The sequence below is a fragment of the Protomyctophum bolini genome (genome assembly GCF_963924005.1).
Source record: "Protomyctophum bolini genome assembly, chromosome: 8".
NCBI lineage: Eukaryota > Metazoa > Chordata > Actinopteri > Myctophiformes > Myctophidae > Protomyctophum > Protomyctophum bolini.
Window position 1 is genome coordinate 9,092,087 of NC_137869.1, and position 72,089 is coordinate 9,164,175.

A 72,089-nucleotide genomic window follows, 5' to 3' on the forward strand; every position below is an offset into this window, starting at 1 on the left:
AGACACACACACACACACACACACACACAGTATACGCTAGCACTCTCTTTCTCTCTCTCTCTCTCACACACACACACTCACGCTTTTGCACAGTATAGCATATGCATGCCTTCTTACACACATTCAGAAAGCTTGCAAATTCCATTACACTGAAGAACTCCAAAAAAGATTTGGGTTAATTTAGTAAACACAGGGTCAGGGTTTGCCACAACAGCAAGAGCTGTTGGAATGACTGTGTGTGTGTGTGTGTGTGTGTGTGTGTGTGACTGTGTGTGTGCATATATTTGTGTGTGGACAAGACTGGTGTGTGTGGCTCCCAGACTTGTGTGTGTGTGTGTGTGTGTGTGTGTGTGAGAGAGAAACGCTGACTGCGTGAAGCAGGGAGTCCTGGCAGTAGCAGTCTAAACCCAGCCGCGGTCCCTCCAGAGATAGCGCTTCTTTCTCATTTGCTCTGGCCCTATTTTAATAATAGCTGTGCATAAGTAATTTCTGAAAGGCCAGGCAAGCACATGGGCACACGGGTGGGGGAAATTAAACTCATTTTATCTGTGAGCAGGTGGATTCCTATTTATCATTAACATGCATAGAATTTGCACAATGTTATTTCTTGCTGCTGCTACTGATGGCACGTCATCCAAATAATGTAGGAGGAGGGTCTGCCTCTTTTTTTTTTTTTTTTTTTGCTTATGCCAGAGTGAAATTCATAGATAAAAGTACTAGGGTTTTTTTTTTTGCAATTTTCTGCAAACGGAAACTAATTCAGGGAAGCTTCTTATTACCGTGCAGGCTCATTTGGATTGCATTAACCCATTTGGACCTGAGCTCGGTTCTACCCATGTTTTTGTATTCTGCAGTGTTTCTACATGTATATGTCAGTGGTTCTCAAACTATTTCATGTCACGGACCCCCAAAAACTATATGTAATTGGCTGCCGAGCCCCATCTGAAAATATATGTATAGTTCCAGGAGACCTCCCAAGAAGCAAAGATTTGAGTTAAAAAAACGTTCGCTCTGAAAGAATATAAAATATATTCAAAGATTTGCGCCACATTTTCACGATTTCGTGGCGGCTCTCGGTGCCGCGCTATGAGCTTGTAGATCTGCTATTTTTCAATAGCTATACAGTACTGCATAACACAATGCTTATAAAACACCAAAAGGGGTTCCCGTCCAGGTTGCGTTAAAAGGAGGGACAGGAGCGACATTAGGATTTCTGCCAGATTTCCAGGAGATGCTCCCACATTCTCTCTTATATCATTAGTAACGCCCCTCCCCCCCTACTTACAGCACCCCCCCCCCCCCCCTTTCCTCTTCTATAACTGGCATTAAACAATCTCTGCTCATTATATGGGGCGCAATAATACAAAACTGGAATATATATTTCACTATACTTTCACTGATTTAGATTATATAAAAAATATCGGAATATTAATGTGAACACATTTTAAGCCGTGATATTGAGATTAATAATTGCTAGTTCTATATATTATATTATTCATATTTTATGTCAATGGCGGGATTATTTGTCATACATTTTAATTAGGATTGTGCGTTTTAAATTCCTCTTTTTTTCCACCCCACTTTGTTGTTACTCGATTCATGGGCTGTTTTATGCATATAAGTTATTATAACGCAGTCTCATTCTCAGGCCTCAAAATTCAACCGCCACTAATATCAAAATCCAACATGCATGCTGTTGAGTTGAATGTGTGTTGTACTGTGCTGTCTGTCTGTCTGTCTGTCTGTCTGTCTGTCTGTCTGTCTGTCTGTCTGTCTGTCTGTAGTGTGTACATCCCAGGGCCATGTTGTTGTTATGTTGTGAAACAGCATCACACGCCATGCTTTCAGAGGGGATCACAGGCGATATGGTTGTGGAGGATTAGCCCATTTAGACCTGAATTTTTTTTAAAGTCTGACGGTTTTCTGAAATACCTCATCTTTCTGTATCAGTGGTGCTCAATATTTCATATCAAGGACCCCAAAAATGATATGTAATTGGCCTCCGACCCCCCCCCCCCATCTGAAAATATGTTGTTCCAGGGACCCCCCCAGAAGCAAAGATTTTAGTTCAAAACATCCGTTCTGAAAAATATATATATCCCAAATTTGCGACACATTTTCACGACTTTTCCAAAAAATAGCAGATCTACAAGCTCATAGCGCGTCACCGAGTGGCGCGCTACGAGCTTGTAGATCTGCTATTTTTCCAATAGCTATAAATGATAACAATGTTTATAAAACAGCGAAACGGGGTTCCCCCGTCCAGAATGGCTTAGACTCCCTGTGACCAGCCATTCACACCAGTGTTTACTGCCGATGAAGGCAGAGATGATGATGTGTGTGTCTCTCTCTGTCTCTCCCCTTTCTCTCCTCTGACAAATAACAGCATCACAGTCAGTGGCAGAAACCCACGGCTCTGTCAGGCAGCCAAGCAGGCAGGCAGTCAGCCATTGTTTTGTAATGTGTTTCAGTCCACCAGTGCTGATCCTTGCTAAGGTACTTACCATGCCATTGTTGTCTAACCCATTCTGGACGGGATGAACCCCTTTTGGTGTCGTGTTATACTTCAGCTATTGAAAAATAGCAGATCTACAAGCTCATAGCTTGTGGCGCGCCGAGTGGCGCGCTACGAGCGTGTAGGTCTGCTATTTTTTTTGGAACATCGTGAAAATGCCGGCACAAATCATTGAATATATATTTCAGAGCAAACTAAAATATTTGCTTCTGGGGGGGGGGGTCCCTGGAAATACATATTTTCAGATGGGGGTCCGTGTGGCCCAATAGAGATACTTCTGGGGGTCCTTGACATGAAAAAGGTTGAGCACCACCGACATAGAAACATAGGTTTTTCAGATTTTTTTTACGATTTAGAAGCCTTTTTTTCCTCTTTTTTACGTCAGGCCTAAATGAGCTAAGTACGCTATTTTCTGGCTGGGCACCTCCACTATAGAATGGGGAGGACTTTTTTCATTTTTTTTTTTCTTTTTATACGCAAGGTTTGTTACAGTCAATGTCATGCTAATCCTAGTGTGTGATACGTATATGTGTCAACATAGTGAGAGAGGGAGAGTCTTGAGAGGGGCTAACCTGACACAGAATGCTGTGAATGATAGACAGACAGGTCCTATTCACCCCCCTACTGTCCTCCATGACACCAAATTATGGTTTATCGAAATAAGACGGGCAATATAATACGACTACTTTAGAAATATATCGTCTAATACCCCACGGATTTGTCAATGCATGTGTGTAGAGAGGCCTTGTGGCATTTCCATACAGTCCATATAGCTGATCCAAGTGGGAGAGCTTTTACTGGTGTCATCTTTATTATACTTTATTGATATGCAGTCAAAGGTGCTATATAGACAATACGTTAACATAAAGGTCACATGATAATATTAGCGTATAGTGAGTGACAGAGCTTGTTTGTAAGTGTTTGATTATCGGTGTTTACTGTCTTCCATAAAATAACATAAAGAATACAAACCAATGACAACAGCAAAGGAGGTCAGGTCATATTGGGTCCTACTCCTGACAGTGCTTATATTAAAGGACAACTTTAGTTTTTTTCAACCAAGGTTCATGTTTTAGGTTATTAGAGAAAGTAAATTCATCATTTGCTGCTTTCTTTCGTTTCAGGGATTTTAGCTGTTTTTGACGGGGGCATTCGAGCATGGGGCTAAATATGTTTTTTTTTTTTTTTTACTATAGTCCTACTAGACCGCAATAAATTACTGCACAAAAGATCACAGGATCTACTGAATGTGAAGGAGGCCTACTGGGGGGAAACCACGCTGTGTGTCATAGGCTCAAAATGTCAGTTTGACACATTCAGGAGATCCTGTGATCTTTTGTGGCCAGATGTAATTTCTTGGGGTCTAGTAGGACTATAGTAAATAATAAATAAAAACATTTTGTAAAGAAATACATATTTAGCCCTATGCTCGAATGCCCCCGCACCCCTGTCAAAAACTGCTAAAATCCCTAAAACTAAAGAAAGAAATTACACCCACCTTTTACTTTCTCTAATAAACAACAACCTAAAACATGAACCTTGGTTGAAAAAAACGAAAGTTGTCCTTTAAATACTAAATTCTGTATTTTCACTTTCACAGTAAACTGACTGTGTCTCTGTACGTAGCAGTGGCACTCTTTTAAGTAAATTCTTATTTTAAATGATTATCCAGATAACTTGTTTTACATTAGTTTATTATTTTCAATATTTCTGACCCAAGTGTATACATATTCCACATGCCTCAGTTGGACTGCGGGCCAGTTTCTCATACATCTGTGTGGTAGGTATAGCATTAATAGGCCTAATATAGAAACATATTCTGAACCCTGGTCCTCCGGTAAGTAGATTATAAACATTTATTATGGCGTGTTATCATAATATCCTGTGCAGCATAGCTGCTGCAAAACTTCTGTTGGCCGGTTCTCCCGCTGCAGAGGAAGATCATAGTTAACCCATTTGGGCCTGACGTCGACATTTAAAAATATGTCTTCTAAATCCTGAAAGTCTTCTGAAAAAGCTATGTTTCTATGTCAGTCGTTCTTCGATTTTTCAAAAATAGCAGACCTACAAGCTCATAGCGCGCCGCTCGGTGGCGCGCTATGAGCTTGTAGATCTGCTATTTTTCAATAGCTAAAGCATAACGTAATGCTAACACCAAAAGGGGTTCCTGCCCTAAATCAGTTTTCTGAAATACCTATGTTTCTATTGTGCTCAATATTTCATGTCAAGTACCCCACAATGATGACCTACAAGCTCATAGCGCGGCACCGAGTGCCGCGCTATGAGCTTGTAGATCTGGTATTTTTCAATAGCTAAAGTATAACATAATCCTTGAAACACCAAAATGGCGTTCCCGCCCAAAGTGTGTTAATTCTGCGGCGTTATGGTAATGCAGAGGGTCCCATATCACTCCCAGCATCACACATACTAACAAGCTTAGGATAAGCCCCGCCTGGGATGGTTATAAGGTTTGAATTTCTGGAACCGGTGCTGCCGTCTCTGCAGCCAAATCTCCCTTCAGCAGAAACCGGTGGGGTGATTCCTCTGCTTAAAAATTAGTGCTAGTGCATTTTTTATTTTTTTGCAAGGATAGGAGGTTTGGCACCTTGCGAGTAAAAAAAATTGCACTGTGTGTAAAAAAAATATATATATATATATATATTATATTTTGTCAAGGCAAGAAATGGTCTTGAGAGTGGCTAATCAGCTGGGGACTCTGAAAAGTAATGTTGCATTAAGAGATTTACAGGCATAGGCATTTATGTGATCATTGTTGACTCATTTAAAGATGCCGGCATCCTCAACTTTGTGCACTGTTAACAAATGCACACGTTAAGTTGGTGTAACTCTGCACTTCTCCCGTGGCTGTAAACCTCGGTGTCTCGGCCATAAGCATGTCATGTCCCAGAGCTCATCAGTCCCATGTGATCCCAGAGCAGTGCAGCGCAGCCCTGCCACTATATGACAACATGCTAAATCCTGTTTGTGTGTCTCGGCATGCTCTCAGCCCTGAGACTAATCTATAACCAGCACTCAACCCTGTCTGTCTGCACACAGAAAGAGGTGCATCTGACGATTTGTGAGGACAGGAGGGAGCCGAGAATGTGAATCCAGTCCACTCCACAGTTCTCTGACTGTCAGCAGAGATCAAATGAGGACTGAGGTGACCATGTGTTCATCATTGTGTATCCTCTGCATATTTAAGTAATAACTTTGATTCTTGAGTGTGTTTAATTTAATTAGTTTTCTGCGTGCCAGCATGAAGTTATAACTATACAGGAGTTCTCCAACACTGAAACAAAACATAGGGCAGCTTAATGTAAATATAGTAACACCTTCATCTACAGTGAAAAGCGTCCATTCTGATGGTGATCGTCAGGTTATACCAATCTTTGAACTCGGCTCTAAAATAGGAGTATGAATTGGCCCTTAGCCATCCCTGGCCAAGAGGGAACGACAGTTGCCTAGCTGGGAGCTCTGAAAGCAAGAGGAAGAGTTTACAGCTAAAAGGACTGTGATTCCAAATAATTTGTTTACCAGTAAAGGTCTAATTATAGGTCCTACTTATTTTTTTTCCCTCTACTAAATCTCTTTGCTGAAAATAGCTGATCTGCAAGCTCACAGTGGATTAAGTTGCTGTCCGCTGTGAGTGTGCAGATCTGCAGTTTTTGCAGAATGCTTGCCAATGTTCACCAAATGTTTGCCTATTATTATGACAAGGGTTCATGTAGTTGACATGTGTACAGTTAAACTGTACTGTACTGTACTGTACTGTACTGTACAGTTAAACTGTACACTGGCCTGCTTGGGGACTCACGTCCCTCAAGTCGGGAGAGATGTAAATCGGAAACGATACAAGTTGGGAATGTATGCCACCCAGTTATTATACGAAACCCATTGTACCTGTTTTTTGAGTATTTGTTTGACGTTAGTTTTGAACAGGCACCGGCCGGCCTACCCGCCGGGAATGATGCAAGTTTATGCGATATCCGGACCATATTGTACCTGTTGTCAGAGTACCCATTGTACCTGTTCTGTTCTCAGAGTACCCATTGTACCTGTTCTGCCACTTATACAGGAATGGTCGCAGTGGCACAAACGTGACCGATCTGAAGGTTGGGTTAGCTGGTTGGTGCCTACGCCCAAACACATAGAGGTTCTGTGTCCAGACAGACAGACAGACAGACAGACAGACAGAGGGGCAGAGGCAGCGGTGGCCGAACGGTTTGCGGAGCGGTCTTGATATCGGAAGGTCGCTAGTTCGTATCCCTGGACCGGCACGTTAAAATTACCACCGCTGAAGTGCCCTTGGACAAGGCATTGAACCCCTACCATGAAATGTTCTATGAGCAGGGCCTGGCTGTAAACAAGTTCTTGAGCTTAGTCCAGTTAACCTGGGTAAACATAGTACCTTTCCTTTCAGACAGACAGACAGACAGACAGAGACATTTGTGGTTTTTCGGTTCTTGTATGTAAACTGTTACCACTCGGCACTGCACACTTATCTGGATAGATACAACATCAGTCATACACGCCACTTCTGTGATTGCAAGAGGTGTGTATCTGAGCAGGTGCTACCAATGCATAATGGCTCTGCGAGCCGCACACCGGCTCCCTGTATAAACGCACATCTGTATAAATCTACATCTGTCTGTCAGTCTGTGCGTGTGTACGGCTGTAATGCACGTAACTCCAGAACCAAATGGTGGGGCGAAAAATCGTAAAAATGCGGCAACAATCTTTCAGAGCGAACGTTTTTTTTAATTTCGACGTCAGGCCTAAATGGCTTAAATCACACAATCTACCGAACAAATATCCATCTCTGTCAAGTGGAAGGTAAAGTTTGTCCAGCCTGGCTGCTCCTCATACACTCACCACATGCCTTCCTCATCACGCACAACACTCACACGCTCAAACATTTGAAATACCCATTGAATATCAGCGTATTAAAAAAAGAATACAAATTAAGTATTCAAATGTGTAAATACTCCAGTAACACCTCAAAACTATCCCATAAAAGGCTCATACTTTATCTCTAGAATGTAACTGTTAATTGAATTAACACTGAGGAATCTACAAGGTGCCATGTTTCCAGATTAACCTGTAGCTCATAAGTCATACAAACAGTGAAGGTAGTCACTGGCCTGAGGATTATTTAACAACCATCCATATCTTTTATGTACCGTTTTAATCAAAGTGCCCTAAACTGCAATGCGTCACTCACAACTCGGTGAACTCACCAGTGAAGTGAAATGTTCTAATTCTGTAGAATTATGACATCATTTTGGAATTATAAAAAGGCACTTTGGGTTTTATAGACACATTGTTACATCCTTGGAACTGTATGAGGTCCAGTGTGTTATTGACAAGGTGTTGGTGAATTATAAATAATAGAACAATAGTATTTCTCCTGTGATAGAATATAATAGATGGAAGTATAGTAGTATAGTATAGTCTGTCTGTCTGTCTGTCTGTCTGTCTGTCTGTCTGTCTGTCTGTCTGTCTGTCTGTCTGTCTGTCTGTCTGTCTGTCTGTCTGTCTGTCTGTCTGTCTGTCTGTCTGTCTCCATGTCTGTCTGTCTCCATGTCTGTCTGTCTGTCTGTCTTTTCTTTCTCTAAATGGTAATTTCAGAACCTCACAGATTTGGCATTTGTAGCAGGTCCATCAGAAAAATTAATTAATGCAAACTCCAAGCGCTATCAAAATTATACATTTGGAGAACACAGATAGAGAGAGAGGGAGAGATGAGGACGTTCTGGTCTCATTAAGAGAGCAGGCAGAGTGGAATTAGTCTGAATATAATGACAGACCACCACTATCTCATGTAAAAACAGCCCTGTTTTTCCCCTCGTATTCATTGGCACTGGTAATTAGTTTTGGCCCTAGAACTGCCACCCTTTACTCTAGAAAAGGCAGATGTGATTTGAGGTGCAATTTAATCTTGCTTTAACCCATTTAGGCCTGACGTCGAAATTTTAAAAATGTAAATCGTGACAGTGTTCTGAAAAACCTGTGTTTCTATGTCAGTGGTGCTAAACCTTTTTCATGTATTTGGCCGCAGACCCCTATCTGAAAATATGTTGTTCCAGGGACTCCCCCGCAGAAGCGAAGATTTGAGTTAAAAAGCTCTGAAAGAATACTATATATTCAAAGATTTGTTCCACATTTTCAAGATTTTTCAAAAATAGCAGACCTACAAGCTCGTAGCGCGCCACCGAGAGCGTGTAGATCTGCTATTTTTCAATAGCTAAATTATAACATAATGCTTAGTTAAAACACCAAAAAGGGGTTCCCGTACAGAATGGATTAATGAAGAACTAATGGACGCATTGCAAATTACTTTTCTCCAAAAAAACCCCTCTCTGATTGAACAGGCACTGTGGAGAGAAAAAATAAAAAGAGGAGGGGGGGGGGGGGGGGAAATCAATTTCCTGCTTTTGAAAAGATCAAGAGTATCTTTGATAATGGTGAGAGCGTCGCCGGCTGTTTCACCGCAGCGAGCCAACAAGCTCTTTTTACCCCGACGGAGAGGAAGGACGCCACAATTAGTGACAAAGCACACAGGCTGGGCGCTGTGCTGCGGGGCCCGCCGGGCAGACAGAAAGCCTCTGGGTGCTGCACAGCCCTCCTCGTTAGCCCATTTAGGCCTGACGTGAAGGAAAGGTACTATGTTTACCCAGGGTAACTGGACTAAGCTCAAGAACTTGTTTACAGCCAGGCCCTTGCTCATAGAACATTTCATGGTAGGGGTTCAATGCCTTGTCCATTAAGGGCACTTCAGCGGTGGTAATTTTAACATGCCGGTCCGGGGATACGAACTATAGCGACCTTCCGATATCAAGACCGCTCCGCAAACCGTTCGGCCACCGCTGTCTTCAAAATCCTGAAAGTTTTCTGAAAAACCTTATGTTTTCTGTATCAGTGAGTGGTGCTCAATATTTCATGTCAAGGACCCCGGAAATTATTATGTAATATGCCTCCCCAACTCCCATCTTGTTCCAGGGACCTCCCCAGAAGCAAAGATTTCAGTTAAAAATGTTCTCTCTGAAAGAATATATAGATTCAAAGATTTCACGATTTTTCAAAAATAGCAGACCTATAAAAGTTACTAGCGCTGCACTCGGTACCGTGCCGCGCTATGAGCTTGTATAGATCTGCTATTTTTCAATAGCTATAAAGTATAAAATAATGCTTTAATTATTGAATAAAACACCAAAAGGGGTTCCCGCCAGAACTGGGTTAGACATGCAGTGGCCCTGGAGGTGTCACGTAGCAACAATGAGGCCTGATAAATTACCCCTGGAGAGAAAAAAGATGTACTGCTAATTTTCAATTACACTTATAATGCATGCCCCGATTGGAGGGAGAAATTGGACATCTGTGGAGGAGAACAAACAGTCATCGGACCTCTCTCTCTCTCTCTCACCCTCTCTCTCTCTCTCTCTCTCACTGTACATGTTTGTGATACAGGACTATAGGGAGCTTGCATAGAGAGCCTATAACAATAACATCCAGAGACTATATTTTGGCGTTTTAAACTGTTATACTTTAAGCTATTGAAGAATAGCAGATCTACAAGCTCGTAGCGCGCCACCGAGTGGCGCGCTACGAGCTTGTAGGTCTGCTATTTTTTGAAAAATCGAAGAACGACTGACATAGATCGAAACATAGCTTTTTCAGAAAACTGTCGGGATGTAGAAGACATCTTTAGAATCTGATCTCAGGTCAAAATGGGTTATTACTTATCAATATGGGGTGTAGGCTCTAGCAGGACATAAGGAAATCAAGATTGGTGCTGAGGAATATCTAACTGTTATATTGGATTTATACATTAATTTCTTTCTTTCTTTCTTTCTTCACCTTATATTACACTGTCATTTGAAATATCTCTCTGCATGTTTGTGTTTGGAAAAGATAACGTTGTGTACTTATTTTTAGGGGAAGAAAGTGAGGAAGAAAAAGAGGGCTTTTCCCCCTGGCTTTGGGTCGTGTGTGTGTGTGTGTGTGTGTGTGTGTGTGTGTGTGTGTGTGTGTGTGTGTGTGTGTGTGTGTGTGTGTGTGTGTGTGTGTGTGTGTGTGTGTGTGTGTGTGTGTGTGTGTGTGTGTGTGTGTGTGTGTGTGTGTGTGTGTGTGTGTGTGTGTGTGTGTGTCTGCGTGCGTGCGTGCGTGCGTGAGAACTAGCTTGTATGCATGCAGCCTTATATAAACCACTTAGGTGACACTGTGTTTCAAACCGGCATCGCTAACGGATGATGTTTTATAGAATATATCAAAGCCAAATAATAGTCCTTGAAAATGGCTGAAAGGGATGCGAGAACTGAGGAGGGTCAGACCATGTGGAACATGCATGTATCTGTCTCTCTCTCTCTCTCTCTCGCTGTGTGTGTGTGTGTGTGTGTGTGTGTGTGTGTGTGTGTGTGTGCACGTGTGCGTGCGTGTATTTGACTAAACTGGGAGCAAGGCTGAAAGCCTAATGGGAGTGGGCTTAACTCTTGCACACAGCCTCGCTACATATCTGATTACTGGCCCCAGTAATTTTCTTTTCCTTAAATAAGGAAGAAATTGGATAGGATGAATGAAATTTGGCTGTCATATTGCAGCGATGGCGCGGCGGAGAGATTATGTTTTTCACATAATCGTTCATCATTTTCCCAACCAGTGTTCAGGCTTAGCATAATGGAATTGGTAAACTGGTTTAAATCAGAACATGTAGACAGACTAGACTATATCAGGCAGACTGTGAGGGTCTGTGGTTTAAACGTCTCCAGACTCAGGGAAATGTTTTCCTCAAGAACTAGGCCTTACATGCAATGCATGCACTGACTGCGTACACACACAGACACACGCATGCACGCACACACACAGACACACACACGCACACACACAGACAAACGCACACAGGCAGGCACACAGACACACACACACAGACACGCACACAGACAGGCAGGCACGCACACGGACACGCACACACAGACACACACAGACACACACACACACACACACACACACACACACACACACATACGTCTCTCTTCACGTCAAACACAATGTATATCTTTATTCTTCACACATGTTCAAAGAGGTATATATATACACGGTATGTTTACAACACTCTTTTATTACATAAAAAAAAGTATAAATCTCTGAACTAAATGATGAAATAGAACGTATGCGAACCATAAGGTTGACTTTAACATTCTAAAAAGCATTAATTATTATACGTGCCATGCAGTGTCTGATGTTGCGTTGTATTTAACATTTTTGTGGAATCATGACGACTATACCTGTAAGTAAGATGTCTCTATTCCTTACAGCAAACCAATCAAGAAGCTAAATCCTGAAAATGTGCATGACTGTTAAGAATGTCTCACGAAAACAATTATCCCTTTACATACATGAAGCTATACCTACTGTAGCCTACATATTCTTTCCTTTTCGTGTGTGTGTGTGTGTGTGTGTGTGTGTGTGTGTGTGTGTGTGTGTGTGTGTGTGTGCGTGTGCGTGTGTGCGTGACGGTGTGTGCGCATGCATGCATGCTGTTTTTTCACAAACAAGTATTTTGAAGCAATTGAATTATTCATTTCGATATTATATTCAAAGTGAAGGAGTGAGAGTTAACCTGTTGTTAACTTTTATACTGAACAAATATATACAACAATACATTTAATTGGCCACCATTCACTTCCTGAGTTTGAAGTAATGATATGAAATTAAATTGACAATTGAGCAACCTCGTTTTAGCCAAAATCTCTATAGTAAAACAGCCTAAGGACATGTTAAGCTCAGTACAATCATTTGCTAGTTATATAATTATATGATTAATAGTTATAATTATGTTTCCAAACAAATAGTTGCGTACCAATGTGTAATAATATTATGTATTAATACCTATTGTCTGTTTAAACAAGCTCATGTGTCAACGTGGTTAATACTTTTGTAACCTAGAGAGTAATCATATTTGTTCTGTAATATTTCTAGACCTGAGGTGACCCAAACATGCAGAGAAGAATATGGGAAATGCAATTTCTATTGAATTTTATTTTTTTCTATTGAATTAAGCTAAATATCAAGCTCTAACTCTGTCACTATAGCCTGCAATATCAAATGTTTCTTTTTGTTTAGCAGGCACAGGAGGCTAACTGTTGTTGGCCACTAGGTGGCACAGTAGTTGTTTCTATAACCACAGCACAGGCTGTTGCCTGCCCTACAGTATCTGAAAAGTGTCTCCAAAATGCACACAGCATGTTTAATGCACTTAGACTCAATTTGTTGTTGAACGGAGTCCCTCAGGGGAGGGCTAGAGTCTTTTCTGTTTTCGCTCTAGTCTACACGGTTGCCTATTTTGGAATTGAAAATGGAGGACTCTTATGTAAACAAGTCTTTAGTGCTTTTTCTGGTTTTATCCTCTTAACTGAATTTGTATTGCCCTTTACTTTCCTTGAACTGTACCCATTCTACAAACTGATTAATACAATGTTCAATCAATCAATTATCAATCAATCACAACTCGTTGTGAGCTTGTCGATCTGCTATTTCCTGTGAAAGTGTTCTCAGAATACGGATGCTTGGGTTTCAGTGGTTAATGCACCTTTCATAGGTCAGCCCAGTGTTATTGTTATGATGATAATGATGTGCTTGGCTTATTGATACATGATTAGTTTGAAGGAAATACAGGTCTGTCTTAAAGTTATATTACCCTACCCTACCCTACCAACAGTCATTAAGACATGTGAATCCCTTGACTCCTTCAAAACTGCTCTCAAAGGGCACCTACGGACGGCTGCAATTCGAAAACTGGACCCCGTAAAATCTGAATCCCCACCACCCACTCCCTTTTCCCACTCACCCTATGTTTTTTCCCTTTTTGCCTCTATGATTTCCTGTTTTCGGCTATATGTAAATCTCTAAATGTTTTGATGAATTGAAAACGGTGGGCCCTCTTGTAAACAACTGTAATGCTTTCATGGTGTCGTCCACTCACAGTTAACAGTTTGTGTACTGTAATTCTGCAAACTGTTAATAAATACTTCAATCAATCAATCAATCAAACAAACAATATGCAAACTCCTATTTGCTTTGTTGGGTACCCATTACCATGTTGTCGCTGCATGGCTGGCCCTGCCCTCCCTGGTAGATTAATAATGTAATATCATAAAATAGGTTGATGCATTCTGCAGGATGAGTACAGTATACTGTATACTATTAGCACAGTAATTGGGAGGGACTGTGGCCTCTGTTCCACTACACAATACTGGTTTAATATGTGTTACAAATATAATATTATAGCCTGTAGATAGTCAGGAACTTTAACAATATGTCCTTTTCCTGTTTTAGTCGCTCCTTTTGTTTTTGTTATTACTATGTAGATGATGCTCTCTTGTTGTGTATTGCTCTTTCTTGTTATATTTTTGCTCTTACTGTAAAGCACTTTGAACGGCACTTGTTGTCTGAAATGTGCTATATAAATAAAGATTGATTGATTGAATAAATGCACTATTATACTGGACAAAATTGCACCTTTTAAAACCAAACTTCTTAAATGAAATGCCTTGTACTGGTCTACTGAGCAGCAGAGCAGACAAGAGAGCAAAAGACAATGCAGAAAAGCAGCGTGAAGATGGATTAAAAGACAAGCTTGCTGCCTCCTACCTATACACCCTCTGAGAGAGTTTTGATTGATTGATTGAAATATTTATTAACAGTTTGCAGAATTACAGTACATTTCAAGCACAAACTCAATACAAAGACTGTTAACTGTGAGTGGACGACCCAATTAAGCATTACACTTGTTTACAAGAGGGGGTCCACCTTGTTCAATTCATCAAAAGCATGAGCAGGCATGCAGAATGCTGTCGAGGAGGCAAGAAGGTCTTATTTCTCTAAACTAGTCACTTCAAATAGTTCCAACCCCAGGGTCCTATTCTAGGCTATAGACTCAGTGGTCAGCCCACCTCTCACTCAGCAACTGGAGAGTTCCTGTTACATTTCACAAATAAAATAAAAGCTAATAGGCAACAGTTTACCCCCTGAGCCGGTAACAGCATTAAATGCAGCATTAAAAAAACCCATTTTGGGCAGGAACCCCTTTTGGTGTTAGCATTATGTTATGCTTTAGCTATTGAAAAATAGCAGATCTACAAGCTCATACTACGAGCTTGTAGGTCTGCTATTTTTGAAAAATCGAAGAACGACTGACATAGAAACATAGCTTTTTCAGAAAACTGTCAGGATGTAGAAGACATTTTTAGAACCTGATCTCATGTCAAAATGGGTTAAGCCCAATGCCAGAGGATGAGACCACAAGAAGCTCCTGTATATCCTGACCGTGAGGTCTGAGCGGAACCAGCCAAGTGCCTGGTCCGGTGGTCCCTGATGCCGACCCATTTCTCCAGGCACTGAATTCAAATTGAGTGGTCAACTGTCTCAAACACTGCTCTGCAGAGGTCAAGAAGGATCTTCACTGAGCAGTCACCAGAGTCATGCAGCGAGCAGTATAGATCAATGGTGACCGTATTGTTAGTTGTTACCATGGTGGTTTCTGTGCTGTGACATGCACTTTGGTGACCGTATTGTTAGTTGTTACCATCGTGGTTTCTGTGCTGTGACATGCACTTTGGTGACCGTATTGTTAGTTGTTACCATCGTGGTTTCTGTGCTGTGACATGCACTTTTGGATAAGAATATCACACGTGTGTGTGACATGAGGGGCGCTCTTATCATCATACATCATCATACATCACACCGTGCTCAGCCAATCAGTTGAGCACATTCCGTGCTCATACAAACACAAAGCTGTACATATGAGCACATTGCACACACACACACACACACACACACACACACACACACACACACACACACACACACACACACACACACAAAGCTGTGCATAGGGGGAGCTAGCACGCCTCAAAACAATAGCTTTGAGATTGGTCTAAAATCATTTACCTTTCATCTGAGCTATGACTTCTTCCAGGGTTGGGGAACCTGTTCAAAATGGGTCAGCAGTGCAGGGAGGGCAATGATAAAACGATATATATTGTTTGATTTTTATTACGTGCACGAGCAGAGCACAAGTACTGTTTTAAGTGTTTTTGGCTGCGTATGTCGGTGGTAGTTTTTGCTTTGTTCCTATAGGTGAAGAATAATGATTGTCCATTTCAGAAAACTGAAATGCAGCAGTTGGCAGCTCGACAGAGTGCATTTCTAGTTTTACCTATGAATTGATTGACTATGGATTGATGACTTTCTAAACACTGTTTTTGAAAAGCGGTTTATAAATAAAGTTTATATTTATAGGGTTCATATTCAAGCCCAAAGGAAGTAGACCCCTTATTGTTTCTGTGGACATTCCGCCATTTTAGCTCAGCCTCACACTCATAACTCATTCCTCAAAAGACCTTTAGAGTTTAGATATCGTAAATTGTTATGATGATCCACTTTTCTGCCTTTTTTTTGGCCACGTCAAAGAAATCGTATTCCCATACATGCAAATGACTGTCTGACTGGTTACACACAATTAAAGCTTGTGTCTGTGTGTACCACATGTGATGATTTGATTGACTGAGCAGTGTTGAACATGATGATGTATGATGATAAGAGCGATGATGTGTGTAAATTGTGTAATAGTTGTGTATTAAAAGAACTATAGGCTATGCATGTGTGTAAATATGTCATAGCCTATAGGCCTGAAAATAAACAAAACATCAAACTCAGTTCATTGAGCAAAACTCATATTAAACAGGGTTATACTGTAGAAAATGAAACAATTAGTACAGCCATAACTCTGATTTATTGGGTAATCCAATCTCTCAAGACAGACCCTGCAATATACAGGTTAATTCCAGTTCCCAACTTCCCACTACATTGCTTCTTGGGTGGATTCCAAAATTAAACTTCCACACATAACAGCACCTGTCCCCCCACAATCCTTTGCGTGTCCAATATGGAGGAACTGGCGGTGGAGGTCCGTGGAGCAAACGGAGCTTATTACAAGGTAAATACCGGCTTAAAACACACGAAAACAAACGCCAAACCCATCGCAACACGAGACACGCGCGAAGCTTTTGTCATACCGTAGTCGCATATCCCTGTCGTTGTGTGCAAATTAGACTACAGGCGGGTTGAATTGCTCCAAGTTGCTAAAGCTAGTCGAAGTTAGCCGGTGGCTAAGCTAGTTAGCATTTCAGGCTACATTTGCCATGGAATCGTCCGTGATATCATAACAACGCGCCGTCTAGCAACGGGGTGTTCCGGGAGCCCCAGGAACGCAAAACGGCACTATTGTCACGTAAAGGCTTAAGTTTATCAATTAAAAATGGTCGCGTTTACACATTTGCAGCTGAGAAGTTATTTTTCTATCGAGCGGCCCTTGTCAAAACTTCTCAACAGCACCAACGAGGCTACACACGCTTCAGGGCTGTACGTGACGTGAACCGTACGATCCTTGGTGTGTTTATCCCAGAGTTGAGGAGCTGCAACTCTCACCTGTTAGCGACGTTCTAGTTTCACAGATGATGACCTGATATCATATCGAACTGAATGTTCCATGGGATATTTAATATGTGATTGTATTTGGCATTAACTAGACGGACGCAAAAGTCGAAGGCTAATGCTATTGGCTAGCGGACTCTGTAAGGACAAAAAGTTAACATTAGCGATTGCCTCAGTTTCTCTTCTACGTAACATTACACCCGAGAATGGTATTCTACAGCTGACATGGTCACTCACAAATAATATTCCAAATAAGTAAAAAAGTAAGTAAAAAAAAACACACACTGGCCACCCACACGGCGCTTCTTGGAAGTTTTAATTGTGTTTTGTTTTTGGTTTAAGTTGTGGGGCGTTGAGTTTGTGGCGTTTATTGAACGGACGCTTGTGTAACTAAACTGTAACACACTATCTATCATTTGATTCTGATTCATACCTAAGCTATGTGGTTTTCTCGTTTGCGGCGGGTGTGCGAGTGTTTGTGTGTCAGCTGCCCCTTGTCAATCTGGACCAGTTGTCATGTCAGGACAGGGTCACTGATACTCTGTACTCTGTCTAAGCTATTTCTAGACATGCCTGCTTGACTAACCCCTTCCCCTCCTTTCCCCTGGCCCCATTCCTCATCTTTCCTCCCCCTTGCTTCCCTCTTCTCTTCTCATCACACCTTTTTCCTGTCCCCTTAACTATTTTCTTCTCTCTATAGTCTACTCGGCTGCACCCATCTCTTACAATCTGTCTCTTCACAGTCATTCGACCCACTCAACCATTAATTTATCAGTCTCCCTGGCTGCGTGATCCCGTTGCGTTATGGCCCTCCTCGTTGCCATGTTGTCCCAAGCCGAATCACTGAGTTCTACTGTGTTTTGTAATTTGTGTATCCTGTTGATGTTGTGATTTGGTTTATTCTGTTTTCCTAGTAGGAATGTGTTTTCATTGATGTGTGCGTTGTGTTCCAGTCTTTAACAAATCAAGTACAAACCTTTTCCATTCAAATAATATCATGTGCTCATTGCTCAAGCACATTCCTGACAACTTTCCTGACTTTATACATAATTTTTTTACTGACAAGTAGTTTGGTAAACTTTACTGGCTTGACCCTACTTCCGTTGTGATCATGATTAGATTCCTGTGACTTTAATGATTTGGCTTGTCTTGCTTGGACTTAACGTATGGACTTAACGTATCCCTTCTTGTGGCTTGAACCGGTGTCTTACTTGACCCTATACCTCTGGTATTTTAAGGTTCACAGACCTTTATCAGTCTATCTTTAATGTTGTTTTCCAACAAAGGCATTATTTTAACTGCAAACCAAGAAGACTGTGCAGGAAACTGTTTTACGATAGTCAGCCCATGGTCTTCTGACTCACCTGGCCTTCTGACTCACCTGTTGATGTAGGTGTGGACATGTTCTGCCCTTATTATATCTGTTACAGTAAAAGGTGAACATTAAGGAGAATATAATGAGGAGAACATGGTCAATTTGCAATTCAAGATGCACAGATAAAATATGACATATATATAGATATGATATGTAGGATATTATTCAGCAGTAATTAAAGCAGTTGGTTACTTGGTTTTATTGCTAACTGTACGCCTATTTGGTGCACAGTGATATATATATATTAGGTTAACAAGACATTGCAGTCGTTCCCTCTGATTAAATACCAGACAGCACATGATCGGCCAACAGCCAATGTTTTGATTTCACTCTTCCAATAATAACGGAAAGATAAAAGGAATGGATCAAGGAATACTAGCCTAAATAATTCAGTCCTAAACCTGTGTCAGAAGAACACACTTTTTCCTCAGTTTGTGAACGCACAAACTCAGACATCACAATGTGGTGGCGTTTGGTGGCTGAGCCACATTTTGCAGGAAAAAAATCCATCCCTGCTTGTGGGCATGTTGAGTCGTCGACTTGTGCGGTGATGACTAGATGACTAGGTATGTTTCCTTTGGAAAACATACCCAGTGGAAATGGGCAATCATTATTCTTCACCTATAGGAACAAAGCAAAAACAATTTTGGTGTAACTAATGTGATTCATTTATATTCATATATTCAATCCAACTTTTCATGAATGATTTTCGCTTTCCATTTCATTGCAATCCGCAACTCTTCATGGCTTTCACTTTCCTTTCACCAGGCCCAGGAAAAGCCTGGTGAAAGGAAAGTGGTTGTTTTGCAGACTGTTTTAAGTGTTGCATTTGTTTATGGCTGGAGGTGATTTTGTTTTGTGACATCATGCACACACAGCTGCATGAACGTGTAAATCTCCTGCTTCTTTTTCTTTAAATTAATATATTTAAAGATATTTTTGGGGCATTTCTGCCTTTATTGGATAGTGCAGTGAAGAGTGACAGGAAAACAGTGACAGAAACGCAGCAAAGGCCGTCGGGCTCTGGTATCGAACCTGTGACTTGCTGTCAGGCTGCGTTAGAACCTATATGAGGTATGCACCTGTGACCTTAACCACTAGGCCATCAGCGCTCCGTAAATCTTCTACTTTTGAGGGGACGGGCATGCTGCATACAGACAGACAAATCATTTTCTAGGCTGCTTGACCTCCAGGCAGCCACACCATAACAACAGTGATATTTTTCTTCATTAGGCTGTCACTCTGTTGTTTAGTTGGCTGCTACAACAACGTTGAAATATCGAGGCTCCGGCTGCTGGCAGGGTGAAGCCATGGCTCTAAGCCAGTCGGTTCTTCATCTTTCACAACAGAAAGTGTCTGTTTATTCAAACTAAAAGCTATGAATTAAGTTAACCCATTTTGGGCGAGAACCTCCTTTGGTGTGTTCAACATTATGTTATAATTTAGCTATTGAAAAATAGCAGATCTACAAGCTCGTAGCGCGCCACCGAGTGATGCGCTACGAGCTTGTAGGACTGCTATTTTTGAAAAATCGTAAGAATGTGGCGCAAATCTTTGAATATATATTCTTTCAGAGTGAATGTTTTTAACTCAGTCCAAAATGGGTTAAGTAGGCCTTTCTTTTTATCTTGGCAAATATGTCTTGGTCATTTTCCTTGACACTTATATTCATTTGTCAGCATGATGTGCCTTGAAATGTCAGTCGCTAGACTTCCATTGCAATTAGGAATACAGTATAGCAGACGCTCTTTATCCAGAGCGATATACATTAGGCAAGGAAAACATGAGGTAATACGGTACAACAATGCATAGAAATAGTGATCTAGGTCAGATGATGGGTAAACAAAATAATAATAATCAATAATCTGTACATTGAGAGTTGAGACTATACACACTCTAGGATGCCAGGTCTACAATAATCTGCCATCTGTCTACATATGCTAACTAAGTTACATTTTAGCCCTGGCATTTGGCATAAGCCTGTAAGGTCATCATGGCCAGGGCAAGACGTGCCACGGGTTAAGGTGGAGTCTGAAGAGGTGGGTCTTCAGCCTACAGCAGAGGATTGGGCGTGAGTCTGCAGTTCTAACTGCAATGCTGGGGAGTTTGTTCCAGAGTTTGGGAGCCAGAAGGGAGAAGAGTCTGGGACGTGTGGAGCGGTGTGTCCCGGATGTTATATGGAAGGTTCTGAGTTTTGGGTCGACGGTGTTCCTCTTTCCTCTGTTGGCTGATCTGAGTGAGAACAGGAGTGGTTGTTGTAGGGTTAGGTCAGGCTTTGAAGAAATGAGGGTGCACGCCCAGTGATGTAAATAGTCCCGGGATGCAGGGATGGTCATTTAGATGAGTCCCAGGAACATATTTTGAGTTGGGAGTCATATTTTGCCATTTTTACAAATTGCAGCATTATTTCATTTTATATGTTTATAATATGGTTATATTCATGTAGAAAACGGATGAAGAAATGATTATTATAACTAAAGCTAGCAAAATAAACTAGAATAAAAAACAGTACAGTAGTGCTGCATCCCGTGGAATGCAGAGGTTGTTGTTTTATTGCATCCCTTTAACTATAAACTGCGTTTTGGGATGCAAAATGCACCCTATTTTAATCTCTGATCATGCCATACCCTTTTGTTTCCAAAGATGGAAAAATAAATCATCTTCCACATTTGAATGCAAGTTGTATTTATAATATTTCTGTGTTTGTCTGACATGCAGGGCTTTGTCAGAGATGTCCACGATGACTCATTCACCATTGCCTTTGAGAACAAGTGAGTTTTTCTTTTCTTTATGTCCAGCCAGATGCATTTAAATAGTAAATACTTGTTTGAAATGTGTGCCCAAAGACCCTTAAGAAAATTATAATCTAGTTGTGAGGGCATATAAAAATGGTATGTTAGCACAAAAAAAAAGAAAAAAAAGCTGGTGTTGGGTAATTAAACCTCAAAGTAATGGTTATAGCATAATATATGTTTGTTTTCTAATGTCCAACGTTTACGGGTTTATTTGACGGTAGGGGATATATGGGGTGGTTCTGTTCTGTCATTCTGTGGGTGTTGTGCACTGTGCGGGTGGACCACATGTGTGATACAGATGGACTCCGACAAGCCTATGGCTTCTCCTGAGCCCTTTCTGGGATTTGGACAGGACACGGACACTAAAAAAAAAAGAAGTGTGTGTGTGTGTGTATATATATACCCTTTCTCTGAGTGTGTGTGAATGAATGAATGAAATATTTATTTTCGTGTCATGCCACTTTGGCCCGTCCCATATGGGATTGTATGACACATTTCACAGAGTACATTGAATACAACTGACAGTGTGTGTGTGTGTGTGTGTGTGTGTGTGTGTGTGTGAGTGTGTGTGAGAAAGTGATGTTGCCTGTGTATGTCCAACATTCCTTAAATAAAACCAAACTGAATGGGGTGTGGTTTGAAGGTCTCGGGCTTCAGCTTCGTTGACGTCCATTTCCATTGTCTCTGTCTCCAGTTGGCAGCCAGAAGGCCAGGTGTATATGTTGTGTTGTGTTGTGTATATGTTGTTGTTAATTTCCATTGTCCCTGTGTCCAGTTGGCAGCCAGAACACCAGGTGTATATGTTGTGTTGTGTATAATGTGTATATGTTGTTGTTAATTTCCATTGTCCCTGTGTCCAGTTGGCAGCCAGAACGCCAGGTGCCCTTCAGTGATGTCAGGATGCCGCCTCCCGCTGACGGGAAGAAGGACATCGGAGAAGGGGAGGAGGTGGAGGTGAGCATGATGAGTCACCCTAATTAACAGTGGATTGTGCCTTCACACGCGAGGATTTCGGACGGTTTTAGGTAGATTACATCGGCCGTTAGCCACACAAGCTAAAGGTTGCTACATTTTGAATCTTGATACATTAAGCCCCCAATTATAGGGAATAAAGCGATTACGGGCATTTATGTCAACGGTAATGATGGCTTTTCTTTATTCATTACGTCAATAGAGGGTATGTGCATGCTTAATGTGAATGGCACTTTGAGTGTCAAAGCAACATGAGCAAAGTGAGTTTAACATTGTTTAACGTTGTTTAATGCAATCAGATAGGACTTCTCTGTGTGGATGTATGGGCTGTCAAGGCCAGAAAGTAGTTTTTTGACACTCAGTAGGCGTTCCTGCATAACTTCCGGGTTTGATGATGATGTCACGCGCATACTCTCTATAGCCATAAGGGGGTCAAAGACATTTCATGCAGTTATAGATGATTTACTATTTATAACTACTTGCTCTTTGTTGTGCTCTCATTTCCCCCTCTTTCACTGTTTATTGCATTCTCCATCTTTATTTCATTATTTGTCTCTTTCTCATTCTGCCTCTCTCTCCTGTTAGATCTTCTCCAGAGCTAATGACCAGGAGCCTTGTGGCTGGTGGCTGGCCAAAGTGCGCATGATGAAGGGAGACGTGAGTTCCATTTTCCTTATAAACTCAAAGAGTATTGTTCAGTACCGCTTGAAAACAATTAACCAAGTTTAATTATGGAATTGGTCAGAGATGAAATGTGGACCTAGAATGATAGGTTTGGATTTCGCAGACTAAAATCCCAGTCCAAAATATAACGGTACACTGGGCCAATCCTTCTGAAATGGGGACTGAGAATAGTGCGTGTGCTATTTTGTAAATACCTGATTTTTCATTGTTTACATTACGTATCTCTTGCAGCCAATCTGTTTGGTTAGCTAGGCTTACAAGTCTTCTATGTACTGTAAACTTGAGAACGGGGGATAACTTATTCCGTCCACTACAACGAGTCATCTCAAACGGCGTAGCTTGTGGACTCACAAGTCGCTGTCGGTTATTATCGGTTAACCCATTCTGGCCGGGAACCCATTCTGGTGTCAGCATCATGTTATGCTTTAGCTATTGAAAAATAGCAGATCTACAAGCTCATAGCGCGCCACCGAGTGGCGCGCTACGAGCTTGTAGGTCTGCTATTTTTTGAAAAATCGAAGAGCGACTGACATTTTTTAGAATCTGATCTCGGGTCAGAATGGGTTAATCAGACCAGTGTGTGTCCAGTGGAAACCTTGTATGAATCTGATCTTAGGTCAGAATGGGTTAAATTATAACGATGGGAGTGTGGTCTGCATCATTTGTCAGAGGGATTGTCGTTGGACTGTTGGTAACTTGAACCTTTTCTGGCTGATGTGACTGTTACAGCGAGATGCATCCGCTATGCCTGTTTAAGCCTCATTCATAGTGCATTATTCATGTAACCAAAGAGCGTATTTTGACTGGTTCTCATATTTGAATCCACAGTGGCTCTTGCCTATCATTCAGTTGAGCTTGTAGATCTGCTATTTTTTCCAATAGCTAAATTATGTTTAAAACACCAAAAGGGGTTCCCTCCCAGAATGGGATAAAGGCAAACACACCAAAAAATATCTTTAACCCATTCTGGGCGGGAACCCCTTTTGGTGTTAGCTTTATGTTATGCTTTAGCTATTGAAAAATAGCAGATCTACAAGCTCATAGCGCGCCACCGAGTGGCGCGCTACGAGCTTGTACGTCTGCTATTTTTGAAAAATCGAAGAACGACTGACATTTTTAGAATCTGATCTCAGGTCAGAATGGGTTAATCAGACCAGTGTGTGTCCAGTGGAAACCTCGTATGAATCTGATCTCAGGTCAGAATGGGTTAAGACTTGTGTCTTGTGTGTGTGTTTGACCCTCTTGTCTCTCCGTCCAGTTCTACGTGATCGAGTACGCAGCCTGCGACGCCACCTACAACGAGATCGTGACCTTCGAGCGTCTGCGTCCGGTCAACACCAACAAGTCCATGACCAAGAACTCCTTCTTCAAGTGCACTGTCCCCGTTCCGCAGGACCTACGAGAAGCGTGCGTACAGTGGAGCAGCTTTATGTTATGCTTTAGCTATTAAAAAAAATAGTCATCAGTGCCCATACCCGAAGGCGGGGTTGGCAAAAGGGCCTTTCTGTGTGGAGTTTGCATCTTCTCCCCGTGTCCCCTAGGGTAGGTACCCTCACAAAAACATGCAGTAATCCTGGTCTCTAAACTGCCTCCCCCTGGCCAGCCGGGGCGCCTGATGGAGGGGAAAGGAACTGGTTGGAATAACGTGTTCCTTCCACGCGCTACGTCCAACCAGGGAAACTCCCCCCTGTCAGGTGTAAAGGAGCAACTTGGACACTCAGGCATGAAGGAAGCATGAGTTAAGTCCATTGCTCTCCCCAGGTCGGCGGAGGGTGTGTAGAGCCCAGGATCACAGTAGATGATTGGCACAGGGGTGAAAAATGGGTTACAAAATCGTGGGATAAAAAATATATAAAAAAAAAAAAGCAGATCTACAAGCTCATAGCTTGTAGGTCTGCTATTTTTGAATAGCACAGCTTCGGAGAAGATGTGCTCCGATGGGGTTGTACTATTAGCATGCGGCAGGGAGTCGGGGATGGATAGAATCATCTTCGCTACATGCAGTTGCCGTGATAGCGTGGCACGTTATTTTTCCATCACGGTCGTGGCCTTCTTTGCATATTTTAAAATGCAACCATGTCACTATATGTAGTGGGGGTCTCTGCTTCATCTCTCTCTCTCTCAGCTAAGGGAATTTGAGAGCTAAGAAAATAAGCATGTGCTACAAAGTAACTTGAGCAACGAGTAAACAACATACTTGGCATCTAAAAGTAACATGACTAGCATCTATCTAAAATGGTAAACAAACGGGAAGTGCAGCAGACGCTAAGATAATAAGTAAATGCAAGGAGATGAGTTTTCAGATTTTGGCAGAAGATGGGGAGTCAAGTGACTCTGCAGCTGAAAGAACGTCTGATGGAGGGAAGTCATTCTAAAAGTTGAGGAGCCAGGAGGGAGATGGGTCTAGGGCAGGGGTGGGCAACCTTTTTTTTTTGATCAAAGTTACTTTATTAATTTTTCAAGTCACATGAGTCAAAAATGGCATACTTTTTTCTTTAAACTTTTTTCCCCCCAGAGTTCCCACTCTGAAAGAGCCACAACCCCGGTATCTTGTACCATTAACAATGAAATAAAAGGCACATACAAATATACATGCATATTAAAAAATAGAAGAAATTAATCAAATATTGGACACAATATGCAAACAAATAATATATTTCCACACTCACTCCCTAGGGCCATATATTACTGTCGTAGCAAAAATGGCTGATCTCAAAACGCGGGCGCGCTGCGGTGCGTTTTGAGCTTGTAGATCGGCTATTTTTGCTATATTCTAATTGAAATCTTGAATAATCTTTTGCTATTTTTTTTATTAGAATCCTGAAAATTAACATTTTTATGTAATTTCAAATGCCTTGAATTATATTTGTGTTGAGCAATGAGCTACACTAATTTAGACTGCAGTAATTAAAGCTTGACAAATTAAGGGGTTGACGCCATGGCAGGTAAATAAAATGTTTGGGCAACCAAAGTACAACAAGAAGTATACAAGCTCTATATACTGCTTTATTGATATTTTGCAGATTGCCTTCTTTGCTAGAGATACCCTGAAAGGCTGACATTCATATTTATACATTTTGCTCTTTGATTTCAGGTGCCAGAATGACCCGCATAAGGACTTTAAGAAGGCTGTGGGAGCCATTCACATCTCCTACTGCCCTGAGACCAGCCAACTAGTCATCATGGTGAGTTATTCACATCTCCTACTGCCCTGAGACCAGCCAACTAGTCATCATGTTGACTGTTTATTGATCTTGTAGCCTTCTGCCCAGCTTCCGTTCTGTGCCTTTTAGCTCATTTAGCCTGGGACCCACACTAGTGAAAATGGAAGATCTACAGGCTCAACAACGCACTACTTCTTAAATATTTGTTTTCTAATTTGTGGAATTTCTTAGATTTGTCTTAATGAAATTACTGACACAAAATAATTGAATTTTGTTTTTAATTCATTTAAATTCAAAAATAAAAATAAAATTTCTTTATTTATATATATATATATATATATATATATATATATATATATATATATATATATATATATATATATATATATATTTTTAGTGGCTTTCGCCTTTATTCTATATTTCTTTATAGAGGGACAGACAGTAGGCTGACAGGAATGGGGGGGGGGGGGTGACAGGCAGTAAAGGCCGTCGGGATCGGGAGTTGAACCCGCGGCACACTGCCAGACTTGGGACTACCGGCCAAGGTGCCTGGACCACTGAGCCACGGCCCAGGCTTGAAAATCTTGTTTGGAAATAATAATGAAAAGGAAACAAAATAAGAAAGGGACCCATACAAATGTGTCTGTGACCCACAAATGGGTTCCTCCGACCCACTGTTTGGGGAAACGGTATTGTAGACTCTTAACTGTGAGAGCTGTGTTACTGAGGTAGATGACTCACTCGGGCGCTCTTTTGGTTCTTATCATCAAAGCAACAATGAAGTATGTGTTGGTGATTCGTGTGTGTGTGTGTGTGTGTGTGTGTGTGTGTGTGTCTAGTCCACCAACGAGGCCACGGTCAAGCGGGTCTCCCTGCTCAGTGACATGCACCTGCGTAGCATTAGGACCAAGCTGCTTCTGATGTCTCGCAACCAGGAAGCCACCAAACACCTCGAGGTCAGTGCTAACTAGGGATGCCGCCGATTAATCAAATTTCCGATTAATCGTCGGAGTAGACTAAGTGAACTGAACGTTTTCTGTTTATATCAAGTACTTCATACCAGCCCCTTATGAAACTACTTCTCCCCAAATCCAAATGGATTTAATTTTCCATCCTGAATGGCAGTAACTAGCATACGATGAGAACTGAGAAGGTCTCCACAAAGGTTTACTCATCAAAACTGATTATAAAACTGTAACCATCAAAGCATGCATGTTTTATCTGATATTGATTAAAAATAAATATAAATAAAATCGATTATTAATCGGCAGAGCTGTCGATTTGGCTGATGGTCACTTTCTGGCATCCCTAGTGCTAACCATAGTAACAGGTTTGAAGTGGACCGGCATGGCATTTAGTTCCAGATAGGCTGCAGAGGACAGATACACACTCGTGAATATTTTTAACATTTATACAGTAGTAGGATGCTTTATAACGCACCACTTGTGACTTGCATGAGCTGGTCCTATTATCCTTTTTTGAGCGGTGCCTAACCTCTCCAATGAACAGCTATGTGTGTCCATATGTATTTACACTGTACAGTATGTAATATGTATGTATGGATGTCTCCATGTATGTATGTATGTCCGCTTGAGTATGGCAATACCTGAATTATTTTATTTGGATCTGCACAAGAGGCGCAATACAATAGACCCAAACACTGATCAGAATTAGGTTACATTATATGGTCCAACCAGATATAACTGCTGCACATGCTTAACACACAGAGGGGGGGATATATATAGCACATTGATGACATACTATTACTTGACACTACTAGACGGGATGGTTTTTTTTAAGCCACCTAGGGATAAATGAAACGACGCCTTCTCCAGATAGACAGACTGCCCATAGTAGCTGAGACAGAACAGTATTTAGCCAACTGTTTTGCTAAATACACACACGCACGCGCGCGCGCGCGCGCGCGCGCACACACACACACACACACACACACACACACACACACACACACACACACACACACACACACACACACACACACACACACACACACACACACACACACACACACACACACACACACACACACACACACACACACACACACACACACACACACACACACACCTCAGTTCAGTCAGATTTTTCATTATCAACAGAATGTCGTCTTTCTCATTGGAATAAGCTGAGAAAATAAACCTCTAGAGAATTCAGTGTCTTAAATAATAATAATAATAATCTTCCATCTGTCTACTAGAGTTCCAAGCAGCTGGCGTCATCCTTCCAGGAGGAGTTTACAGTGCGTACGGACCTGATGGGCCTGGCCATCGGTAGTCATGGCAGCAACATCCAGCAGGCACGCAAAGTCCCAGGAGTCACTGCTATAGAGCTGGACGAAGAGACTGGAACCTTCAGGATCTATGGAGAGGTGTGTGGTAATGAACATATCGATATGCCTTTGAGAGGCAGAGTAGGAGAGGGAGAGAGGGTGTGTGTGTGTCTAATGTACAGTATATGTTGGTTTTGTATTGATTGATTGATTTATTAACAGTTTGCAGAATTACAGTACATGTCAAGTACAACTCGATACAAAAACTGTTAACAGTGAGTGGACGACACCATAAAGCATTACACTTGTTTACAATAGGGCCCACCATTTTCAATTCATCAAAACATTTAGAGACGTACGAATATACACAACTATATAGTCAAAAGGAAATCATCATAGGAGGTAAAAAGGGAAAAGAAACATATACAGTGAGGGGAAACGGGGGTGGGTGGGGGATTCACATTTTACGGGGGCCAGTTTCGAATTGCAGCCGTCCGTGGGTGCCCTTGTACAGATTTGATGCAGTAGGATTGATTTCCAGGTTCTGAGTGGATACCAATTCATCACTCTGAAATCTCAATACTCTAATAACCTGGGTGCAGGTCTTTTTTCCGACAGCATATTGATCCGAAACCTCAATCGTAACCTAACCCTAACCGCAAGCACGGGAGCAGCGCATGTCGGACCATCGCTTTTTCGCTGCGGATCGGATCGTTGCCCCGTCGGCTAGAATGCTGTCGGAAAAAAGGCCGCCTCCCAATAACCTTTCTTCCAAGAGTGCTAAACTCTTTATTTTCCATGGTGGCCCAGCTTTGTTTTCCAAACAAATGCTGCTCTTTTGAAGCGTGCCAGGTAATGGGTTGTTGGTGATAAGGGGGACGGTGCCGCTTTTGGTTTAGTTGGACACATGCATACAACATTACGACACACGAACGCTCACACGCACACGCGTCCATCCACGTCTTTTAGGTCGGGGTAGCTCCTATATACCTGTTATTTAGCGAGCCATAGGAGCAACACGTGGCAGTATGTAACTGTGCTTATATTAGAGGTGCTAATATCTGTTGTGGTGTTTTTCAGACGGTGGAGGCGGTGAAGAAGGCCCGGGGCTTCTTGGAGTTTCTGGAGGATTCTGTACTGGTGCCGAGGGCCCTGGTTGGTACGTTGACATATACATTAATTTACACTGGAGAAACCTCATGTTTCTGTATCAGTGGTTCTCAATATGTCATGTCAAGGACCCCAAAAATGATATGTAATATGCCGCCGACCCCCATCTGAAAATATGTTGTTCCAGGGACCCATTGGCTTCAATTTGAGAGTTTTCCTATTCCAATTTTGTAAGTCAATGTTTTTGTTTCATTAGTTCTCTCTCCCGATTGGATGAAATTAGTGTCCTGGACCCTTTTACAGAACAAACACTCCATAGCAATGATTACTATCAGAATATTGAACTATTCTTAACACTTTTTAGGGGCTACTGACAGTCTGTTAGCCTCAGTCGGTTAGCCTCAGCTTTTCTTATCGATTGTCACGTTTTCTGACTTTTCCTCCTGGAACGTTGGTCTGTCTTTCTCTCCGTCTCAGGCAAGGTGATCGGTAAGAACGGTAAAGTGATCCAGGAGATTGTGGACAAGTCCGGTGTGGTCAGAGTCAGGATAGAAGGAGACAATGACAACAAGCAGCCTCGACAGGAACCTCGCCCGGAACCTCGCCCGGAGCCACGGACGGACGTAAGCATCCACCGCTCTGCTACTTGTACTGTAACCTTAGGGTTCATCCATTCTGGGCGGGAACCCCTTTTGGGGTTAGCATTGTCATGCTTTAGCTATTTTTGAAAAGTCCTGAAAATGTGGCGCAAATCTTTGAATATATATTTCAGAGCATTTTTAACACAAATATTGGCTTCTGGGGGGCCGTGGAACTACATATTTTCAGACGGGGGTCTGCGGCCAAATACAGATAATTCTGGGGGTCCTTGACATGAAAAAGTTTGAGCACCACTGAGAAACATGGGTTTTTCAGAAAAAAATTAGGATTTAGAAGCCTTTTTTTTTTAATCGACTTCAGTCCAAAATGGGTTAATACACTTTCAGAGTCACAAATCAAATGCATACATTAACACTAGAAATGTACCACAAATAATGAATATGCCAACTATTAGTTTACACATTTAGTTTAGTGCCGCAGTTCAGCTCAGGACTGTCCTGTACTAACATTGTGCCACTGTGGTCATGTCTGTGTTGCTGACACAGGGAATGGTCCCCTTCACCTTCGTGGGCACTAAGGAGAGCATTGGCAATGTCCAGGTGTTACTGGAGTACCACATCTCCTACCTCAACGTAAGTACACGTGTGTGTGTGTGTGTGTGTGTGTGTGTGTGTGTGTGCATCTGTGTGTGTGTGTGTGTGTGTGCATCTCTGTGTGTGTTGCACTGAGTTTGAAAGAGGTGTACTATATCATTATTCTACCTCTTTGTAACCCGTGGATTAAATTCAGTTGGCGCTGTGAAAGTGTACAGGAAAGCAACCCATACTCTTATCTAAAGTGTACAGGAAAGCAACCCATACTCTATATCTATATAAAGACAGGAAAAACGCTGGATTATGACATTTAATAAAAGGGGCATGAAAACCAGCAGATTTTGTACTTTATTTTCCTGCAGTGATGTTGTTATAATATTATATGCATATCCCGTGTCAGAGACACATCTTAGTCCAGAAGCACACGCAGTAAAAACTCGTTTTGTCCAAGGGACCGCGTGCCTCTGCAAGGTCTGAGTCAGAACTAATTCAAGTTGTAATTCGCTGTGCAGTATGCATGTACAATCATAACAACTGCTCCACAAAAGTCCTGCCTCGACACGCTCATGCTGGAGTGAGTCTGTCTTGTCTTTCTGTCGGCATGTGTGTGTGTGTGTGTGTGTGTGTGTGTGTGTGTGTGTGAGCTCGTGCACTCAGCTGAGAGGTTAATGGGGTGCAGCGTCATTGTGTGATGATATGACTTCGGAAAACACCCTTGGTAACAAGTTGTGTTTGTGTATGTGAGAGGGACAAGGACATACAGGCTGGATGTTTGTGTGTGTGTGAGAGAGACAGGTTGTTGTGTAGCCTATAATGTATATATCTGCATTTATGCTCATCATACTGTAACCCACCATACATGTCCTCAACACAGGACACCCTTTTACTACTTAGTTTTCATTTGATATAATTTATTTTGGTGCTTATATAATATTATTAATATTTTACATTATTATAACGTTGTTTTCTTCTGCAAGTAAATTTGACACTTGGTTTGTTTGCTTAATGTTTTCAGACACATTTTCAATATACATGAATATAACCACACTTATAACTATCAAAACATAACTAAGGTCAAAAAATTAATATAATTTGTGATGCATAGGATGTCCCTGGGAGTCCCTGGGACACATTACATTGAAAACCTAACGTCACTGTTCCTGTACAGGTAGATCATTGCAGAACGGTAAAGACATGGTAGACTTGGGTCACATTCACACCAGAGAGCTTTGCTGCGATTAAAACGAATCCTGCTGCACATTTTCTGAAAGTGCACTTCGTTTGGCAGGTGTGAAGGCTCATTCGAATCCTAATGCGTATCAAAGAACCGCATTTTACTCAGAGCAAAAACTGGGTTTTCGCTTCGCTTCCAATCGCACTTGATTACGATTCGGTGCAGGTGTGAATGCAATCCGCAGTAAATAAAGGAAATGAAGCAAACAATGTGGCGGGTGAGGAGCTGAACACAGTTGGAGACGCATATTTGAATGCATATTTTACGCAGCGCAAAGATGTCCCGTTAACGTGGATAGACGTGGTCGAATGAGGAGACTGAAGCCCTGATCGAAATGAGGACGTGTACATTAATCAATTGCTTAAGAAAACACATAAAAACACTGCAGTGTAGCCTATTATAGCCTACAGAATATTCTGTCTGTCTGTGCGTGCGTGCCGTAAACATGGAGTGCTGTCACTGTGCCTCCATGCCAAAAAGAACAGTGTGTGGCGGCTGCGTGCGTAGAGAGAGAGAGAGAAAGAGAGAGGGGGGGGGGGGTCCCAGACGGCACGACACATGCACGTTATGAGTGTAATTTTATCCCCATAGATTTCACTGTGTAGGCTAGTTTATGAATGGAACACATTGATAAAGGTCCCCCCTGCTGCGTTTCCAATTGCTGCGAATGACAGTGTGAAGGCAAACCGCAGCAAATTAAATATGCAAGAATCCCAAATTCTCCGCCCATACGCACTGAGTCTACCGAAGTATTAGGTGAGAATGTGACCTTAGTAAGCAATAAGATTAACAATGGGTGTTGTAGAGGTAGGTTTGCCAAGAGCCATGGGTGTGTCAATGTGCCTAGACAGTAGTCAACGGTATTGTTCCATGCTTGCACTTTGGCACACCCTAAATCTACAGTATCACACCCGTAAAGTAGGTTTATTAGCTGCAGCTGAGGCGCTTACTGTACATCACTGTGTACTTTACTACGATAAGGCCGGTGTAATCATGCAGTCTACAATGTTTTGGTCCTTCTGTAGTTTTTAACCTGAACCGGAAATCAAAATACAAAGTCAGCCTAGAGTTTCATGTCCCTTTTTAATATTCTTTTAAATTAGATTCAGCGTAGATTGTTTTGAGGGTGTAACTGGCTGTGCAGTTCTAATACAGTAGTAAATGAACACCCAATAAAGAACTAATTACCATTATGTTTGAGAATATGTGTAAAATATAGTGCTACTTAATGTGTATGTTTATTAATATCCTCGTACAGTGTATTTCTAAATTTGGAATGGTTGTCTGATACACACAGTTCATTTTAAATACCGTAATTTCCGGACTATAAAGCGCACCTGAATATAAGCTGCACCAGCTAAATGTAGGGAAAAAAGCTAATGTGTACAAACTGTACATATACAAGCCGCACTGGACTATAAGCCGCATAGAGGCCATAGAGATAGATTTAGAAGGTCCCCTAGTGGCCGTTAAGATCCATAGATTAGCCGCACCGTTGTATAGGCTCAGGGTTCAAAGCATGGGGAAAAAAGTAGCTGCTTATAGTCCGGAAATTACGGTAACCACCATGGGAAATATGCCATTCTGACTGGCCAAGACACACATGAGCTACATTAATTATGTCTATCACTAACGAGAACAGACTTTATTGCCAGCTTAAAAAAAACAAAAAACAAATCGGTGCTTACACTGTAATTTTAATTCATGAAAGTATTCCAGTTCTTAATTGGTAAAAACCGGTAGCAAAATTAAACCTTTATTTTATTTTTATTTTAATCATTTCATATTTTTGGCAATTATGGAGACCTCACTGGTTATCTCTGCTGTCGGGAGGAAACCTTATAACTCCAGAAAGAAAAATATTTTTTTCAGGAAATTAAGAAAACCTTATTTTTTAAAAACAAAACAAAGCAATACAGCCTCATCAAAGTTGGTGTTGTAACTTTATATATTGTCAATTACTTCCATGAGAGTTAAGAGGTTTTTACTACTTTCCATTGGTTCAATATTTTCGAAACAACACACAGATGTAAAGGCTGTTCAATAGCACTGATTTATGCAAAAAATAATAATCAAAAACCTCTCAAATGGAGTTATGAGGTTTCCCCCAGACATCAACGATATGTGGGTTAACGCACTCTGAGCGAGTCGGTTGAGAAAATCACCCGCTAAGTATTTTCTCATAACCGTCTGAATTATCCATTACATAATCTGTCACCAGTTCTGATGAGCATACCTACAGTGTGTCTTTTGCTTTGTGTGTATGTATTGTGTGTGTGTTCTTTTGTTTTGCATGTCTTGTGCTGTTCTGAGTGGTGTGTGTGTGTTTGTTGCATCCTTTCGTTTTGTTTTGTGCATGTGTGTGTAATGTAGGAGATGCTGCAGCTTCATAAGAAGAGCCAAGAATTGCAGGAGGCGCAGAGGCAGATTACACAGAGTCAAGGCCTAGCAGCATTGAGAGTCAGACTATGGAGCACAAGGCACCCATGTGTTGTAGATGTGTGTATGATGCATATAACCTGTGCATGATGAGCGCCCGCTTTGAATGCTTATCTACCCATACACACCCGCCACTAGGTTACTCACCAAGCACATGCAATGGAGCAGGTAGGCTCTACTGAAGCCTACTGGCTGCAATGGAGCAGGTAGGTTCTACTGAAGCCTACTGACTGCCATTAGTAATCGCGGAAGGCCACTAAACTACCTCCCCCTGGCCAGCCGGGGCGCCTGATGGAGGGGAAAGGAACTGGTTGGAATAACGTGTTCCTTCCACGCGCTACGTCCAACCAGGGAAACTCCCCCCTGTCAGGTGTAAAGGAGCAACTTGGACACTCATATATGGGGACTAGGTTGGCGGAGGGTGTGTAGAGCCCAGGATCACATTAGATGATTGACACAGGGGTGAAAAATGGGTTACAAAAATCGTGGTTTAAAAAAAAAAAGGAATAGCGGAAGTGAAATTACTGCGAAGCTAATGCATGCTGAAACTGCGCTATGCAACAACTTGGCTTTATGTTCACTTGGCGGTTTAAGACTGAGGTTGGGGTTAGAGTTAGGGTTGGTTATAGTCAGACAACACAACCAATGAGATTACTGGCTCCATTAAATGGTCTTGATAAGTAACCTACTGGTCGATATGGGTCGATGACACTAATCCGCTAGCATGAGACGACGGGTCAATGCTTTTGGAATATACATGTGTGCATGAGATGTTGAAATGACTCTTTTGAAGAGCTCATTCTTTTTTGTTTTTATGTATTTATTCATCAGTCTCTTTCTTTCATTCATTCTTTCTCTCTCACACCCCACCCACATATTTTGGTTTCTCATCATCCATCTTCTGTCATTCCTTTCTGTTCTGTTGTCTCCTCTCTCTCTCCCTGGGTTTGGATCTCCTCTCTCTCCCTGGGATTTGGATCCTCTCCCTGGGTTCTGATCCCTCCAGGAGGTGGAGGAGCTTCGCCTGGAGCGTCTGCAGATCGATGAACAGCTGAGGCAGGTGAACCAGGGCCACCGGCCCAACGACAGGGAGAGAGGAGACAGGATGAGGGAGAACAGGGAGAACGTGGACGGCGGCGGTGGCGGCGGCGTGGCCTCCTCTTCCTCTATGCATAACAGCCGCTCCTACTCTGGCCGTGGCCGCGGCGGACGCAGGGGCAACAACAACAACTACACCTCTGGATACGGTAGGCTCCGTCACGGTTCATTGTTGATGTGGGCGCATGCCATGTCTCTTACCACCCCGAACGCCCAGGGTTATTTAATCCATTAAATCATAGAGCCCAGCGATTTTATAGCAGCGGAGCACATTTAGCGACTGACCGGATGTTATCCCGGATGTGGCTGATGTAGCCAAAACACACTCGAGGCGATCGACAACAACGGGAGGTATGATTCATTCAAACGCGACTAGCGACGGGACCGCAGTGGGCCGTCTAACGCTTTTCTTGGAATTGGACGGAATTATTTAGATCAAGAGTTATTAAAGTTTTAAGATTTTCGATCTCGTCGGCTAAAATGGGGGGGGGGGGGGGGGGGGGACATTTTCGATGACGTCCCACCGGAAAATAACATTGAGTGTTGTTGCGCAACAGACGCTCCCAGCCTGTGGAGCGATGCGATCTGTTTTTAAATCAATAATCTCCGTCCTTTTGATAAATCTCCGTCTTGAGCGATGGGCGTTACTAATTGATAGGGCGGAGAACTCCTCCGTCCTGTGCGCTCAGGGTGTTAATGGTATCCTCCTCATTTCTGTGTCTTTTCCTTGAGTATTAGTCCAACCAACCAAGGCTGTGTGGAGAGACACAAGGAAACGATGATATTTACCTTTTTGTCAGGTGAAACCTGTTTTTATTAGTGACCTAGTCATGATCGACTGCCCCCTAAGCCAATGACTAATATGACTGTCGTAATTTTTGTGAGACAAACATATGAATAGTTTTACCTTGAAGATTGTCTTATTGGGTATAGCGAGTCCTAACGTCACACCTTGACTTGAGAGACTTAACAGTTCAAGCGAGGATCAAGGAAATATCAATGATCAAATAAGGGACTTGGATGCACCCATTCATGGTGTCATGTTCATGAACTCTTCACCTCTCCTAACATATCCATGCGTCTCCTACTAGGCACCAACTCAGAGCAGTCTAATGCCTCAGAGACTGACTCAGAGCGCAGAGATGAGCTGAGCGACTGGTCCCTGGCTGGGGAGGACCAGGACAGGTGTGTGTTAATTTGTTATCATTTGTGTGCATTTCTTATCATGTTCTATGCACTTTCTTTGCACTTTGTGTGCATTTGTTTTCTTGTACTATGCACTTTCTTTCTTTTAACTGCAATGATGAGCCTGCACAAACAAGAATTTCACCCATGTTACTTGTAATGTGATGTGACAATAAAGTTTGATTCTGATTCTGACCATGTTCTCTCCGCAATCCTGTTTTATGGACATGCTTGAGCTAGTGGTAACTGGTAGCCAGAGTAATCTAGTAAGAGAGTGGTGACACGCTTTGATCTCGCCGCAAAGGGGGTGCCTATGGGCTATAGTTCCAAACATTGCTCCTATGGCTGGAACTATTCCATTGAGATAGAATGAGCACTTCCGCCTTCCATTGTTACAAATAATGCGAGTCAACGGGAGTGTCATTACTCTCTTACTAGATTACTCTGCTCGTAGTCCTGGTCGTTAACATTCATCTTGAGATTCCGATAGTTTTTTTGAGGTTATGTTTTTATTTCATTGGTGTTTCTTTTCATATAAAATACAGCAGTGGTTTCCAAACCTTTTAGCTCAAGACCCAAAAAAGAAAAAAATACTTTTGCCCGAGACCCAAACTTCTGAAAAGAGCAGATTGGCTATTTTCACAACTACAATTTATTGGATTTCTTAGTGAAATTACACATTGTTTTTAAATCATGAAAATGTTTTGCTTTTTATTTTTTATTCTTTAATATCCCATTCTGGGCGGGAACCCGTTTTGGTGTTTTAAGCATTATGTTATTCTTTAGCTATTGAAAAATAGATTTTTGAAAAATCGTGAAAATGTGGCACAAATCTTTGAATATGACAGGGAGCGTGAGAGAGGACCACGCCCACAGAGGGACAGCCGCAGGAGGCCGGGACCCGGCCGGGGACGAGGAGGACGAGGGAGAGGAGGATACGGTAACGGCTCTGATGAAATCACGCTTGCACGTTTAACTTGATGATTCATTGTCACACAAATAATACGCGATTTAAGGATTTAATTGTGTTTTTGGCGTTGGTTGAACATTGGGAACTTTGATATGAAACAAAAATGAAATTTCAGATTGCCTTCAACACTAGCATGTCTGAGAGGTCATTTTGACTGTTTTTTATTTTATTTTGAAGTTTATTATCTTTGGACCATGAAGCTTTCAGAAGGTTCCTCTTCCATGACCATCATCATTCCATCATCTCAGAAATGTTTGACATCTGAAACATTTCCTAAATATGAATTTAAGCACATGCTACTTCTTGTCTCATTTTACTTCAGACATGCTAGTGTATGAATATGAATATGGCCTTAAGTATGAATAGTCCTTAAGGCATGGTAATAAAAAGAATGCACAGTCCATATATGACGAACAACTTTTAATGATTTTATACGTAATAATATCCCAGTTAAAATAGAGGAAATCTACAAGCTTACGTGTCACAAAATGAGGCGTTGTATGTAAGCTTGCTTGTAGATCTGCTATTTTGCTAACTTTTATTCTGAATTGTGTGTTTCCTCCCCCAGCCGGTACTCGTGACCCTGAGGGTAACCATGGTTACGGAGCTGCGGAGACAAACACGGAGACCGACCAGACGGCCGATACGGACGCTAGCGACTCCAACCTGATGGCCAACCGCCGCCGCCGATCCCGACGGCGCAGAACGGACGAGGACGCCACGCTCATAGACGGCATGAGCGAGTCAGACAACGCCACGAGCGAGAATGGAATAGGTGAGGGTCATTATGTCTCTTTATGTCCTTTGTTAATGTCCATGTTGATTTAAACGGTGACAATTCATGAAGATTAAAGGCTTCTTCTGACAAGAAACCTGGCCAAGAGGGCAGCACCACCCACGTGTAAAAAATAATATTTTAAAAATGTATGAAGTAGTTCCAAAACGAATTGTCCAGACATCCCGATAGCTGAGTTGTTGGGGCATTTATACCACATAGGGCACAATGCTTTGACCCATGTGTCTCCCAATAGAGGGTATGCGCGTGACATCATCGCACCTGGAAGTTATGCAAGAACGCCCACTGAGTGGCAAAAAACTACTTTCTGATTGCATTAAACAATGTTAAACTCACCAACATTGCAGCTGTGCGAAAACCTTGAATGATCCTCTTTCTATCTGCAAAGTTTTTGTTTCATGAAAATCCACCATAGAAACGTTATGAGCTACTTTCTGTCAAGAAATGCCCGGCATTTGATTATTTTTTTAAGTGTCAGAGTTTGGAAGTGCTTGTTTTCAATAACATTTTGCTGCCTCCTGCATTGTGTGACATTTAGAAACAGGTGGTACGCAGGACGGTTGAGTGATTTCCAACGAGTGCTTCCAAACTACAACACTCTCCATGCTGCTCAATGTTTTGCCACTCAGTCTAGATGAGGGGGGCGTGTCCTGATGGGAAGATCATGCATGTGCATACTCTATTCAATTCCCGGTCAGATGGACCATTTGCTAAATGCTCTCTCCGCCCTTTCCTGTCTCTCTCCACTGTCGCTGTCAATAAAAGCCTGAAAATGCCCCCAAAATATAATTAAAAAAAAAGAAGATGGCTAAATACCCAAGTAAACAGCCATCCGCAGTGTGCCATGCTGCTTCCTCTCTGTAATGAGACCGGAACGAAAGTGGCTAGCTCCCCTGAAGTTGTGCATCTGGTATGCCACCCCCTCCTTTTTTTGTTTTTCCTGACCCTCCTCCACCCTAGCCTGGGCACCATTTAATTTAGGGTATATGATCCTGTCGGGAGCGGATGATATTGTTACGTCATGTTGTAGTATTGTTTTGTAGTAGTTGACAGGCAGGATCAACGGGGCGGCAACTTCCTTTTCCCCTCAAACCGTTTTTTCTCAATAAAAGCTACAGGCTACGAGAGGTTTTATTGTTATTCTTGGTTCCCTGGTTCCTAGATGATGGCGAGGTTAAACCTCAGCGCCGTAACCGTAGCCGGCGCCGCCGCGGCGGTGGCGTTGGCGGCGAGCGCATGCCAGAAGAGAGACAGCCAGGTAACCGTGGTAACTAACTGGCTGCGTGTGTTCGTGGTCACACTTACTAACTGCTTGTGCCCAAACGGTTCTGGACCCCCAGTTCTGGTGTGTTTCTCATCGTTAAACCCTCTAGACTTAGTAAACTGGACCTGAGTTGGCTCTTTACTGTTTCTCAGCATATGTATGCTGGGGTTCAAGTGGTTATAATGTTAAGCGATGGGTTGCCGTTAGATGAAATTGAAATATGATCTATAGGAGACGGATGTGGTTCGTCCATAATAATGCACCACTGAGAGAGTGTTATAACATTTTCACCCTTATTCAAGGCCTGCTGCTGTACAGTGTATTATTGATGTATCTGCAGCTTATTTTAGAAGGCATGTGGAAATCTACTTATTCACTAACGCCCCTGCACTGCACAACATACAGTATACTATTTGTTATAACAAATGCACTTATTGTGTGGCATTGCACTTTGTGAGTTGATTATAACTTGTGTTACTTTAATATTATTTCCCCACATAAACAAGGCCTGCAGCTGCTACTAGCACTACTGTGGTGATCATTTATATGCAAATGACTGTATGTCAGTAGCAGGCAGCCATGTTTTTTGCGCAGTCACTTTCAATGTGTCTTGCCAAGTAACTGGTGATTGTGTTCCTTGTCTTTGCATCATAACATGTTGGGTATTTCTCCATTGCAATGTAGAGGGTCGTGTACTAGTCACGCCAACATGTTACTGCTTGTACCTGTATGAGTGAGTGACAAATAAACCTGTCAAATGTCCAGAAATGTGACACAAACACACTGACATTTTCCTGTGTTAGAAGACAAACCTAAAATGAAAATGCTTTAAGAATTAGCCCTTCGCTAAATACCACCCCAAAAAAGCGACCAATGCCAATCCAAATGGTTTAGCAATTACTGTTGCTATGCAGGTCAAGCTTTCGCCCACCTCATAGCTGTCGATGTTATTTTGCATGGCTGTGTTGTTGAACATTTACACGGCTTAACGTTGGGGAAAGTTACCAGGTGATGGCAATAATACTAGTGACCATATAGAGCGTCGCATTCCCGCCCCCTCGAGATAAAATAAATCCCTGTTCATTTTCCTCAGACTTTTCAGAAAGTATTTATTTAAAGACATTTACGCCGCGGACAAAGCCAACTCTTGTCGTGACAAATCATGACGACAAACACAATTTTTCGGGCCAAACAAAGTATTAGAAAGTAGAAAAAAACGGCAGGTTTTAACACTTTTTTTGTTGTTTTTCTTCTTTGTAATTATTTGTTTGGTCCAAAATATTGTGTGATTTGTCACGACAAATGTTGGCTTCGTACGACACTTAAAAGGTCTTTAAATAAATACGTTTTGAAAAGCCACTCGCCGTTCTGAAAGGGGGTGGGACTGCGACGCTCTATATTCTTACCGTGCAATATGAAAACTCCTATTGGGCAGTCATTTCCTCGTATTTCTAGTTTATTTAAATGTCATGCACATTTTTCCCAGTGCATAGCCTACACTGCAGGCCTGGTTGACTAGAGTAGATTTAGAAGATATTTTGAAGGTTTTGCTTCTGCAATGATCCATTATTTATATGGAGAAATCCCGTCATTTATTTAACATGCATCTCAATGGGTAAGGACAGCTTGACCTGTCTCTTCGCTGCTAACGTGCCCATTGGACAAGGACGGGTTGGGGAGGACTATCTTGGGGAGGACTATCTTGACTAATTGGCGTCTGTATTGTGACAGTGACGGTGACAGTGGCCGACTACATATCCAGGGCGGAGTCTCAGAGCCGACAGAAGCCTGCCAAGGACCCCAAGAAGAATAAGGTAATGGTTAGTATGTAGTCGGAGGCTGTTATAATTTAGCTATTGAAAAATAGCAGATCTACTGTAGGTCTGCTATTTTTGAAAAGTTGTGAAAATGTGTCACAAATCTTTCAGAGCGAACATTTTTAACTAAAATATTGGCTTCTGGGGGGTCCCTGGAACTACATATTTTGAGATGGGGGTCAGTGGCCCAATATAGATGGTTCTGGGGGTCCTTGACATGAAAAAGGTTGAGCACCACTGACATAGAAACATGGGTTTTTAATATTAGTATTAATATTTTTTCTGATCAGTTGATATATGAATGAGGCAATCTTCTTGACTGGGCAACCCTAAGACGTAAACATTTAAGTAAAAAAAGAAGTGCACTAAAATGTATGTTGGGACTGTAATCTAAGTCTTAACCAGTTGATCTGTCTCTCGTCTTAGGGTCAGGAGGATGCCATTGCAGAACACGGCTCTACCAACGGCAACAGCAACAAGGATAACGGTGAGGAGAACGGCAAAGCGGCCAGAGCGCCCAGGTCTTCCACCGAGAAGCCTGACAAGGCCTCTTATGAGGGGGATTCAACCCACCAGGCTGTGGTCAATGGACTCTCCTGATCAGACCTCCACAACAAGAAAAGAAAAGAAAAGAAAAAAAGGTTTTCAAGTCTTTGTTGCGTTCTTCTCATTTTTGGACGGCATCGGCGATTAGAATCTGAGAGTAAAATAACACAAGCTCTCCTCTTTTCTTTTTTTGCAGATATTTGAGACGTGTAGGAGGTCTGCCACTTTGCCCCCCCCCCGCCACCCCCCAAACAGGTTCTGTCCAACTACATTCATTTTGCTACCGTTTTTAACGATAGTTCTTCTTGTTTGAGCTTGCCAAAGATAGTCAAAAAACACACAGAGGTGCAGATATCGCAGCTCACTGCGCTTTTCAGTCCCTCCTCCGTGGAGTGGCCGGACTGAATAAGACTTTAAAATAGAAGACAGAGATTCCACTCAAACCCAGACTGTGGTATTAATGCAGTAGCTCCTTTTTTCACATACTTGAAGAATATTATGGTGTGGTTTTAGTGTTGAATACTTTATATCTTCTTACCCAGGTGGACTCAAGTGAGATGTCTCCAAATGCTTTTCCTTTTCTTTCACAGAATACGATGTTTTTGTGCATCAAATGTTTATAAAATTCTACATTTTTGCATGAAAAGGTACCACAGTGTAGGTTTGCTGGAGCTCAGTCCAAGTATGTTTACCATACATGTGATCAGCTGTTGTGCCTTGAGAGTAGATTCAACGTGTCGCTGCCTGGCTCCTCCCCCAAAGCACCTGAAATCCCTTCATTTTACTTTACGTTATTTGATTGGCCTCGCCTGCCTGGAACTGTTCAGTTGTCCCCAAAATGGGGGAACTATTCTAGGCTGAAGTAAACGTTTAATGCATATGGAACTATTTCAGTGGCATATTCTTTTCTGCATTCAGGTCTCTGTTCTATTCATGGGGAAAAAGACGAGTCCAGTTATCCTTTTATCTTATCTGTTGAGGAGTGTCGTTAGCTGCTTTCTGTTGACTTGTTGGTTTTTTTTTGTTTTTCAATATGCAACCACTTCTGTCATGAGAGGCAATGTTATTACAGTGTGTCTGGAAAAGAATCAAACGATATAAGAGTTGTTTTTCTTTGCACTGAATTGTAACTTTTCCTTTATTAATTGTAGTTAAGTCTGGAAGGTGGCCTATTGCTGTTTCAGTGTAGCCATCACAGCTGGGTTTCTCCAAAAGCATCTTGGTGCTACGCAGTGGGTCTGTTTGATAATGAGGAGTGCTGTCTGCTGTCACATTTCCCCATGAACCATTCTTAAAAATGGAGAAAGACATTTGTGTTAAACAGAGGGGACTCCCTCACTCCTCCTGTCTTCATCTCCCTCTAATCTGCCTCTTGCTAAAACTAGACCAGTGGTTCTCAACCTTTATGGGCTGGGGACCTCCCAAAAATACTTTGGCCCATGTCTTGCGGAAATTTGGGGACCCCCCGAGGGGTCGCAGCCCACATGTTGAGAACCCCAAGAATAGACTATTGAAAGGTTAACCATGTGACCCTATTCTGGGGGGGGAAACACACGTGCCTAAAAATAGCCTATGTACAAGCTCACAGCGAGCGCTTTGTGAGCTTGTAGATCGGTTATTTTCAGCAAAGCGTGTAGATTGAAAAACGGGGGTGGACCTATTCTAGCACCGTTGGGAATTGGGTCAACTAAAGCTGACCCTACTGTCGAGATGCTTCTGGGAAATTGAGCCCAGGTCACAATGTCATTTTCATGGTTCTTCCACAGACTGGCTGGCTGGAGACGGTCATGACTGTTTCACTGAGGAAGGAGATTTATTTGGTTTATTTATTTAAAAAAAGAAAAAGTTAAAAAAAAAAAGTAATAAAAAAAAAAAAAAGAATGTACAGTATTTAAAACAAAAAGAAGCTGTTTTATCCTTTCCGACACTAAAACTGGCGTTAGTTAAGTCATTTTCTGAGGCAGGTGACAATTTGGACTACTGAGAGTTGTATCTCCCCAAGTGTTTCTGTTGGGTCGACTACAGTATGTTTGTCTGTTTTTTTAAAAGGATCATTCTGGTTGGTTGATGTGCAATATGTTTTGTATGCAGGTAGTTCTTAAATAAATATGATCTTCCATCTAGATCTAAAACCCAAACCCTTTGTCTGTGCCTTGATATCTTTGAATGAAAACAATATATCTGCCGTAGGTATGATACAGTGCAACTATGAAACTGTACTGCTGTATAAAAATAAGCACTTCACTCATAAGAACAACCAGTAGTTCACACAGTCAGACTTCAGAATCAAAGGAGCAACAGATGCAGAAGATTTGTTATAAATTGAGACGATGCCTCCTGGGTTCACGTGCCAAATCTCCTGTGTAATCCGTTTAACCCATTTCTGTGATGACTCACTCAACCACCGCAGGCAGAACCTTGACGGTGGGAACCACTTTTCTTCTTTTTTTAACGACTGCTTTAAGCTGTACCGTCTCCCCAGGCATCTTCTCTTCAGCTCTGTGCTCTCTGTGCCCCGACATTATGAACTTCTTTATCGGGGAATTGTCTTGGTGACCTCTCACACGTCACCTTCTTGTGGTATCGACCCATGGTTTGAGAATCTCTGCATACTTTCACAGAGGTGGTGGTATTTGCATGACTAAAATGATTTGAGTGGTGCTAGCCACTCCTAGGCCCTTTTTGAAACCAGCTCCTTGCCACTCGCCCTACACACTTCCACTCGGTTTGACTATAGATAATGGAGACGGCACCAGGATTCCCCTCCCATCCAGTGCCATCTCTATTATTTATATATCTATGCTCAAACCAAGTGAAAGTGTGTAGGGTGAGTGGCAAGGAGATAGACAGCAATGTGTCCCTGGCTGTGTCTGTCCATCCGTCAGAGTACGGAAATAGCGTTTGTTGACCACCAAGTGTCACTGTTGCACAGCCTAACACACACAGGCCAGGGAGGAAGGCTTATACAGTATAGTACTACAGCATGAGTACAGTAGCACCACTCAGTTCAGATGGGTCTGATTTTATTATGTGTTGTATGTATGCATACATTGCATTTGCAAAAAACAGCTGGCATTAATAGTATTGTTTGGATTTAGCACAGATCAAAACCCATACTGTTATTGTTAACTGTTTGGATCAATGGGAAAATCTGTAGGATAATCATAATGATATACAGTACATTAAATGAACACAGCCAGTGTGAGAAATCAATAGATAATTTATTTGGGCACAATGAAAGAATCAGCAGAATAACATCAATATCAACAACAGTATGACAGAATAATGTCTTCTAGGTCTTATTCTGGACATCCATAAAATCCTTAGCTTCATTTATCTTCGCTGCTAGGTAAGGAGATCCACCTGGGACAGACACACGGACAGTCACACACACACACACACACACACCTTTAATTTCATAAATAATGCTCACTCTAAATTGATGATCAGCCTGATTGAACCATTCCCTACTGGGCACTCAACGCACCGTGGCAACTGACAAACTGTATTCCATGCTGCCAGCCTGAATAAAGACTGACTGAAGGGGTATGTATATTTGAACTCTACTTTCCATGTCTTACACACTGTGCCGTAGCTCCGCATTTGAGGTATCTACGCCATGTGTTTCAGAATGTGCCTATTTAAGTCAACATATTTCTGCATCAATGTCACAGAGACCCATTTAACCCCTTTTGGTGTTGGCATTATGTTATGCTTTAGCTATTGAAAAATAGCAGATCTACAAGCTCATAGCGCGGCACAGAGTGCCACGCTACGAGCTTGTAGGTCTGCTATTTTTGAAAAATCGAAGAACGACTGACATAGAAACATAGCTTTTTCAGAAACCTGTCATTTTCAAACAGACATTTTTTTAATCTGATCTCAGGTCAAAATGGGTTCATATTCTGACTGACAGGTCCTCTAGTGAGATATAAGAAGAGCTGATCATATACAGTATGGTTGTAGGGTGGTTCATTTCATTTCTTTTTACTTTGAACTATAGGTCGTATTCGTTACCTGCCACATAATGTTATGGTTTCAGAATAGTATTTTCCTGAATAGGGTTGTGTTTACCTCTATCAGGGTGGTTTAGGATCATCAGTTTTCTGTGGGCATCTCTTATTTTATTCTTGTTGGCTGTGGGACTGGAGGACAGAAGGAAAATAAAGTAAATATTATAATCATGGTGTATAAAATATTAATTTTAATGGTACGCTGAGACTAGTGAAGTGTGCAAGGAAAGATGGAATGGATAACATGCAGCATAGTCTTTGAGTAGAACTCTAACTTGTGACGCAATAACTAAAATGTCAAAGAGCAATGTTGTGTTTGAGTGAGAAAAACATATTTAACCCATTTTGGTGTTTAAGCGTTATGTTATACTTTAGCTATTGAAAAATACCCGATCTACAAGCTCATAGCGGGCCACCAAGTGGCGCGCTACGAGCTTGTAGGTCTGCTATTTTTTTAAAGTCGGGAAAATGTGGTGAAAATCTTTGAATATATATTTCAGACCCCTTCTGGGGGGTCCCTGGAACTACATATTTTGAGATGGGGGGGGTCCGTGGCAATAGAGATATTTCTGGGGGTCCTTGACATGAAAAAGGTTGAGCACAACTGACATACAGTAGAAACATGGGTTTTTCAGAAAACTACGGTATTAGGATTTAGAAGCCTTTTTTTAATCGCCATCAGTCCAAAATGGGTTAAGAATGCATCTCTTGTCCTGCCCAAAGAGTCGATCCAGATATCGATATAATATTGTTGAGTAGATCAACTCTAACCATGTTCTACAGATAGTAGTCTAAAAACTATGTGAAATGGAACATATTATACTGCTTATCTAGCAGTGAGTTGTAAACGGGTAAGCTTCGGATACACACCTGACACCTAAAACCAGTGCAGCTTCTCTCTTGGACATCTTGGGTTCAAATCCACCTTTATAATATCCTGCTCCAAACGCCTGTAGCAAGGAGCAACAACCAACGGTCAAACTGTGCCCTGTATTCTTCACACTTATAATATTAATATAAAATACTACTTGGTCATGGTTGTTGAAATCAGTAGGCAACTTTTACAGAGATCATGCGATATTATCGGCATGTCGAAGCTGCCGTTAACCAGTGTTGTTTTCGTCGACTAAAACTAAGACGAAACAATTTCGACTACCTTTTTTCACTGAGGAAAACTAAATTAAAACTAAGCTATGGTGACTAAAACTAAAACTAAGACTAAAATCTTGATATTTAGTCGACTAAAACTAGACTAACACTAAGACATTCCTGGTGACTAAAACTAAAGGAAAACTATTCAAAAGACTATGACTAAAACTAAAATAAAAAAATGCTGCCAAAAACAACACTGCCAACTTTGCGTCCCCATTTTGGGCATGTCGTTATAGGCGGAAATGTTTGTGATGCGTGTGCACTGTGCAGCCAATCAGGGTCAGACCATTTCCATGATAAAAACAAACTTGTGATTATTATTTTGTGCGCGTGCAACTCCATCCGTACCGTCTTGGGAAAGTTCTGCATGGCTTGTTTCATCTGTGGCTCCATGTGTTTCATACCCTTCATTGCATAGCGGCCTGGAAGACAACAGAAATACAAAGGAGGGTAAAAACACCTTAATTAATGCCTTCTCACAGTAGTAAATACGGACAAAATAAAAGGTTCATGTCTGGTGCTCTTTGGAACAAAGAAATATACAAACAAGATCCATTGGGATATACAGTATTCTATTCCATATGTTGGACACACTTAGTCACGTACTGGTTATTATAGTACTGTCTGAAGAAGTGCAATATTTCTCAGGCAACAGGACATGAACGTTACAAATTGTAGCTTTAAATCAGTGGTTTTCAACCTTTTTTCATATCAAGGTCCATTATTTTTTTCAGCCATGGACCACCATTTGATGAGATTCAGCCTCTCAAGACACAAAACATTCATACATCAAAATTAATGTTCAATTCTTCTACATTCTATTGTGTAGACATCAAGTTGTAAATTAAGTAATGCAGCTGTTTAATAATAATTTAACTCTTAAGAGCTTAGAATTTTACAGCTTACATTTTACGCTCTCAAAAGTTGAAGATCTAGATGGGACCATCACCATTTCATGGTTACCAACTCTCTCATCATTTAGCTGTGGACCACCTGAACCCCCTCAAAGACCACTGGTAGTCCCCAGTCCCCACCCAGACCACTTGAAAACCACTGCTTTAAATGATCTACCCTCTTCTTTGATGAATTGAACATGGTGGACCCTCTTGTAAACAAGTGTAATGCTTAATTGGGTCGTCCACTCACAGTTAACAGTATTTGTATTGAGTTTGTGCTTGAAATGTACTGTGTCTGTAATTCTGCAAACTGTTATACATATTTCAATCAATCAATCAATTCCCCCATTTACCTGCAAATCCTACTGCTGCCAGCGCCAGTCCCGCAGCAATCGCAGTACTGGCCTGTGTGTGGATGACAGAGGTCAGTTTATTAAAACACACACCATAGTGACTGGCTGTCAGTCAGTCCTCCTCATGCAATGGTTGACTTCTTATGAAACAACTTTCATAAGAAGTCATCAACTTACTGCACAATTGATTAGCCAACATTAGCATGTTGTTAACTTTACAATTCGTTGGCAGTCAATGTAAAACATCATCGCCACAACGATAAACTGACAATCGTTTCTGTCTGCACCGTATTGATAGCAACATCAATCATAATGTTTGACCGTAAAGAGGTACGGTTGGATATTACACTTGAAGCTAACACTTGCTAAACAATCACAACTTGACATCCTTCTTTTTGCACTCGTTCATGTTCGGAGGTACGGACACTCACCATGTTTATGTACCGATGACGTCCCTGTTCAAATCTACTGTCATAACTTCATATGCCCCCTTTGTGTTGTCAGTTATTAACTGTCTGTCACATTAACTAACTGTCACTGACCTCTCATGTTTACCTCCTCTCGTGTCTAAATGCGACTGCCGGAAAGTGACTATAGGGCTGTCGTAAAGAATACGCGTGCCAAACATAGACGGATAATTCTGGCAGAGAAAAGGGGTATTTTATTTTATTAAATTCCGGTTACAGTAATAACTGTCCACTTGGTGCGATACGGTGGTGTCTTCTGGTGTGATGTAATTAAATACTCTCTCGACGACGTAGATGTATTTGTCTAAATTTTGGCTTCATTTCCCTGAGGGTGGAGGACGGGCACAAATGTAAAATATAAGGCGGTAGTGAGGGAGCGCATCCGGCTCAAACCGGAATTACGCTCAACGTAAACAGGAAATAAACGAGGGCGGGAAGCTCGGGAATGGCGTTGGGTCACAAACGGGATTAAAACACTTCTTTATTCAAAACTACGAACTAATTCATTGAACAAGCACCGCGTAGGCCTCTCTAATATTTGGGGCACCAGGCACACGTCAGCTTGGAAGCACTTTTTTCTAACGTGTCGCGCTGCTGCTTCCTGCATTATGTGCAAATTCGAAACAGGTGGTACTTACGACGAGTGCTTCCAAACTCCAGCATTTAGAAAAATAATCACTTGCACAGAATTTCTTGACTGAAAGTAGCTCATAACATGTCTACGGTGGATTTTTATGAAACAAAAGCTCGGCAGATTGAGAGAGGATAATTCAAGCTTGGCCTACTAGGCTAGAGCTGCAATGTTGGTGAGTTTAACGTCGTTTAATACAAGCAGGTCACAAACGCAAATTGCGGCTAGTGAAGGCATGGCATTTTATTTAAATGGTGATGGAATGGAATGGAATTGTCATTAAGTAGGCCTATCTGCTCCATTGTGGCACTCTTTCTGTATTCAGTCATTTTTAATGTCCTGCTGAAACACAAGATGCAATATTGCACTGACTGCCTTTACAGATAGGCCTACACCTGTATGTTACATATATTTCTTATCCTGTTTTGTATGATTTTTTAAATATATTTTTTACATTGAGAGTAAAAATTGAGGCAAAAATACAGCACAAACAACAAAGACAAAATGACAACAAAACAAAAACAAGACAAGTGTACATACAGTAAAACAATGACATCAAGGTTTGGGGGGAAAATGACTCAATACAAAAACAATACAGTTGTAGTCTTGTTTTGTATGATTTATCTATAGCAGTGGTTCCCAAAGTGTCGTCTGGGGACCCCATGGGGTCCTTGAGGGAGTTCCAGGGGGTCCCCAGATAAATGATAGTTTGCAACCAAATGGACCCTCATGGGTCTCACTCTGTAACTCTATCAGCTGAGAGTGTAGGCTACAAATGGACCCTAACATGGTTCCATTTGTACACACTCAGAGTTAAATTAACATTGATTTTACAATATAAATTGGTGGTCCCAGAGATAGAAATGCCATTAAATGGAGGTCATAGTCACTAAAGGGTCACTTTGGAAATTAACTATAACTTCTGTGGGTTTGACAGGGGACAGCGGAAACGCTACAAGGACCACATAAAGACCCTCCTGAAGCGCTGTGCTATCCAACCCTCTGCACTGGAAGACCTGGCTGCTGACTCATCAGCCACGGAGGCATCGCGCACCTCCAGGAGCCGACCACGGAGAGGAGAAAACAGCAGTGCGTACAGCGACACCAGCGTGCTGCAGGGGACCTCCCCTCATCTGAGGTCTTCATCTGCCCCACACATGGCAATCCATACGGCTCACGCATTGGCCTGCATAGCCACATGCAATGGCACCGTCGCAACCCCCCTCAATAACCCACGCATGGAGCAACGTCTTCATCGAAATGGACATGATGACGCGATGGACAGCCATAAGCAGTAAGTAAAAAACTGAAGACAGCATGTTATTGTTAGCATAACGATGAAGACATTGAAACTTGTTTCTCTTGACTTTTCACTGCGGCGGGTTGGTATACCGGCGAGTTCTCCGGTATTCCACTAATGCATGTCAAACTCTGGGGGGTCCTTGAAGTTAAACGGGTTGAGAATCTCTGAGCTGCAAACAATCGTCTCTTATGGGGGTCCCTGGCATATCTTTTCAAATGGGGGTCCGCAAGCTAATTCAATGTGGGGGTCCTTGACATGAAAAAGTTTGGGAACCACTGATCTATAGAGGGTATGCACGTGACATCATCATCATACCCGGAAGTTATGCAGGAACACCTACTGGGTTGTAAAAAAAAAACTACTTTCTGGCCTTGACCATCCAAACAGAAAAGTCTTATCTGATTGTGTTAAACAACGTTAAACAACATTAAACTCACTTTGCCACTCGATGTGCCATTGACTATGCATGCGCATTCCCTCTATTTGTACAGGTTAGGCAGAAGAGTTCCAGAACGCTGGAGACGGGAGGTTACCAGAAGGCAGGTAACGTAATGTCTCACACACACACACACACACACACACACACACACACACACACACACACACACACACACACACACACACACACACACACACACACACACACACACACACACACACACACACACACACACACACACACAACAGACATGTTTCTCTGATACTTGTGTCAACCCCTGATACCTGTCGCCCACTGTGGTTATCCTTATCCAGTGGGCTACGGCCCCAAGTTCACTGGTTCACATCCCAGGTTGTGATCCTACTGGGTCATAGATATTATTTCTGTTGGACAACTTTGTATGTTATGGCAAATGCAGGTTTCCTAAAAAGAAAAAAAAGGGTGGTTTTGCCCCCTGGGTAATCTGGATACAAGCATACCTCGCCTTGGAAGACTTTTCAAAACTCTTATTGCCTATTGATCTATGTTTTAACTCTGGGGGTTATAGATGCCATCTGATTGATTGATTGATTGATTGATTGCATACTTTACTAACAGTTTTAGAAAGCCTTTCGTCTTGTTTACACTCTGGTTCTCATGTACCGGTACTCAATTCATCGAAAAACATGAATGATAGACAAATGGAGAGAGAGAGAGAGAGAGAGAGAGAGAGAGAGAGAGAGAGAGAGAGAGAGTAGGGATTCACACTTCTTTATGGCTGTTGGTAGGGCATTCCACATTGTGGTGGCAAATCTGGGAGCCCCCTCTGGTGTTGTGATTGTGGACTTGATAGGCGTTTTTGAAGTAGTTTGACAGGTATCAATGGGGTGTAGTGACCAGGCTTATTGCAAGTTGCTGTACTCGCACCACAAACAAAATCTCCTGAAGACTCACTGGACGTGCAGAGACGGATATGGAGAGAGAGCTTCTGGGTATGATCGTGGTAAATCATGTATTGATTTGGAGGCCAGTAAAGGGTGGAGACATACAGTAGGGTTGATCTGGTCATAATCTGTCTGGTTGTAGAAACATTCTACCTTGAGAACAGCACATGACAGTAGTTGAGTCAAGACAAAAGAAATGCATCTGCTATGTTGTTGGTGGCAGGAGTTTAGAGACCAACAAATCACATGGAATTACAAAACATTGACAGGACAGTGTGGTCTTATTATAAGTGATTCTAAAACCATGGCCTCTCACAAAGTGGCTGAATAATATTGCATTGCATTCACAATTAGGCTTACTTACGGATTGATGGGTTATTCTAATTGTACAGGGGATATACTGGTAAACAAGTAAATCTTTACTTATTTTTTCACCATAAGCAAGGGTTAATAAACGTAATATTGGTTCCAACCTTCATTCATTCTCTACGAAATACCTAAATATAGTATACTGTGCATTTATTCTCTGAAATTGTGGAGCCACATACTTTTATTTCCTTCTTTCAAGCTTTAGGAAAACAAGTTCTGACCTACGTTTTGGGAGCAACTAGCCCCTGTCAGCCTGACAGGCTATATACAGTATATTACAAACTGGTTCCTCATCAGCATTTGCACCACTTAAATATCAGCACGTACATATCTCTGTTTCATTCCTATACATTCACAATGCAAACAGTTAGCCCATGCAGGCCAGCTCTTGTATAACTTAACAGCGAACAGACAGGCCCTCCACTAACAGCATTGGATATAACAACATACCGTACTCTTACTGGACAAAACAGCTAGGCTGTTGTTGAGAAGACCTATTCTAGGGATCTCCCAAAAAGAGTATGCTACAGCATTAGTGCGCATACAAGCAGGCATTGTGGCAGGAGACTATGGCTGAAGTTGCAACGAACATCTGCAGTCTGTCTGTGTGTCTGTGAGGAGCAATTTAAAACAGAGTGTACCCTACTACTGTGTTGCTTCTTCTGCTATTGGAACAGAACATTGCAGCAATTGCTAACACAATGGGACAGCAAAAGGGGCCTAATTATTGCCCCTATCATTTGCATAATTACAATGTTTTTCCGAGGCAGGGGCAGTATAGAAATTGTAAATTGTAGTGGACCCTGCTGTCTTTCTTTAGTGGGAGTCAGGTTTAACCCATTTTGTGCGGGAACCCATTTTGGTGTTGGCATTACGATATGCTTTAGCTATTGAAAAATAGCAGATCTACATGCTCGTGGCGCGCTACGAGCTTGTAGGTCTGCTATTTTTTGGGGAAAAAAAGCACGACTGACATTTTTAGAATCTGATCTCAGGTCAGAATGGGGTTAATCGGACCAGTGTGTCCAGTGGAAACCTCGTATCTGAATCTGATCTCAGGTCAGAATGTGTTAATGGAGAGAGCCTGCTCTGTTCACGAGCCAACCAGGCAGCCAGACTCGGGCAAGGGGTTCCAATCAGCCAGCCACACAGGCTGCTTTTTCAATGGGATTTAAAAAGCCAACTGTGTTGGAGAAATGAGAGTTTTGCCCCCCAAATCATATGGAATTACAGTGCTGGTTGCATGTGGGGGGGGGGGGGGGAGCCAGTGGCAGGCACAAAAGCCCACCGGAAGCAGCTATTTCTGTGTGTTTTATTAACCCAACCAAGCAATTTAATTCTTTTGTTCGGGGGAGTTCTACTTCATTGATTAACAAAAGCGGGGATATAATTTTTTTCAGCCCCTGTTTGAAAAGCCTGAAATGTCAAGCCTTTTAAAGGAGATTATTCTGCCTGTGTGCGATGAATAGAGCCCAGAGTAACCTTTTGTCTACAATTAAATATTCCAGCATAAATATAAAAGAAAATCAGAGATGGGGAAGATTGAGTCAGGAGAGATTGGAGAGGTAGATCCTCAGCCCCGATAGTGTGGCACACCAGGCTGGCTCTAATTAGATATGCCAGGCGGGCTCGGAGCAGTCGCTCCCCGCAGCACGCAGAGAGAGGAGGTTAGAGCCGGCAGAGGATAGAGAGAGAGAGAGAGGAAACCTATCTGCTCATCTGTCTGTCCAACGCCTTCCTCTGGGCATCCACAAGGTATTTCAGGAGAGAGGGACCTTTTTGTTTTGTTTTCCATCATACTGTTTGTTTTTTCCGGCGCTGTCTTTTCGCAGGAGAGGCCGTTCTGAATAGGCAGTGCCTTTTGGGATCTGAGAGAGAGAGAGGCTGAATAAAAAGTTGTGGGATTTGTTTATGATTCTGAGGAGCGATTAGGAATGACAATAGCGGCACACGTTGGGGACTATACGAATGGTTTTCCTTTGACTCAGAGAGCAGACTGGAGAGCTCCATCCATGCTGACGCAGTGTTGCGTTTAGTTGAAGTTTTGGACTTGACTTTATGTTGAAGAATGCATGGAAGGCTTCATTGGAAGGAAGTGACATGCATTATGGGTATGAATCATAACTATATACACATGACATTATTTTTTATTTTACATTTCTTTTAACAGTGTTTATTTTGACCTTTGATTTGATTCAAGAGGTTTTATTTGTCACATTGCTCATACAAGTATGTGCAATGAAATGTTTGCGTGGTATGCTCCACCAGAATTACTAATATACTGTATTAAAAAACATATTTAATACAATTAGGTATTGACTGACAGTCAATCAGAAGTTGTTGAGACATAATAGACACGGTAACTTAGAGGAAAGCCTTTGGACAAGGGCCTTGCCTTCCACCCCACTGGATGACAAAACTGCCAACTTTGAACTAGTAGCAAGTTGCTGAGGTTGTGGTGACCTGGCTGACTATTGGGCGGATTATTCTCCGGACCAATCACTTGCCAGAATAAGTTCATGATAATGACACACTTCTGCCAATAGAAGTACTGCTGATGGCTTTTGACAGGAAACTTGAATCCACATGTGACATGATTGGAGTCAGCCTTGTACAGTTTAAAACGTATAGTCTTCTTCAGCAAACAATTATTATTCTAAAGCCATTTGTTCCCATTTGATGAATAGCAACTTTATCTTTTAAGTTTACTGTGCCATGTTGCATGGTTGATGAAAAAACATGCTCTTAACAGACTGATCTGATTTGTTTATGTTCATCAATTGGCTAAATTCGCTATAGCTGAATAATCATAGGCATGCATTCCTTCCAAACGACAAAGTCAAACTTAACTTTTTAATATTTTCATAATAAATTGTATCTTTGATACACTTGGAGAGAGGGTTAGAGAGAAATAACAAGAGTTTTCTCATTGCATTTTATAGACAGGCAGGATCTTTAAAATACATTTGAGATTAATTTATTTGAGATGTGTTTATTCTGCCCATAATTTCAACCATTAACATCAACATATCCAAATTAAGTATTTTTGGGTTTGATTCAAGGCTTTTTCTCGCCCTGCATACAGTATATCAATAGATACTAGTACTGCTGTTTGATAGTGGGCAATCAATGCAAAACAAGTGGAAGAATTGTTATTAGACATGTTTTCTCCTCATGTGTAATATTATAATTTCTTCTTTTTCCTAATTCACAGAAAATGATGTCCTTGTCCTTTCACTTAATAAAAGTGAATTAGATCACATTTGTTAGGGTCAACACTTTCCATTTATTCATTTCCTAGCTCTTGATGTTTTACCTCAAGACAGTGAAACTGTTTACTAAACATACATTTAAGAAGATAATGTGAAAGTGTGTTTGTATGGCACATTATCCCTCTCTATAGCCTACTCCTTTTAACTGTTGTAGGCTAAAGCTTAATGAAGCTTATCATCGTTAGTTTATCGTCGTAAGGGGCGCCGAAAACAGCAGATCAACAAGCTGATTGATTGATCAATCAATCAGCTTGTTGATCTGCTATTTGGTTGAAATATTTATTAACAGTTTGCAGAATTATTACAGTACATTTCAAGCACAAACTCAATACAAAGACGACCCAATTAAGCATTACACTTGTTTACAACAGGGTCCACCATGTTCAATTCATCAAAACATTTAGAGACGTACAAATAGACACTTCAGAAGAATGCATCGCGAAGCAAGTAGTGTTCGTATACAGTAAATCAGGCTTTAATATCCTAGGTTTTGCGTTTTATTTCTGGCTATACCGTAATACATTAAATATTGTGTTTCTTGCACTGTGAAGCAGCACTGCTTCCATAACTTGAAGGAACATAAGCTGTCAATATACTCTGTCTTTACACTTCATTATTGTATACCGTAGCACAATGACATCTCTATAATATCATCATATGGAGACCCATACTATTTGGACCCTTGTATTTTAGATGTAAATTGTAAACAACAAGACTATGCGGATATGGGATGGGAATATGATTTCATGATTGGTGCAAAAACAACCTAGAAAAGTGTGCTCCTCGGAGCGCAGATCTCTGCCAGGCCTGGTTGCCTACCCAGGGCTATATACAGTAGGTAAGTCAGCTGTGTGGACGTGAGGAAGCTGTGGGGGGAAATAGTTTGTATACGACAGACGGTGCAACTGTTTATTTGTATTTGTGGCACCCCTCATGTATGGCAGAAGTTTCAGCTGTTTGTATTTGTGGCACCCCTCCCCCTGTATGGCAGAAGTTTCAGCTGTTTTGGAGTTTAGGAGTTAGTATATAGGCCCCTTAAACATGCCATTCCAATTTGGGGTATGATCGGATGTTACATGCATGATATCGTTATCGTTTTTGTAAGACATGGGTCACACACACCCACACATGTGTTATACGCACACACGCACACACACACACACACACACACACACACACACACACACACACACACACACACACACACACACATATATTAACTGTATATATGATGATTTTGGGTGTGACAGTACAGTACAGTAGAGGAACCTCCTGGGGACCCCCACACGGTAACTCTGTCATTTCTCAACCGTTTCGGACGTGGGGTGGCTCGCCTGAACCGGGCCGGCACCCTGGGCTCATTCCTGTTGGTCTGGAAGTTCCGGGGAGCCCCTGGGGACCCCCTCACTTCACATGGGTGTGATTTTTTTTTTTTTTTATTATTATTTCAAAAACATTTTCAAAAAACATTCCCCAAAAATAAATAAAAGAAAATGTCCATAAATTGGAACAAATATTTAAGAAGTAGTGAATATACCTACCGGTACTTGTACCCTAGGTTGTGTACTTCACAGTTTGGGCCCTGGCGAATGTGTAATTTCTGTTGTTTCGGTCGTCACCGGTCAAAAGTTTGGAAGTTTGGTTCAGCCTGAAATTCAGGAGCTCTAGAAGTGGGTATACATTCAGGGGCTCTAGAAGTGGGTATACATTCAGGAGCTCTAGAAGTGGGTATACATTCAGGAGCTCTAGAAGTGGGTATACATTCAGGGGCTCTAGAAGTGGGTATACATTCAGGGGCTCTAGAAGTGGGTATACATTCAGGGGCAGGCTGCCAGGCTCTAGAAGTGGGTATACATTCAGGGGCAGGCTGCCAGGCTCTAGAAGTGGGTATACATTCAGGGGCAGGCTGCCAGGCTCTAGAAGTGGGTATACATTCAGGGGCAGGCTGCCAGGCTCTAGAAGTGGGTATACATTCAGGGGCAGGCTGCCAGGCTCTAGAAGTGGGTATACATTCAGGGGCAGGCTGCCAGGCTCTAGAAGTGGGTATACATTCAGGGGCAGGCTGCCAGGCTCTAGAAGTGGGTATACATTCAGGGGCAGGCTGCCAGGCTCTAGAAGTGGGTATAAGTTGGCCCAATGTTATAAAGGACCATGACGGTATAGGCCTGTCACAATTATTACATAAACGCCTAATAGCAATTATTTGAGATAATTTGCAGAAAAATGTCCATACATTTTTCAAACATACCGTAGCAGAAATGGCAGATCAACTATTTCCGCCATTTTGTAATTATGTTGGAAGAAAATATATATACACAATTATTACATTATTGTCAGGCCAGGCCTGTCCTGGGCTCAGGGGGGCGTTAGAGCTGGCCTCTAGACTAGATCTCTAGAGGTCTTTTAGTTTACTTCATGTACCGGTAAGTCGTGTAGTCGTGCATGCCTCCATCTTTACGCTATCCCATGTAAACCTGTCCTAATTTCACTGTACCTCTCTGCTTCCTCTCACTAATCTTTATCACGCCGCAGACAAAGCCAACTCTTGTCGTGACAAATCATGACAATAAACACAATGTTTTGGGCCAAACGAATTAGAAAGTAGAAAAAAACTGCAGGTTACAACACTTTTTGTTGTTTTTCTTCTTTGTAATTATTTGTCTGGTCCAAAATATTGTGTTTGTTGTCATGATTTGTCACGACTCGAGTTGGCTTCATACGATGCTTAAAACGCATTGGGATTAATTTCCTGGGCCTGGCGTCGTCATGAAAGGGGGCGGGACTGTGACACTATATGCATCCTCATTGGTTGAGCTCTCGTATTTCAACTTAGCGTATACAGGAATCAGCTGGTGCGGTCCTGGAGTGGTTTATCAGAAGATGGATGACGGGGTGGGTGGGGCTTATCAAAGTAGATAGTAATGACCGATGGTCACAAAGGTCACAACCCTCTAACGATGACTAAACACTGGGGTCAAATCCCTAAATGGCAGCCTGCGTTATCTGCTGCTTTCTGATAACAGAAGATACGACCTGTATACTTCTGTATTTAGCACAAAAATACTCAAAACCAAAAACTATATGCCAAAAAGAACATTAACAATTCTTAACTTAGAAAATGTAACCAACAATGTTGATGTGGAAATATAATTAATAATTAGCATTCTGCCTAGTATTGCATCAACGTCGAACTTTGATTGAACCTTGGGTCTTCAAATTACACCTCCACTGTAACATAATTAAGTTTTGTACAGACGTGTTCTGACAGTGTCTGACAAGCTAATTTCAGTTAAGTGCAACGGCTACGGAAGTTCTCTAGCACAGTAAAACATCACCAATATATCTGTGTAATGTGAACACTGCCACAGTTAGGAGAAAAGAAAACACAATTAACTACAGGCATCTTTTTTTGCATAATGTATTTATTTGTTTAACAGGGACAATGCACATTAATCAACACGTCATTTTCCAAATCAATCAATGGGCCAGAGTTAGCCAGACGTTCATTTTCATCTGTAGTCCCTGAGCAGGCTCTTAAAAGTGATGAACTTATCTATGCAAAAACACATACAATACAAATAAACAAGGTACAGGGGACAGAACAACCACAGTGGGATGTGGGAAGAGACCCCAGTGACCAATAGAGCTGATAATTACTCATGATTTAAAAAAACATTTTTTTTATTTTCGCCACCTCCTAATGTTGAATTTGAAGGTCAAATAGTCTCTCTTACTTCTGTATAGGGAGGCTCTAACAGAGAAGACTGTTTTTACCAAACACACTACATCTGGTTGCCACTTCAGAGTCCCCTCTGGTAGTCGCCCTTGTTGCTCTGTCACCACTGTCCCTTCCAACTGTTTCAGTGGTGCAAGGCCGTTTAAAATCTTAAAGTGAGACAAGCATCTGCAAAATGTTTAAAGCTGTCAAAATTAAATAAGTTGGTCATGCTACAGTAAAGGCCTCTTCATAGTCCAGTCTTCAGTGAAGAGTTTTAGTAAAAACAGAGAGGTGTGTTGCGTGAGCGGTGCACCGGGGTGCAGTACTTGGTTTAGACTAGTCATTGGTTAGACCAGTCATTAGTCCTACAACTACAACCTATCTCAAACCCTCACCCTAAACCTAACCTCCCACGGGGCAGCACACCTAAACCTAACCTTAACCCATGTCTAACCAATGACTAGTCTAAACTAAGTGGGTCCGCAACGTGACGTCATGTTGTAGTTTTCGGTGGTCACCTCTTCACCAAAAACTGGACTATGTATGAATAGGCCCTTTAATGTGGAAAATTGTGGAAATGTGTAGATTTGCTAATATATAATGTGACAATAAAGTTTGATTCTGATAGTGTATTGAAGCCTTATATGCCGCAGTGTTGAGACGGTTTAATGAAAAGTTTAAACTCTTGGGTTTCTGCAAAAGTACTTGGAGCTGACGAGAGAGGTATACCTTCATGACTACACTAGGGCAGGCTTCTTCAATGTTTGGTTGGTCCAGGCCAAGGAGAACTCCTTAGCTGAGAGAGCGATGAAGCAGCCGCCCCCCCCCCACTACATATTGTATGAAATGGTGTTACAGATTAAGTTTTTTTCAAAGATCATAGACATGTTTGACAGCAGTGCGTAGCGAGCATACATCGTTGTGTTGGATACTTGGATTCATGTTAATGTGTATTTAATGTAAACATTTGCCGGCCCCCTGTAGTAACTCTGGAGTCTGCACCCCTGTTGAAGACCCCTGCCCTAGAGCGATGCACAGCACACACACTTAGTGCATTATCATTGTACGTGGAGGCCAGCCTCAGAATGCATGACCCCTCCGGTTATTCAATAGCCGTTGTCATAGTATACTTACTACTGCAGTACCCAGTATCATAGTCCCTACATGGGACACGCATGACATGGCAGTGGCTCAGGGGTAGAGTAGCCGGTAGAGCGACCGGATGGGAACCACAAGGTTCCCAGTTCGATCCCGAGCTCCCCCAGAGTCTGTGTCGAAGTGTCCTTGAGCAAGACTCTGAGTCTGAAGGCCTATAATTGCTCCCGATGTGCAGGTTGGCGCCCTGCATGGTTTCCTCCGCCATGTGAATGTAGTAATGCACAATCTATGTCAAGCGCTTTGGATAAAAGCTCATACCGTGAATGCACCATTTAACACGCATGACATTTAAAGCTATAGTTGACCAACTCAGGATTCCTGGATCGCTGCCCTCCACAATTTCCAACATCAGGTTCTTGAGCTCTGCAGTGTTGTCAGCCAAGCTGTCGCGCCGCAGCCTGCAACACGTCTACAATAGGTGCGTGGTACGCTTCTTTCCCCTCCTGGCTTTGCCCTGGACATACAATAATAACCTATACAAGAGAATCGTCAATACAAGGAGCATTACATGTATATTTATTTACAGAAAAACAGACTTTTCTAGGTCCAGTTGACAGGTGACTTTTTTGAAGGAGGATAGGGAGACGCACTCTTTGATGGCATCTCTCTCACTCTCTCTGTCTCTCTCTTTCTCTCTCTGTCTCTGTCTCTCTCTCGAAACGAGACACAACGAGGCAGGCAGACAGACAGGCAGACACACTAACAGAAACACAATATGCAGGCAGACAGGCTGGTGGTAACGGAGAGATAGGCAGGCAGGCGAGCCGACAGGGCAGACAGACAGGTAATAGACGGAGGAAAGATGGGCCGGCAGCAGAAAAACCAAATGCATTATAAATCTGGCATAATGCTGAATTTTTAGTTTTTCTAAAGAGGACTGCAAGCCTGGCAGAAAGGAAACAAGAATTATTCAATCAAATGGCTCTCCTTCTATATCCAGATTTGACTCCAGCCGCATAAAGCTGGCAGCATAATCCTTTTATCAAAACCACCGATGGAATACTCTTATTGGAAAAACCCAGAGAGAGAAATAATATTAAGCCATTTGGAGCGGGAACCCCTTTTGGTGTTAGCATTCTGTTATACTTTAGCTATTGAAAAATAGCAGATCTACAAGCTCATAGCGCACCACAGAGTGGCGCGCTATGAGCTTGTAGGTCTGCCTATTTTAGAAAAATCGTAAAAATGCGGCACAAATCTTTGAATAGGTATATATTCTTTTAGAGTGAACGTTTTTTTAATATTTCGACGTCGGGGCCTAAATGGGTTAAGGTCACTTCTATCTCTAGTTTATTTTCCTCGCGGGAAAAAAAGGAAAGAAAATCGCCACTCTTTCCCTATTTTTTTATTATTTTTATCAGAGACAATAATTACTTCAGGTTCGTGGAGGGAGACCCCAGTGCTGATTGAGACGGTTCTCTGACCACAGACACAATCTGTGACCTCATCAGCAATAGCAGAATGAAATTGTCCTCATTTATTTTCCTGACAGTTTCTCCTAGGAATGTGTGTTGGTGGTACAGTATACTGGTCTCTGGTTTGTGGTATACTGGTCTGGCTAGGCAAGGAGGTTGGAAGGAATATGGAATTACCAGTGACGACGGCTGCATGGTAGTAGTTATTATATCTCTACAGCTGTAGATACAGAGGCTGCAAGGCCTGGAGTTGTGTCGCCGTCAGCATTTTACAGCTCTACGTAAGGAATAAGGTCTCGGTCACTGGGTTAAACTGTAGTGTGTGTGTGTGTGTGTGTGTGTGTGTGTGTGTGTGTCTCCCACTGTCAAACTGCAATGGCAGTGTTTATGTCCTTTGTACAAGGTATTCCTGTACTTCTCATTATGTGGACATAAATAAACATTTCAAATGTGTCTGTCTGTCTGTGTCTGTGTCTGTGTCTGTGCGTGTGCGCATGTGTGCGCAGGCATGTGTTTGTGTGTACATTATGTACCTCGGTTATACGTGTGTATTTTACTGCTGTTTCTGCTACAGCAAGTTTATCTAATGTTATCTTATGTAAGTGCAGTGTATATTACGGTGAGTGGTGTCACAGTACTGGCTTCTCAGCTACTGCTTTTAAAGCTACATTATATCATCAGACTGACCTGGATCATCTTATGGATATGATGGGTTAGGAGCAGACTGACCTGGATCATCTTATGGATATGATAGGTTAGGAGCAGACTGACCTGGATCATCTTATGGATATGATAGGTTAGGAGCAGACTGACCTCATGGATCATCTTATGGATATGATAGGTTAGGAGCAGACTGACCTGGATCATCTTATGGATATGATAGGTTAGGAGCAGACTGACCTGGATCATCTTATGGATATGATAGGTTAGGAGCAGACTGACCTGGATCATCTTATGGATATGATAGGTTAGGAGCAGACTGACCTGGATCATCTTATGGATATGATGGGTTAGGAGCAGACTGACCTGGATCATCTTATGGATATGATAGGTTAGGAGCAGACTGACCTGGATCATCTTATGGATATGATAGGTTAGGAGCAGACTGACCTGGATCATCTTATGGATATGATAGGTTAGGAGCAGACTGACCTGGATCATCTTATGGATATGATAGGTTAGGAGCAGACTGACCTGGATCATCTTATGGATATGATAGGTTAGGAGCAGACTGACCTGGATCATCTTATGGATATGATAGGTTAGGAGCAGACTGACCTGGATCATCTTATGGATATGATAGGTTAGGAGCAGACTGACCTGGATCATCTTATGGATATGATAGGTTAGGAGCAGACTGACCTGGATCATCTTATGGATATGATGGGTTAGGAGCAGACTGACCTGGATCATCTTATGGATATGATAGGTTAGGAGCAGACTGACCTGGATCATCTTATGGATATGATGGGTTAGGAGCAGACTGACCTGGATCATCTTATGGATATGATAGGTTAGGAGCAGACTGACCTCATGGATCATCTTATGGATATGATAGGTTAGGAGCAGACTGACCTGGATCATCTTATGGATATGATAGGTTAGGAGCAGACTGACCTGGATCATCTTATGGATATGATAGGTTAGGAGCAGACTGACCTGGATCATCTTATGGATATGATAGGTTAGGAGCAGACTGACCTGGATCATCTTATGGATATGATAGGTTAGGAGCAGACTGACCTGGATCATCTTATGGATATGATCGGTTAGGAGCAGACTGACCTGGATCATCTTATGGATATGATAGGTTAGGAGCAGACTGACCTGGATCATCTTATGGATATGATCGGTTAGGAGCAGACTGACCTGGATCATCTTATGGATATGATAGGTTAGGAGCAGACTGACCTGGATCATCTTATGGATATGATAGGTTAGGAGCAGACTGACCTGGATCATCTTATGGATATGATAGGTTAGGAGCAGACTGACCTGGATCATCTTATGGATATGATCGGTTAGGAGCAGACAGCCTGACACCACTGACTCCTCAGGGATATCTCTGCAGCCGGCTGGGAGCAGACGACCTCAGGGTTAATATGTCTACAATGCAGACATTATTACCCCTTTTAGTATATTATGTTGGTCAAATATTCAACATGTCTTCCTAGGGTCCACCCTATAGTGTAGTGGTTAGAGGTTATGCCTTCCATGCCCAGCCTGGGGTCCACGTCAGTAATAAGGGCATGCGGTCGCATCGGGTTCCTAACTACAAATGAAATGGGTTCAGATCTGACAACGACAACAACAACGACAAAACATCTTGCCTGCCCAACATGTACTCTAATTCCTGGAAACGCCAGTGCCAGTAGCCTGAACAGACCACCTGTACGAGTGACCAGTCGAGTCACTATAGCACAGTGACCAGTCGAGTCACTATAGCACAGTGACCAGTCGAGTCACTATAGCACCGTGACCAGTCGAGTCACTATAGCACAGTGACCAGTCGAGTCACTATAGCACAGTGACCAGTCGAGTCACTATAGCACAGTGACCAGTCGAGTCACTATAGCACAGTGACCAGTCGAGTCACTATAGCACAGTGACCAGTCGAGTCACTATAGCACAGTGACCAGTCGAGTCACTATAGCACAGTGACCAGTCGAGTCACTATAGCACAGTGACCAGTCGAGTCACTATAGCACAGTGACCAGTCGAGTCACTATAGCACAGTGACCAGTCGAGTCACTATAGCACAGTGACCAGTCGAGTCACTATAGCACAGTGACCAGTCAAGTCACTATAGCACAGTGACCAGTCGAGTCACTATAGCACAGTGACCAGTCGAGTCACTATAGCACAGTGACCAGTCGAGTCACTATAGCACAGTGACCAGTCGAGTCACTATAGCACAGTGACCAGTCGAGTCACTATAGCACAGTGACCAGTCGAGTCACTATAGCACAGTGACCAGTCGAGTCACTATAGCACAGTGACCAGTCGAGTCACTATAACTACTCCATTACTAAGTGATTAAGTGAAGTATTAAGTACAAGTCCAGAATTCAAAATGTACTGTACTTGAGTAAAAGTACAAAAGTATTGGCATCAAAATGCACTTAAAGTACCAAAAGTAGAAAGTATTTACTATGCAGGATGTCTAATTTCAAGTTTTCAAATGTATACAAATCTTTTGAAAACAGCAGATCTACAAGCTCACATTGCGCCGCGATGCATTGTGAGCTTGTATATCTGCTATTTTCAAATGGTGTTTTGTAATAATAATCAAAGTAAATCAGAGTAAAAGTAAACTTTTTGCTTCTGAGTGGAGTAGAAGTAAAAGTATTGCAAATTGGAAATGCTCAAGTAAAGAATACAAATACCTAAAAAAATTGTACTCAAGTACAGTACTTAAATAAATGTTACTGACAGAGATCGCCCTTCCCTTCCCTGGCCCGCCGGCTTCCCACCCTTTGAACCCTTTGAACCCTTTGGACCCTTTGGGCCAACTGTGTTTGTTGGAACACCTGGCAGAGGATTCAGAGCCCTGTAGTTTCTGCTGTGATGGACGACAGGAACCGTACGCCTGCTGTGTGCCCTATACTGTACACAGCATACGACCTTGTTTTACTGGTTACCGCACCACATGATTGAAAGGCTGCCTTTTCAAAAACTACTTTACTTTTATCTAGTCCGGCTTGCATTATACCTGTGACTTCACCAGGCGCCTGTAGGCCCTGACCTGTGGTGGTTACGGCTGCCTTTGAATTCCACTGATGGAATGACACAGCTTGGCCTTGCTTCAGGTAGCCAAGCTCAACCAACAGATCCAGGAATGATATGACATGTCCATTAGTCTGTGTGGCTAAAGACAGGACGCACGTCTCAATGAGCACGTTGCTGGTCAGCTCCTCATTCAGGGAACATGCAGCCATGTGCTAATGGTGAACATGCCACAGTTCACCCCTCTCTCCCACACCTTCCACCATGTTCGTGGACAAGAGAGTAACTGAGAGTGCGGGAGTTGTTTGTGCGTCTGTTCGAGGATTAGGTGTGTGCGTGTGTGCCTGCGTGCGTGCGTGCGTGCGAACGTGTGTGCGTTGTCCTTTACATATAGTTATATGTTCTCAAGAAAATTGTCTATGGAGGAAATGGGATTACAGGCCCATCTTCTTAGAAAAACAATACTCCCCGTTTTGTGTTGGCAGATGTTCCTTCCAGTCTCTTCTAAGCTTATATTGTGTGTGTGACTGCGTGTGCATACATACATACATGTGTCTGTAACTGTAGATTATTCAAAAAAATGATTTCAGCCAGGTCAGTGTACTGTACCGAGGGGAAACCGAGGCTAGAGAGAGGAGAGACGTGCGAGACCGAGTCATGATGACGGGTGTCGGATTTGATGTCCTCACAACACAAGGTACTCTAGGCCCTAGACTAGAGTCTATAGGGTGAGGGTCTGTTTACTGGCTGTGGCACCATGACACACCCTGGCCGTGTTGCTTTATCTGTGTATTGTCAAATCCAGTCTCTCCCTTTTGTCACTTCTCCTCCTTTGACCATGTTGTTGAAGATGATGCCTTGCTTTCTTCATGGCGTGTGTCCAGATATTGTAGTTACTAATATGACATTATGCACACGCACGCACACACACACACACACGCATGCACGCACACATACACAGCATTTTGTCTTTCGCTTTCACAATCAATCATAACGCCTTGTCTAGTTGGTTTTGATGCAGGTGAACGGCCGCAGAGAAAGGGAAGGTGGAGAAAAACCGAGAGAGAGAGAGAGAGAGAGAGAGAGAGAGAGAGCCTTTTCTTTCACAGCGTTCCCGTGTCAGTCATGTAAGCAAGACGCCAAACCAATAATTTTGCCCCCGTTCCTTTTCTCCGAGCAGCGACTGAAGCGGCGGTGGATTGCCACGTGTATAAAGGCAGACCAGATAAAGCCATTCAGGGCGCTGAATGAACATGCCATCTGTGGGGCTTTCTTATTTCCTCTTCTCTTTTCTTACCCTCCTTTCTCAAGCCTTGTAATCAAATTTGAGCAAAATCAAACGGCGGGAGGACGGAGAAAGGGAGGGAGGGAGGGAGGGAGCGTGTGTGTGTGTGTGTGACTGTGTGTGTGTGTGTGTTCGTGTGTGTGTGTGTGTGTGTGTGTGTGTGTGTGTGTGTGTGTGTGTGTGACTTTGTGTGTGTGTGTGTTCGTGTGTGTGTGTGTGTGTGTGTGTGTGTGTGTGTGGGGGGTTCAATGAAAGTACCTTTTGTTGGTCTGAAACGAGCAAGTAATTTACAAAATGCCCTCCCTTTGTGCGGGGGGCTAAGGGAAGAAAGAAATCAGTAGCTTTTAGAAGCTAGGCCTTGCACTGCGACGGGCAAGATAATGAAAGCCGTCTTGTGTTTGTGGGCTAGAGAGCATCTCAAAGGCAGACCGGGCCCCGGCTCAGGGTTAGCTCTGCTGCTGGAAAAATACAACGCTATCCTTGATGTGTGAGCGTGTGTGAGTGTGTGTGTGTGTGCGTGTGTTTGTTTTGCGCAGAATGGCAAAACGCGAGTCTTGTATGCCCGGCTATACTGTTGACGGAGATGCACAGAAGAGGAGAGAGTTCTCAATGCTGAGGCACGAAGACGGAAAGAGAAGAAAAGAGAGGAGAGAGAGAGATGGGTGACGGAGCACTGTCATGGATGCCTGTTGCGTTGCGAGTCCTACCTGGTCTGTTCTGGGTCGCAGGTGGTCCAGGTAGAGCCTCTTCAGGCTCCAGAGCCAGAAGAGGACATCACTGAACGTTCTCTAAAGGATGAGAAGGAACAGGGGGAGATGAGAGATGTCTTGCCACGTTCCTCTCCTTGTCTCTTCTGCTCCAGTTGCCAGTGTCTTGGCATGGAGCATCTCTAGACTTGTCTTTATATTTTTTTCCTTTTTTGGGGGGCCTGCTGCACCTTTTTCTTTATGGAGTACATCTCATCCAGCCAAACTTTAGTCTGAATGTCACTGTGGAAGGTAAAGTTCAGCTCATTTGGATAGATTCAACCCTCGATAATGGATTATTGACACTCCCTGGAAATGGAGTCAGGGGGGTACCCAAGACCAGTTGAGGTCCCGAGATGTGTTTGCTTGGGAAACGAGAGTCATCATCACACGAAATAACGGAATCTATATGGCTGAAACGTAACCACACAACTTCGGGTGGAACCACCATGGCCCTGACAGCTGGGATCATGCCCGTTCCTCTGTTGTCAGACCATTATGAGTATAAATGCCCTGTGTTTGTGTCATGCAGTCATCCGCTTGTTTCATGAACTGGAGTGTGACCGTAATGACAGACTCTTGTTTCTGTTACATATTATACACACAGCTGGACTACTAGTGCCTGGATCAAAATGAACCGGAGGCTATCTATCTGGGCAACAGAGCGACAAGCTAGCTGCCTACAGACGAGACGAGGACCTGCCGTCCACACAGGGGACAGTGCAGCACTCGGTGAGTTATGACAATGTATAATATATCTCTTCATTTCTCCTGATGTACAGTATGTCCCTCCCACATGTCATGGATACTCCCTCCTATCTGTATCTGTACCTCCCTCTCTCATATACCTGTACATCCTCTCTCTCTCTCTCTCTCTCCTCCTATCTTCCTCGTTGTTGTTGCCCTTTAAGTCGCTTTTTCAAGCCTGGCAAAAAACTACATTTGATGAATGAATAGTGGTGTTGAAATATTGACATGATCTAGTCAAGATCAGTCATAAACTTTACTGTGTAGTTGATAATCCTTCACCACAACGGGTCTTTCTTTTAATATTTTTGCAGTTCCTTGTGTGCAGACAAAGTGTGTATTGTTGTGGTATTTTCACTGTTTGGTAGACGGGGACGTATTTGTGTGTTACCTTTTGAGTAGTCTCTCTCGGGACAGACTGTTGACTCCGTCAAAGGAAAAGAGGCAGTTTTTCCTTTATTTGCCGACGGGTTCTCAGATGACAGTTTCAGAGTTTTTTGTCCAAAGGGATTCTTTCTGACGGAGAAAGAGAGCGGGGAGGGGCAGGGTCAAGTTTGAATCCTTGTTTACAAACGGAAAGCTAAACAAGTTACAAAGTAAACCGATAAATTAAAAGGAGCACCCATTTTCATCTTCATATAATTGGTTTTCATGCACTAATGCTCCTTATAAGATGACACTAACCAATGATAGATGGCGATTCCAAGCTAGTAGAAGTTACATTCTTGCTGAAATGAAGCCCATTTGCATTAAAGTGCAGGTCGGGTTGCCTACTAAGGGCCTGCACACACTGGAAGGCAGTAATGGACCATTGGAATGGAAGCCAAAAGGTGCCTGATAGATACATCTTGATCACGTGACGTCAGGCATGGTCTGTACCCATTTGTACTATATGGACTAAAGTTTTAGGAGTTATATCAAAATGTGTGTTTTGAAGAAAATGCTATTAAATGCTACTGATGATGTCACTAGTAGGCAGGTTTCTGAAATGCCCACAGCTCTCTCTCTCCTCTTGAGACACCGAGTGAGTAGCCTACAGAAATGGTATGTATATTAAGCAATATTGACGAGAGGGTGTGGTTTAATGTGATTATTGCCATGTCAGTGATGCGGTCAGGAACGAGATGTAGTTGAGTTCCGCAAGCATCACTGAAGTGGCAATAATCACGTTAAACCACACCCTCTCGTGTAATATTGCAATTATACAACAGTTACCCTTAAAACTAAGAAAATCGCTGAAAAAACATATTTTTTGAATGACAGATGTAGTCACTACGACCACAAATGTCCCAAGAAACTATAGCTAGCCTAGCCACCGACTTTGCTGCGCTCTGGGAGAACAGAGCAGCTGAATTCTTTGTTTTGATTAGGTGTGGAGTGGTGCTCGTTTGAACCACGGCTAGAAAGCTGTTTCAACCAATCAGATTGCTTCCTCGAAACGACCTGTGGTAATAATGAGCATTAAATGACATACGGTTGAAATGTTGCTCTTTGGATGTTTGATCTTTAGAGTTGTCAGAGAGTCTCGTAGATGTAGAAGGTGTCCCGTCGCTGACTGGCGGGTTACCGTGTGTTTCATCAGTTCCTCTTAGTCTGTCTCTGCAAATATAATCTCATTCCCATGCAGCTACAGTACAGCGACTTAAAGCACGCGTCACCTTCTCCTCTTCTCATATTATAACTCAATGTGATTTTGCACAGCTATGAAGAATTGACCATTGTTGCAGTGATCATTTTGCTCTTACACCATAGTGGAATACGGTCAATGAGACTAACCTTTAACTATTCAAAACCAAAGATAGCCTATAGTTGAAGCTACATTCCATTATGTTTTATGTGTCTCTCAGTGGAGAGAGCATATTGCAACGATGTCAGAGAAAGACTAACTACAATAATGATCTAGTGTGAATGTAATGCACAATCTATGTAAAGCGTCTTGGATAAAGGCGCTATATAAATGCACCATTTACCATTTAGTGTCCAAATCCTGTGCAAAGCAACATTTACTTCAGATAGGGGTGTGCAACTGGCGGCCCAGGGGCCACATGCGGCCCCCACCTTCACCTAATGCGGCCCACATCAATACAATATCAGAATACTGATATAGTATTGATTTCAGCTGTTACAATTCCAAACCCAGCTTTAATTACTTCATGACTAGTATTAAATGACTAGTATTACAATGTTATTGTCTTTTTGTGTCTAATGTAGTTATGGTAACAGTTCATAACGTTAACATAACTATAACTAAATGCATTTGAAAAATAGCAAAGAATTATTCAGGTTTTCAATTCAAATAATAATAATAGCTAAAATCTTCGCTGATGATTTACAGTCTCCAGGACTACATTTCTCATCCCAATTCAACAACATTGTTTAGCAAAATGACACAGTAAAATCCCCATTGTTAATTTAACAGGACATTTCACCGCTGGAAGAAACTGCAGTCACTCAATGTTAATCGTATTTGTAGTATAGAGAACAGTCGCACAATTAGAAATGTGCTGGATTCCTACAATGCCCATAATGCTTTAGTAGTGCACTTCCCCTCCTTGTGGAGAGGTGGGAGGCTGCATGGAGGTGTGGCTTTGTAGTCCAGGAAGTGGTCGTTGCAGTCCAGCTACATGTTAGTTTTACTATGGGCGGCGGTGGCTCAGGGGTAGAGAGTGGCCGGATGGTAACCGCAAGGTTGCTAGTTTGAACCCTGTGGGCTCCCCCAGAGTTAGTGTCGAAGTGTCCTTGAGCAAGAGACACTGAACCCCTAATTGCTCCTGATGTGCTGGTTGGTGCCTTGCATGGTCTCCGCCGCCATCGGTGTATGAATGGGTGAATGTAATGCATGCACAATCTATGCAAAGCGCCTTGGATGAAGGCGCTATATAAAATGCACCATTTTTTAATACAAACCGGGCCGTGCAAGGGACCCAAAATGGTAACCATGGGGTTGCGGTGATATTGAATCACTTTCCCTGATGAAATTATTTGATTGTTAATATGCACATACGGTATCTCTTCTGCATTTCCATTTCCCCCAGAAGTTGGCGTCACATTACCTGCAGGGTGCCCGGTCGGTGTGCCTTATCGGATTCACAAAGTTTCAGACGCACTATTTTCTCTCCCTTCCATTTCAAACGGTGAACAATAGACGAAGAAAGCGAGCCGCATTCAAATGAGCTCATTTCTCCCGTGGCATATTGAAATGTCAGAATTTGCACTGGGACAAATAAGTTGTTTAAAAATTCAATTGGAACAGAAAGGGTAATGAGTTATCTCACCGTTGCCATACACACTTAACAGGCACACGGTCCCTCTGTCTGTGTCTGGGGGGTTACAGGCGGTTAGTCGCACAGCACGCACCACTGCTTTGATTGTTAACCACCGAGCTCAGGTGTGTGTGTGTGTGTGTGTACTTTTTCACACACACACACACACACACACACACACACACACACACACACACACACACACACACACACACACACAGAGAAAGAGAAATAATTACAATGTGTTCATTACCGTTGTATACTGTAACAAACA

General features: G+C 42.3%; 2 protein-coding genes across 4 annotated transcripts; one reads left to right on the forward strand and one right to left on the reverse strand.

The window, feature by feature from the left end:
• Nucleotides 1-16,420: 16,420 nt before the first annotated feature.
• On the forward strand, nt 16,421-44,078 carry fxr1 (FMR1 autosomal homolog 1). Of its 3 annotated transcripts, XM_080770983.1 has the most exons (19): nt 16,421-16,511; nt 21,102-21,154; nt 22,039-22,132; nt 22,736-22,807; nt 24,093-24,241; nt 25,929-26,019; nt 26,838-26,954; nt 28,217-28,387; nt 29,369-29,447; nt 29,876-30,021; nt 30,544-30,630; nt 35,271-35,511; nt 36,454-36,547; nt 37,396-37,487; nt 38,086-38,292; nt 39,476-39,571; nt 41,309-41,391; nt 41,821-42,035; nt 42,137-44,078. In XM_080770983.1, exons 1-18 carry the CDS (start codon nt 16,461-16,463, stop codon nt 41,992-41,994), a joined length of 2,097 nt encoding a protein of 698 aa, XP_080627109.1. In that variant the 5' UTR covers nt 16,421-16,460; the 3' UTR covers nt 41,995-42,035; nt 42,137-44,078. The 3 variants fall into 3 exon arrangements, with proteins under 3 accessions (XP_080627109.1, XP_080627108.1, XP_080627110.1); XM_080770982.1 differs by having other exon boundaries at nt 41,821-44,078; XM_080770984.1 differs by lacking the exon at nt 39,476-39,571 and having other exon boundaries at nt 41,821-44,078.
• Nucleotides 44,079-45,142: 1,064 nt separating this feature from the next.
• dnajc19 (DnaJ (Hsp40) homolog, subfamily C, member 19) lies at nt 45,143-48,920 on the reverse strand. The gene is made up of 6 exons (XM_080770986.1): nt 48,786-48,920; nt 48,355-48,406; nt 47,454-47,527; nt 46,824-46,903; nt 46,015-46,085; nt 45,143-45,303 (listed from the first exon to the last, which is right to left on the reverse strand). The coding sequence occupies exons 1-6, from the start codon at nt 48,786-48,788 to the stop codon at nt 45,233-45,235; spliced, it is 351 nt and encodes a 116-aa protein (XP_080627112.1). The 5' UTR covers nt 48,789-48,920; the 3' UTR covers nt 45,143-45,232.
• Between the last annotated feature and the right edge of the window lie 23,169 nt (nt 48,921-72,089).

Bases quoted from the DNA above. Each gene is read 5' to 3' on its own strand.
- fxr1 (XM_080770982.1), top strand. From the start codon at position 16,461: ATGGAGGAACTGGCGGTGGAGGTCCGTGGAGCAAACGGAGCTTATTAC. The intron at 30,022-30,543 runs GTAAGCATCCAC...TTGCTGACACAG, and splicing joins GCCCGGAGCCACGGACGGAC to GGAATGGTCCCCTTCACCTT. The intron at 37,488-38,085 runs GTAACGGCTCTG...TTCCTCCCCCAG, and splicing joins ACGAGGGAGAGGAGGATACG to CCGGTACTCGTGACCCTGAG.
- dnajc19 (XM_080770986.1), bottom strand. The intron at 47,528-48,354 runs GTAAATGGGGGA...GTTGTCTTCCAG, and splicing joins GGCAGCAGTAGGATTTGCAG to GCCGCTATGCAATGAAGGGT. The intron at 46,904-47,453 runs GTACGGATGGAG...TCCTTGCTACAG, and splicing joins TGCAGAACTTTCCCAAGACG to GCGTTTGGAGCAGGATATTA.